General features: G+C 34.5%; 1 protein-coding gene across 1 annotated transcript; it reads left to right on the top strand.

Annotated features, from left to right (window-relative positions):
* The first annotated feature begins 27926 nt into the window (after positions 1 to 27926).
* Positions 27927 to 31311, top strand: LOC107959906 (protein SIEVE ELEMENT OCCLUSION B). The gene is made up of 7 exons (XM_016896079.2): positions 27927 to 28399; positions 28496 to 28606; positions 28692 to 29143; positions 29251 to 29357; positions 29474 to 29616; positions 29916 to 30410; positions 30508 to 31311. The coding sequence occupies exons 1-7, from the start codon at positions 28187 to 28189 to the stop codon at positions 31126 to 31128; spliced, it is 2142 nt and encodes a 713-aa protein (XP_016751568.2). The 5' UTR covers positions 27927 to 28186; the 3' UTR covers positions 31129 to 31311.
* Positions 31312 to 72089: the final 40778 nt, after the last annotated feature.

Below are 72089 nucleotides of genomic sequence, written 5' to 3'. Positions count from 1 at the left end.
GTAAGTAATCGTTTATGAATGTTATGAAATATTGTTGTCCATTCCAGGATGCCGTAGGGAATGACCCACAAATATGTGTATGAATTAATTCTAAGACATCTGAAGATCTATTAGCACCCAATCTTTTGGTTTGGTTTGTTTTCCCTTAATGCAATCGACACAGACATCAAAGTCTGTGAAGTCAAGGGACTCTAAAATACCATCAGACACAAGGCATTCAACTCTAACTTTTGAGATATGACCTAAGCGCCTATGCCACAATGATGCAAGCGCCTATGCCACAATGATGCTGAATTTTTCTTATTTAATTTGCGTTTAATATTACGTGATTCCACATGCAAGGTTTCATTATAAGATGCAACTATGTCTAGCAAATAAAGGTTGTCATAAGTATTTAAATAACCAGTTCCAATAACATTTACATTTAAAGACAAATTAAATTGATTGTTTCCGAATGAACAATAATATCCAAATTTGTCCAACGAAGAAACAGAAACTAAATTCCGTCTAAATGACGGTACAATAAAAGTGTCTTTTAAATCTAAATAAAAACCAGTTCCTAATAACAACCTAAAATGCCCAATCACCTCCACTTCTACCGATTTTCCATCGCCCACAAAGATTTGTCTTTCGCTATCACTTGGCTTTCAGTAACTTAGGCAACCCTGCATAGAAACACTTATGTGAGTAGTAGCACCAGAATCTATCCACCAAGTGTTTCTAGGTACTGGAGATAAATTAAAATCAGAACAGACCAAATTAAGAATTATACCTTTCTTTGCACGCCAAGCATGATATTTGGTACAATCTTTCTTTACGTGTCTAGACTTGTTACAAAAGAAACAACTCTCTGTAGCTTGTTGTTGTTTCTTTTGAGTTGGACCCTTAATAGCTTCATTCTGATATTTTCTTTTCTTACCTTTGTCTTTAGGGGCATTGGCCAAATGAGCACTTTCAGACTTATCACGCTTCAACCTTTCTTCCTCTTGCACATAATGAGAAATGAGCTCATTTAGGGTCCATTTCTCCTTTTGACAGTTATAACTAATTTTAAATTGATTAAACTATGCAGGAAGCGATACCAAAACCATAGGAACAAGCAATTCCTTAGAAAGCTCGATCTTAAGTGCCTTAAGTCTTGAATCAATATGGAACATCTCCATAATGTAATGCCTTATGTTTCCTTAACCTTTATAATTCATAGACATTAAAGAAGTCAGAAGTGATGTCATCTCAATCTTATCGTTTTTAGCAAAACATATTTCAATTTCATCAAGAAAACCCTTGGCTTGAGTAATCTCTTCAGATTCTGTGCCCCTAACATCAGGGGTGCTTTCCGCAGTGAGAAGTGCAGGTTGTTCTTCCCTTAGTGCAGGGTCTATGTCCATATAGCCAAGCATTATAAGTAAGTGCCTTTTCCATTCCTTAAAATTAGTCCCATTAAGCATAGGTATAGAATTTATATTAGCAGACATTGTGGCAGCAGAAGATGAATTAGCTGAATATAGAACAAAAACAAGCTTAAATTAATATTCATAAGTAAACAATAAATTCAAGATAATGGCTAATCCCATTTCAAGATACCAAACACAACATTAATATCAAGTCTTTGGACAGTAATATTAACCGTAAGCGGTACTCTTGTTGTAACAATCAAACATTGACAATAAATCATGTCAAACAATGAATTAATTTTTGGACTAACTTATTGCTCACATAAAATACCTTATAATTGTCATATATTTATCACCACATATGTTGTTGAAATTCTGCCAAATATTAACTTACCTTTGGGTCAATTAATAAACGTATGAATCACAAAAACATATACTCATCTTAATATTTCAAATAAACTAATCTACACAGTCACTTTGGCGGCATTTTGTTTCAACTAATTTATTTAAAATATTAGATATCCTTAATTAAAATCCAAAATCTGAATTTATTTATTTCAAAATATTTACCTTAATTTCATCTTTCAATCAAATTAAAAGATAATTATATATATTTATATAAATTTCCAAAACAACATGCATTTATTATATATGTATATAATAAAAATATATATATGAATTAAGTTATGCCTATTTACTGTTAACTTTTTTTTAATCCATCGAAAAAAATAAAAGAAAATGAAAACCTTAAAAAAATTATAAATTAAAAAAAATATACTTTAATATAAGCCTTCAAAGATCAATATATATCCGAAATATAAAACCCATAAAATTTTATGAATCAATCGTTTAAAGAAGAAACTTTAATAAATTCCCAATAATTTAACATGACGAGGCTCTAATACCACTTGTTAGATTTGTAAAATAAATCTGAAATAAAACTTAATAAATCAGGATCTATCATGTCAAATCATCAAGAATAAATCAAGAACAAATCAAGAACAAAACTAGATGCGGAAGCGTACCTGAATCCATGAATTTCTTGAAGTTTTACTAGATCTTGGGGATTTGATCTTCCAAATTAGCACACAAGAAATTCAGAGAATATCTGCTCTCTCTTTCCTAATGATGGGATATTAGAAAAGATATATTGTGTATAATTTGGGGACCATAACCCTAATATTTATATCATTGGCATATTAGTTCTAATCAAATTCTAATTAGCCCATTATCAATCAGAATTTCATTAGAATTCAAGTACTAGAGTATCTACACATATTTGACCTATACTTTATTTAATAATTAAAGCCCAATAAAATTTTAACTAAATTAGATCACTTTTAATTTGGGCTAACCTATCATGATAGTAAATAATAACATGTAATTACCCTTATTATATATGTGATGTCTATATTTTCTAATATTTCTATCATAAAAATTATAATTTAATTTTGGTCCCTTTAAAATTCTTTTCTGATTTTGCCCCTACTTCCCAGTTACATATTTCAAACTTTAATCCTATCAAAATAACCAAATTACTGAATAAAGATCAACTCAACATCCATTCAAAACTCCAAAACCCTATAAATTTTAATCTTTGTTTGTCTAATGTAAAAGCTCTCACAAAAACATTTTCCTAACCTATACTCTCAAAGCTTTTGACCAAGAACCATCACAAACAATTATCCATTCCACCATATATAGTTAAGAGGTTTAGGATATTGTTTTATTGTAGTATAGTATTAATTATACACTTGGAGAATATTGTTGTTTTAATGTGGTTTGTTATTAATTATACACTTGAAAACTAGCTTATGTATGTAATTTTAAATCTTTTGTTTATTTTTTTCAATACAGACATAACATGTAAAGTAAAAATACACAAGTCATAATATAAAAGATAATGTTGAAAATATCAATGATAAGAATTGATTACAAAATAACGTATTTATAACCTAAGTTACGCTTATCATTCTTGTTAAAATTAAATTTAAGTTATGTTAGATCGAAATTCACTTTAAGATAACATTGTTCTTATTTTAGCCATTTTAATTTTTTTTGTCAATTTAATCATTGTTGTTAAAATAATTTCTTAAAATAGTCCCTTAGCCTTAGAGGTGCACATGGATTAGGTTGAGCTAGGCCAATGCAAGACTTTTCTAAGCCCGAGCTTGGCCCAAAAAATGAGCTTACTTTTTTATCCAAGCCTGGCTCAATTTAAGAAAAATAAATCTTGGCTCGCCCATATTTAATTTTTATATTAATTTTTATTTAAAATTAATTTTTTTTAAAAATATAATACACTACATGCACTAAAAAAAACTAAAATAAAAAATTTTCTAACACATTAAAAATTCATTAAAAAGTATGTATATTAAAAAATACTACCATAAATATAATAAATGTTTTATTATATTAAAAAACATAAATAGATATAATAAATATTTTATTGTATTAAATATAAATTTTAAAATTTTATATTTTGGGATGGGTTATTTGGTTTGGGTAAAAATTTTTTAGGCATTGAGCAATGTGTTTAATTATTATTTGATTAGTGATTTAATATAAATATAAATATATAATAATTATTTAACATATATAATTAATATAATGTTGTAACACCCCCACGTCCGAAATCGTTACCGGAGTCAAGCTTGAGGTGTTACTAAACTTATCTTACCTTTTAAACAACTCTAAACCACTTATTTTAATTTTTGGAATAAACTATTTTTCTGCGTCATGGTTGCTTAAAAATTAATTTCTCGAGTTTCAGAACTCGAAATTAAGATCCGTAAATTTTTCCTGAAACTAGACTCATATCTCTATCTAATGATTTTTTTCTAGGATTTTTGACTTAGCCAATTAGTACAGTTTATTAGTTAAAGTTACCCCTGTTTCAGAATTCGACTGCACTATCCTCTACTTACTACGAACCACTTTTCTCTCTGTACAAAAATCATATGACTATGTCGTTTGTTTCTATTAAAACTAGATTCAATAAAGATTCTAACCATATAAAGTACACCACCTAATTATTTTTTAAAAATTTATGTTGAATTTCTAAATTTGGAATAGGGGATCCAGAAATCGCTCTAGCCCTATTTCACCAAAACTCAGATACCCTATAAAATACAAAACCTTTACTTGTTTTTCTTATTCCATATGAAAATAGACACAACGAGCTTTAATTTCATATATTATTCACCATCAACCCATGTCTCTACAATTTCTTGTGATTTTTCAAAATCCCGTTATTTCTGATACTTGAATCTGTTTTTAAGTTACTTTCACATTTTTCTTAGTTTTCATTTGATAGTTACTACTTAATCATACATACTATTAAACATGTATATCATCAGCCACTCTATTAGCTAATCACTAGCAAGTATTTACACATCATTCATTGATCGTATCATATCAAAAGAAACCAAGTTCCTATACATGCCATACACAAAACGAAACGTCTAACTATACCAATGTGATTTCTTCGATAGTGTGAATGGGTCTCCGACGTTTCCTTCGATCCCTGAGTGGCTTGATAAAAACTATAAAAAAAAATAAAATAAAGAGAGTAAGCACTAGGCTTAGTAAGCTTACAAGCAAATAAATTACAACATTCAACATAATGAATAATTATACATAATGTCACCTAGCCTCATAAACTTTCTTTACTTCTCATTTTCTACCTTCTTCTTTACTCACTTACCTTCTTTCTTATCTGACCTTTCACTATTCATAAATATAATCTACCTTCCCTTTGGCTGATAATTCACTGTAATTTAACGTGTACAATGACCCGTTGAACCACTCGGAATACTAAGGATACTAGGGTTGTTCCTGTCTATCAATATCCTGCCAATGCCATGTCTTCGACATGGACTTACATGAATTATTCCTGTCTCCAATGCCATATATATATAATATGGGCTTACATGGCTCATTCCTGTCTCCAAAGCCATATAACTGATATGGACTTACATGGCTCATTTCTGTCCTGTCCTGTCCTGTCAACCCCAATATCCTAACTTTCCTAAGGTTTAAACGGGGCTTCCTAATGCTTTTTCTCTTTCACTTCGCCTTTAATTCGACTTTAAATATTCAAAGAAAATAAGTATATAAATGCTGGAAATTGAAAATAATAATGTAAAATAAAAGAATATTGCATTTATTTACTATAAACTTACCTTGATACAAAATGTGACTAAACTTTACAATTTAGTCCTTTACTTTTTCTTTTCCCCGATCTACTCCCGAATTTCGCTCTTCTTGATCTATAATAGCAAATTTAACTTATTTAATATTCACATTTATCAAAACAGTCCTTGACCCAAACTTTGGAAAAATTACATTTTGCCCCTAAACTTTCACATATTTGCACTTTTTCCCCAAGGCTCGTAATTTAAACTTCATCCTATTTTCTTATGTTTTATGACATGCTGATCATTTTTCCCTTCTATGACAACATCAAATTCACACTCTAACATGTACTTATGGCTATTAGGTATTTTTACCGATTAAGCCCTTTTACTCGTTTTCACTTAAAACCGAGTAGCACAAGTTGTCTAACATAATTTAAAACCTCTTATTCTATCATAAAACATCAAAATAAACACTTTTCACCTATGGGTATTTTTCCAAATATGAACCCTAACTTAAATTATTGCTAGCATAAGCTTTATCGAGCTACCGGGACTCCGAAAACGTAAAGAACATTAAAAACGGGGCTTGGGATCACTTACTATGGAGCTTGAAAGCTTGAAACAAACCCTAGCTATGGAGAACCCTTGAAATTTCGTGCTAATGAAGAAGATGATGAATTTTGTGTTACTTTTCCCTTTTTATTTCATATAATATCCAAATGACCAAAATGGCCTTCCTTATTAAACTTTCAAAAATTCCATCCATGTCCTATTTTGTCCATGAACTTAGAAATTGGTCAAATTTTTATTTAAACCCTCATAATTAATATTCCAAAGCAATTTCATACTAAAAACTTCTAGAATGCAAGTTTTGCAAATTATTCGATTTAGTCCCTAATTTCAACTTAAGCACTTTATGCATAGAATTTCATCACGAAATTTTCACACAATCATGCAATCATATCATGAACCTCAAAATAATAATAAAATAAATTTTTCTAGCTCAGATTTGTGGTTTCGCAACCACTATTCCGTTTAGGCCCTATTTCGGGATGTTACATTTCTCCCCCCTTTAGGGATTTTCGTCCCCGAAAATCTTACCTGTGAAAAGATTTGGGTACTGTTTTCGCATAGCCTCTTCGGGTTCACATGTAGCCTCGTCTACCCCATGTCTATTCCATAGTACTTTCAATACTTTTGTTCCTTAATTGCTTTATCTACTAATACATGCTTGCCTAATGGATTCAATACTTTAATCACAAATTCTGTAGATTCTATAGGCATACTTGTAATAGACATCAATTTCTTGCAAACATATGAATGAGTTGAACCCGAATCAATCAAAGAAATGACGTTAATATCATATAGAGAAAATATACCCGTAATCACATCGGGGAAGGATGCCTCTTCGCGTGCACGAATAGCATAAGTCCTTGCAGGGGCTCTAACATCTGGTCTCACAGCCGAATCTCTTGAGGTACCTTTGTTACTTGCTCCTACTCCCGGTTGCCTCGGTGATCTGCCTCTAGTAGGAGCATTTCTAGATCTAGCACTCTGTGTTATCTCTCAATTAGCCACCTCTGGACATTCTCGTACAAAATGATCTGGAGCACCGCATTTATAGCAAACATTTTTGCCTGCCCGACAAGGACCATAATGAAGTCTACCACATCGTGAACACCCTGATCTACCCTGTCCAACATTACCTACACTCGCAGTCGAGGTGTTCTGAGCCTTCGAATCCTTAAATCTACTACCTCTATTCTAGTCAGAATACTCGGCTGAGAAACTAGATCTGGTAGAAAACTCCTTTGGTCTTTTGGATGTAGCCTAGAATGACCTGCTCATCTGTCTCTTCTTTGTATCTTCTGTCTCTGTCTCAACTTTGCCTTTTATTTTTAACAGCTCCTCTGCCTTACAGGCTCTCTCAACTAAAATAACGGACTCTTTTATTTCTAGGACACCCACTGACAGTCGGATATTATCATTTAACCCATCCTCAAACCTTTTACACATAATAGCCTCTGTGGACACACATTCTCGAGCATATTTACTAAGCATGACAAATTCGCGCTCATAATCGGTCACTGTCATATTACCTTGTTTCAATTCCGGGAATTCCTTTCTCTTCTGATCAATAAACCTCTGACTGATGTACTTTTTACGAAATTCCTCCTGAAAGAAATCCCAAGTGACCTTCTCCTTTGGTACAACTGATACAAGTGTCTTCCACCAGTAGTAGGCTGAGTCTCTAAGAAGTGATACTACACATTTCATACATTCCTCGGGTGTACAAGATAATTCGTCAAAGACTCTGATAGTATTTTCTAACCAAAATTCTGCTCTTTCTGCATCATCATCTTTTGTTGCTCAGAACTCTTCTGCCCCTTGTTTCCTGATTCTATCAACTGGTGGCTTTTCTCTTATCACTGTACCTGTGACTGGGGGAGCTTGAGCTACATGGGTAGCCTGAGAATCATGAGGGCGTGGAGGTCTAACTGACGGATTCGTACTAACGAACTCGGCAAACAAATCATTCAAAGCTTGGAAGAGAGCTTCTCGAGTCACTCCTCCCTGATTAACTGTTACTGGCCTATTCTCAGATGGCGCTGCCCCTTCCGCGGGAGCAGGCGCATTACTTTCTACATCATCATCACCAGCTAGCTTGGGATCCATTACTATAAAACAAAATATCTAAAAATCGTCAGGAGTCATCACACTATCAAAATACAGGTATGGCATGCATAGCTAGACTTTTGATCACACTAACTATTCCGAGAATCGACTAAACCTGCTCTGATACCAATAAATGTAACACCCCCATGCCCGAAACCGTCACCGGAGTCAAGCTTGAGGTGTTACTAAACTTATCTTACCTTTTAAACAACTCTAAACCATTTATTTTAATTTTTGGAATAAACTATTTTTCTGCGTCATGGTTGCTTAAAAATTAATTTCTTAAGTTTAAAAACTCGAAATTAAGATCCGTAAATTTTTCATGAAACTAAACTCATATATATATCTACAAATTTTTTTCTAGAATTTTTGACTTAGCCAATTAGTACAGTTTATTAGTTAAAGTTACCCCTGTTTCAGAATTCGACTGCACTAACCTCTACTTACTACGAACCACTTTTCTCTCTGTACAAAAATCATATGACTATATCGTTTGTTTAGATTAAAACTAGATTCAATAAGTATTCTAACCATATAAATTAAACCACCTAATTATTTTTTTAAAATTTATGGTGAATTTCTAAAGTTGGAACAGGGGATCTAGAAATCGCTCTAGCCCTATTTCACCAAAACTCAGATACCCTATAAAATACAAAACCTTTACTTGTTTTTCTTATTCCATATGAAAATAGACACAACGAGCTTTAATTTCATATATTATTCACCATCAACCCATGTCTTTACAATTTCTTGTGATTTTTCAAAATCCCGTTATTTCTGATACTTGAATCTGTTTTTAAGTTACTTTCACATTTTTCTTAGTTTTCATGTGATAGTTACTACTTAATCATACATACTATTAAACATGTATATCATTTGCCACTCTATTAGCTAATCACTAGCAAGTGTTTACACACAATTCATTGATCATATCATATCAAAAGAAACCAAGTTCCTATACATGCCATACACAAAACGAAACGTCTAACTATACCAATGTGATTTCTTCGATAGTGTGATTGGGTCTCCGACGTTTCCTTTGATCCCTGAGTGGCTTGATAAAAACTATAAAAAAAAAAAAAAATAAAGAGAGTAAGCTCTAGGCTTAGTAAGCTTACAATCAAATAAATTACAACATTCAACATAATGAATAATTATACATAATGTCACCTAGCCTCATAAACTTTCTTTACTTCTCATTTTCTACCTTCTTCTTTACTCACTTACCTTCTTTCTTATCTGACCTTTCACTATTCATAAATATAATCTACCTTCCCTTTGGCTGATAATTCACTGTAATTTAACGTGTACAATGACCCGTTGAACCACTCAGAATACTAAGGATACTAGGGTCGTTCCTGTCTATCAATATCCTGCCAATGCCATGTCTTCGACATGGACTTACATGAATTATTCCTGTCTCCAATGCCATATATATATAATATGGGCTTACATGGCTCATTCCTGCCTCCAAATCCATATAACTGATATGGACTTAGATGGCTCATTTCTGTCCTGTCTTGTCCTGTCAACCCCAATATCCTAACATTCCTAAGGTTTAAACGGGGCTTCCTAATGCTTTTTCTCTTTCACTTTGCCTTTAATTCGACTTTAAATATTCAAAGAAAATAAGTATATAAATGCTGGAAATTGAAAATAATAATGTAAAATAAAAGAATATTGTATTTATTTACTGTAAACTTACCTCGATACAAAATGTGACTAAACTTTACAATTTAGTCCTTTACATTTTCTTTTCCCCGATCTACTCCCGAATTTCGCTCTTCTTGATCTATAATAGCAAATTTAACTTATTTAATATTCACATTTATCAAAACAGTCCTTGACCCAAACTTTGGAAAAATTACATTTTTGCCCCTAAACTTTCACATATTTGCACTTTTTCCCCAAGGCTCTTAATTTAAACTTCATCCTATTTTCTATGTTTTATGACATGCTGATCATTTTTCCCTTCTATGACAACATCAAATTCACACTCTAACATGTACTTATGACTATTAGGTATTTTTACCGATTAAGCCCTTTTACTCGTTTTCACTTAAAACTGAGTAGCACAAGTTTTCTAACATAATTTAAAACCTCATGTTCTATCATAAAACATCAAAATAAACACTTTTCACCTATGGGTATTTTTTCAAATATGAACCTTAACTTAAATTATTGCTAGTATAAGCTTTATCGAGCTACCGGGACTCCGAAAACGTAAAGAACATTAAAAACGGGGCTTGGAATCACTTACTATGGAGCTTGAAAGCTTGAAACAAACCCTAGCTATGGATAACCGTTGAAATTTCGTGCTAATGAAGAAGATGATGAATTTTGTGTTATTTTTCCCTTTTTATTTCATTTAATATCCAAATGACCAAAATGCCCTTCCTTATTAAACTTTCAAAAATTCCATCCATGTCCTATTTTGCCCATGAACTTAGAAATTGATAAAATTTTTATTTAAACCCTCCTAATTAATATTCCAAAGCAATTTCATACTAAAAACTTCTAGAATGCAAGTTTTGCAAATTATTCGATTTAGTCCCTACTCTCAACTTAAGCACTTTATGCATAGAATTTCATCACGAAATTTTCACACAATCTTGCAATCATATCATGAACCTCAAAATAATAATAAAATAAATTTTTCTACCTCGAATTTGTGGTTTCGCAACCACTGTTCCGTTTAAGCCCTATTTTGGGATGTTACAAATATTATTTTATAACAAAATATTCGGGCCGGACCAAGCCAAGCTAGGCTCAAATAAAAAACCTTATCCAAGACTTGACCCATATAAAAAATAGGCTTTAAATTTTATCCAAGCCCATTTAAGCTTTTTATTTTTTTCCCAAACTCTTTTATTTTTTAAATGAGCCTTCGAAACTGAGTGAATTGTACGACTCACAACCAGGCTAGTGTTGATAGAAAGCTGGCTAGACTTACCACATCAACATTTTTATATTCTGTTGTAAAAATTACAAAATGAAAAATTAGTTCCTTTTAAAATTTAAAAATTTCCTTTTCTTTTTCTTCTAGTACTGTTATAATAATTACTTTGTTTTTTTTCAATTCTACTAACTTTTTTTCCCGGTACCCTATATTTACTTCTTTCTAGTCCATTTCTCTTAATCAAGTTCCGGGTTTTATTTTTTATTTTTTTAAAAAATTCTTGTTTGATTTGCTTATCTTCTTTTTCGTCTTCAGAAAGTTGATGATTGCTCTGTTTTCTTCTTGGAGAAACCAAAATGATACTGTGTCCAACAAAATTATCGTTTTCAATAATAATAGTTCTTTTTCTTAGCTCCCAAACAAAATCTGTTCATTCGGAGAAGAATAAGTGCCATGGCTCTTGCGCAACCAACAATTTCACAAGACCCTTACCGTTTCCATTCAGATTCTCATCGGGTTCTCCCATTTGACTCACATGCACCCGAACCGATGTCAGGATCAGAGAGTTCCATGTTCTTAACCTGGCTTTTGTTACGAACCAAATAACTGAAGCACGAGAGAGAAGAGAGAAAAGAAAAGAATAAGAAGAAGCAGAGAGGAAAGCACGAGAGAATTGCAGAGAATGAGAGAACAATTCAAAACTTTCATAACTCTGGCCGTTGCACAAGAAATTTTTTTAGCTATTGATACAAATTTCATACAAATCAATGAAACACATTTCATTTAAACACAAAGTGCTCCGTTTTACTAAGATGTAGGACCTAAACTATCAGCACACAATATCAATTCGCACTGTATCAGCACGCAGTGCACCGTTTCATTAACACAATTTTAAATAAAATGTAGCGTTTAGGTAACTGCCAATAACTACCACATCAACTTCCACATACATCAGCATCGGCCTTCCCACCAAATGCGACTGATAGGCTTCTTTGATCTCCGTTTTCTTCGGCAAAAACTATGTCGTTTCGACTTCCAACAATCTTCTGCTCCAGAGTTGTTTAAAACCCATTGAAGCTCCTTGTGAAATAAGGCCAAATTTTTTAGAACCATCATTCAATCTCAACCCTTGTGTTTCTAAGGGTGGGTGCATTTTTATCACTAAAAAGAAAAAGAGCAAAAAAAAAAGCCAGCCTTTCCAAGGGCAAAGAAGAAAATAGAAGAGAGAGAAGAAGGAAAAACATAAAAGGAGGTGGTGACGATTGTTTTGGCCGGAAGAGGTGCTAGACAGTGAAGTAATTGAGTAACGACTAGGGTTGTGAAAGGAAAATAAGAGAAGCAAAAACAAGAGGAAAGGGAAAAGAAAAAGAAAAATGTAAATTGCAATCGGAGTAAAAGAAAAAAATCATTTTTTTTATTTTTACAATAGAATATAAAAATGTTGATGTGGCTGGTTTAGTTAGCTTTCCATTAATGAGATAATGGTTGAGAGAACATTTTGAGAAATTATTTTAACAGTGACTAAATTAAAAAAAAATTAGAGTGATCAAAATAGGAACTATGCTATTTTAAGGTAACCTTCGATGTAGTTTACCCTAAATTTAATTTGAAGTTGAAAGGAAAAAACTCGATATTTTGCAAGTAGAAAACAAGCAGTGCTATAGATTAGTGCCAACTACTTCAAGCACCGGTGAAGAACAAGGCAGAAAAATAATAAACAATGCTATAGACTAGTGCCAACTACTTCAAGCACTAGTGAAGAACAAGGCAGAAAAAAAAATGAACAATGCTATAGACTAGTGCCAAATACTTCAAGCACTGGTGAAGAACAAGATTGGAAAATAATGAACACTCGAGATTCTTATTCAATTCAGTTTTCCTATGTTTGCATGGTTCTGCCCAAAGAGAGAATCCACTATCTTAGCAACATATACAACAAGTGATTACGAGCTTTAACACTTACTAGATTAGATTCTATAGTTTTGTATCTAAGTGATCTATCATACTTTGTTATGTCAAATTGGGCTCTCTGTCGAGTACTTAATAAGCTTGTTTTCAAGTAGCTTACGAGTTTTTTTAGTACTTTTTATTGATTCTTAGCTTTTAGTGTTAATGATAACTTTTCTTAAATGTTACTTCTTTTGAAGTTCAAATTTGTAAAACTATGCCATTGGAAGTCTAATGGTTGATTTGGGCTTATGTAGGGAGATGACTAAGGCCAAACATCAAGGAGAACCTCAACTGCTATGGGTGTCACAATACTGATGCATGTGTACCGTGACACTTACTCCCCATCACCTGAAGGAAGCAAACTTCAACGAGAAATCAACTTGGAACAATCTGCCAAGGATGTTGCGACACTAAGTGTGTTGTGTCGTAAAACTGAGTTGTGATGTATCGACTCCATGCCTTCAAAGTTACGACTCCACTGCTGATGGTTGAAGTGAAGGAACCAGAGCCACTGTTAAGGGTGTCGAGACACCAACTAGTTTGTTAGCTTGATTAATCAATCCGAAATCGCCAAGAGGGGGTGGATTGGCTTTTCAAAAAATTGTAGAAGCTTGAAATAAAATAAAACAATTGAACACAACGATTTAGAGTGGTTCGACCCCAATTGCCTACTCCACTACCTTAACTTTCCACTACTAAAGATTCTCCCAAATTCACTAATTTGATAAACCTTTGAGGATAATGTTTAAACTTACAACTCCCTTAAGGTTGAAAATCCTCTTAAAGAGTGAAACAAAATAAGTAAACTAAGAATTAATCCTTACAATATTGGATTGTTTACCAATTGAGCACAAATAAAACAATAAAACACTTGAGCTGAATAAAAAATAATGAAAGCTCATAAGTGTGTACAAGAAAAGTATGAAAATTTTAGAAGGTTGTTTGATTGAAATTTGAGTTTGGATAATCTCTTGTTGTTGTAGAAAATTTTGAGGATGGTATTTATACTCCCAAATTCATTTCAAACCATTGTAGTTGTTGGAATATTGAATAGAGTTGTTGGGGATGAAAATACCAGTGCATTTATGTCACCTACAACAATAGGTATCAATACTTTTTCTACGATATTGATAATATTAACATTTAATGTCTAATTTAGTAACCGTTGGAGCCATCAATATTGATACCAAGGAAATTCTATCGATACGAAATAGAAGGTATCGATACCGTATCGGTGCTTGATTAGACCTTTAAAAGTCAGAATGTCAATTTCGTATTGATATCAAAAAATGTATCAATAAAAGTGTAACACTATCGATACTTGAAGAAATTTATTGATACCAAACAAAAGGTATCAATATCGTATTGATACTTGATAAATACTTTGAAAAAAAATGTCATTTTCGTATCGATACCAAAAAAGGTATCGATAAAAGTGTAAATCTATCAATACTTAACAAAATTTAATGATATACTTTTTGGCCTATAGCATTTTTAACTTGTTTGAAAAATGTTTGAAAGTTTGTTTAATTAACTTGGCCTTAAAATATTTTCTAAGTATAAGTTCAACAATTTTTCTTTTTAGATATCATTTGAAATGGAAATTTTGCCAAGTTTTGTTTAAAATGATTTTTATTCAAGAACATCATATTTGTTATATCAAAATAATTTGTTAAATAAATCTTGGTTCAACATAGTATGTTTTGCGACATCAAAAACCCCCAAGTCAAGATTATGCCTACTATTGAGGATGTCGTGACACCAAAGCTTGGGTGTCACGACACTGAAACCTAATGGAGAAAAATACTACAGGGGCAATTTTGTGTCCAACACCAACTCAAGTGAACTCATGCATTTCAAGGGAATTTTTGTAAAACTTTAGGGTTGTAAATGTGGTTATATTAAAAGCACATGATGGCAAACAAAAGGAGAACCTCCTTTATAATCTTTTTAATTCTCTATTCCATTTCTTTAACCACTTTTAGGTTTTTAGTTTTTCCTTTCTTAGCTTAGGTAGTTAGTAGCTGGTACTTCTTCATTTTTACTATAGCTTTCACTCTCTTTGAATGAGATACAAAATTTTATCTTTTTTTTTATTTCTCTTTAAAGTATCCAATATGGTTTATCTTTGAGAACTTTCAAAAGTGTAAAAATATTAACTTTGGCTATGCTTTTGCTACTATTATCTCCAACAAAGACTTTTTCAAGTCTCATTGAGATTTTCTCAATCTTGCCTTTTTATGTTTTCTTTGGTGTTTCATTTAAGCATGAACCTAGTTGATATTTGTATGTTGATGATGGATAGTCACTAAATCTTAGGGTAGTTGGTTGATTGAAATGTTGCATGGTTAGTTTTTGGGTCAAGGACTAAATCGTAAAAATTGGACTAAATTGAATAGACTTCAAAACATAGAATTGATGCCTTTAGTTGAACATTTAGATAGGTGAGACCGAGAGGAAAACCTATTGTGAACCAATTTGATTCTCCCAATTTAGTTTAGCAAGGTCGAGAGATAAACCAAACTAAATCGTCTAATTGAATAAAATGGTGACCAAAACGTAAAATTAAACCAATTAAGAGTTTAAGCAATTTAGATTCCTAATCCAAGAATTGACTAGAAACATGGATATCAATCGACCACATTATTTTATTGAACTGATATTTGTGCACTTTTGTCTGATATTTAATTTAGTCCTCCTAAGTGTAGTTTAATGTAGTTAGCATTTGATGATGATTTGTCGTAATATGACACTTAGTAACTAGCTAGCTAGACTTCTTATTTGTATGCATTATCATTGTTAGTCACCTTATCACCCAATCTTTCTTGGGTTCGATCCTTAGAATAGTCGAAGTGTTTCATTGCAACACTTACAATTATTACAACTGACTTGTCACACTTGCAGTTATGTCACCTTAGTGCTTGATATTTTGTGTTGATTTTCCGCTTAGCGTTCGTACGCTGTGGCATGGTGACTAAGATCTAGACAACTCTCCTTTAAGTTTTCCCTAAAAACATAGGACATTAACTAATGCACTTTATTTTTCACTCAATGCACTCAAAAGAAACATTTCTCAACAAACAAGAATAAGTGCTCTCAGTTCAGTACATTATCTATACAAGTATCCTCAATTTAGCTATAAACTAGTGTCAACTGTTTGAGGTGCTGGTGAAGAACAAAGGAAAATAATAATAAACAAATGAACACTTGATATGTCTATGTAGTTCGATTTTCCTATATCTGTGAGGCTTTATCCAAAGAGATAATCTACTATCTTAGCAACTCGTACAATAAGTGATTACGACCTCTAACACTCATTAGATCAAACTCTTCACTTTTGTACTTAAGATCTAGAAAAATCTCTTCTATGTTTTTCACTGAGAACTTAGGACATTAACCAAATAACACACTTGATTTTCACTCAATGCATCCAAAAGAAATGTTCCTCAATAAATAAGAATAAGTTTTATCAGTTTAGTACATTATTTATACAAGTCTTCTCAATTTATAAAGAATTGAGACTTGCTAGCATACTATATCAATTACAACTAATCTTACCACAAAACTAGTAGAATAATAAGCATAAAGAATATCTCCAATGAGCTCATATAAGTCTTGAATCTTTAAGATATACTTTTAAGTTTACTTGATTCAATTCAATATCAACACAGATGGGAAGATGATTTTCCTTGATCCAAATCCAAAGCAATCTCTAAAATATGTTGTTATATGCAATTTGGATACCAAGGATGGTGATAAGGGAGGGAAGCGAAAGAAGATCATATTCAAGTTGTTCGACTCGAGAAAGAAAGATTTGAAGCTGACCTAAAAAGAAAAAACCAAATAGATTTAGGAAAAAAAGAAAAAAAAACTTAAATAAAAAATTTAAGAATAAAGAATAAATATTCAAAATAATAAATAAATAAAATATAGAATAAAAAGTGGAAGATGGATTGAACAAATTGATGAATATGACATATAGATGGATAAGTGTCAAATTGAACCTCTTGAGATATAAACTCCAATCAACTCAATTAATGACTTTAACCAACCTTCTAAGAAATAATCATTGGAAAATTGAAGGATGAAGAATAAATTCCCACGATTCCTTAAAGAAAATCAAGAAGAAAATTGCCTCTAAAAATCACAAAGGAACTAACCCCCAAAGTAAGTTGAAAATTTTGTTAACAAAAACAATTGTGTCTTTAATGAACAATGAAAGACCTTTATATAGACTAGCTAAGTACATCTAAATAAAACTCTCAAGTATATTGAAATTTTAATTAATCTAAACAAGTAGTTTTAAACTAAAATTTCTTTATTGATTAAGAAATATAAAACTCCTAAATAATTTAAAATACTTCAAAAACATCCAAAATTTGCCTAAAAATCGAACCCAATATGATTTAAATTAGAATTAAAAGCCCGAAACCCATAATTTCTGTAATAATCTCATCCAGAAATTCTACTTGCGCAGTCTTCACTAAAACGATCATAACGAGCTCCAAATCTCGAAATCGAATGATTCAAAGTGTATTTTGAAGCTAAGAGATAGATATTGACCTTATGAAGACATCTCAACCAAGAAATTCTTTGAAACCATCCAAAAAGTATTCTTCACAAGTCGATTAAATTTCCAAACTTGAAAATTAACGGCTTCAGTGAATGGAATTTAATAAATTTCATCCCATCCATGCATGTATCATTCCCTCTTTGCTTGAAAAGGTTCATCCTCGAATATTGTCTTTGGTTGAATAAGAAAGAATCTTTATAATAGGTGGAATGGGTTAATTGTGCAACTCTCAAAGGATCAACAAATTCTTGAAAGAATGAAATAAGTCTACTAGACAAATTCAAGTTAAGGTTAGTGAAAACATAATCATTCCTCTCTTTTGGATATGTTCTCTCTTTCTTTAATATTTTGCAATGTAAACTGAACTCTCTAATTTTACTGTAACACCCCTAACCCGTACCTATCACCGGAACAGGGTTTTAGAGTATTATTGGAACATTTAAAACATTTTATAGGTAATTCTTATAAATTACTATTCATTTACCAAGATAATTCAAAACGTCCCTTAATTGGACCCTCGAGGTCCAATATGAGCATTTGAATCAAGTCAGGACTTAATCGGAAACTCATAAATTTTTTTGCGACATTTCAAAAATTTTCCAAGGTTGTAGGGCTTACACTCCCATGTGGTCTAGGGACTCGCCCATGTGGTCAGGCCATGTACAACATACGCTTGTGTCCCTAACCCGTGTAACTCTCTGACTTTTAAGGCATGAAGAAATTGAAGTAACACGGTCAAGTCACACGCCCATGTGCTAGGCCATGTGGCAAATTTTATTTTCAAAATTTACGTGCAGTTTTCACACGGCCGTATAACATGCCCTTGTCCAAGGCCGTGTCAACCACATGGCTGAGACACACGCCCGTGTCTCTGCCATTGTGACCAATTCTGAGCATTCTGTTTCTCATTTTTAAGATGCATGAGACACATGGCTGGACCACATGCCCATGGGACAAGCCATGTGTCACACATGGCCAAGACACAAGCCCGTGTGTCTGCCTGTGTGGACAAAATAAGGCCATTTCCTAGCCTCATTTGTCACCCAAAACTTATCATTTTCTTGCACCAAAACTCACAAACATATATCTACCAATCCAAATCATATTCACATAAAATTTGACATCAATCATGTGGTATTATCTCATGTAGCAAAGTATATAAGCTTACTCTTAACATAAACTTATATGCTAACATAATTCCAACAAACTAACACATAATGAGCACTTATGTGATTACTAAAATTTTACTTCAAAAATAACCAAACTTAGACCATCACTAGCCACTCCAATGGCTAGATTACAAAACCACAATTACAAACCATTATTGGCCAAATAAGCTTATACATGCCATTATACAAAAATGAGATTTCTATTTATACCAAAATGAGATAGTGGATAGTGCGATGATTGCTCCGACCGACTTCCAACCTTCGTGAGCTTTGAGCACTATAAAACAGGGAAAACTAAACAGAGTAAGCATTTTATGCTTAGTAAGTTCGTATAACGGAAAATAAACTTACCGGTCATATTTATTAATACAAGCATACATAAATTTACATTCCATCGATTTTAGGTAAGTTACCTAAACATATACATTTATTCAACAAGTTAGTCACATAATCTCCTATGAATAACAAGTAAACATAGATGAGCTCATCACATTACAAGCTTCCATTAATTTCACCTTTCCACACTTCAAGAATCTTTTCTGTCGAACTATTGAAATATTGATGGATGTTCGGTTAAAATACATATGTGCAAAAGTACCCATTAGGGTACATAATAAAAAGGCACACTTTTGAGCTGTACATTTTACAGTAGGATTACCAGTCCAGGCTAAATCCTATCCGTAGCATATGCTCCAAAGAGCTTAATATGGATTACCCGTTCGGGCTAAATCCAATTTATATCCTAAACTCAAGAGGGCGTACATTAGAATTACCCGTCCAGGCTAAATTCTATTTGCAACATATGCATTATTATTCTTAACCCATCGAAATTCAACATTCGATCGGAACATGATTATAGTTGTCCATATTACATAACTTAAGACTATTTCATTATGTATATATCATCTCACACATATCAACACAATCATACAGTTCAATTCAAGCATTTAACATACATTTTTAAGTTACAAGAACTTACCTTGAAAATGGTTCGTATTTGAATGTCAACTAATTCGAAAACTTTTGCTTTCGATCTAGTTCTGTAGTTGCTCTTTCTAGATCTATATTGATAAATTTAAATATTAATCTATCTCATTTCATTTACATTTGCATTCTATTACAACCTAGGAAAAATTACCATTTTGCCCCATCTTTTTCAAAAATTTTGATTCTGTCCCTAGGCCCGAAAAATGAAATTCATGAAATTTTGCCCTATTTCCAAGCCTAGCCGAAATTTTTATATTACACTTACAGCACATACATTTCACAAATTTCAAAATTTTCCATGGGTTTTATCACTTTTTCATTTTAGTCCCTAAATCAAGTTTTCATCAAAAATTGATTTGTAAAAGTTGTTTAGCTATGAATAACTTTTCATTTTCTAACATAAATTTCTAATTTTCAGCATATTCATCCATGACCCCAATTTCGTACCTTGATAACTTTTCAAATAAATCCCCTAAATAGAAAGATTAGACTATCCCGATTCAAAAAATATAAAAATTACTAAAAACGAGACTTGATCTCATACCTTATTAAGCTTGAAAAGTTTTCTTCCTCTCTCCTAGGGTTTCCATAGAAAAATTGGGGAAGATGATGTCGAATTAGATGATTTTTTTTCTTTTTAATTAATTATCATCTAATATTTTTATTGATTTCCAATTTAGTCCCTACCCTTTTCTAATTTTTCCATGGATGAGTCATTAAAATATCTACTAACTACCCTTCAATGGTCTAATTACCATATAAAGATCCTAAGTTTTGAACTCCATAGCTATTTGATACCTATAGCTACTAGAACTCAACTTTTGCATTTTATGCAATTTAGTCTTTCCCTAATTAAACATACAATCGGTAAAATTTTCGTACCAAAATTTTCATGTGACCTTTCTATCAAGATACCAACCATAAAATAAAATAAAATAAATTTTTATTTTTGGCTCGGGTTTGTGGTCCCAAAATCATAGCTCCGATCCCACCGAAAATGGGCTATTACATTTACCTCGTAGGAATTTTCACTCACCAAAGTTGGACCATCAAACTGACTTTAATCGCTTAAGGTCTATTTTCTCTTAGTCTTTTGGCATGAATCATCCTCACTTCTCTTTAACCCCTCATAAAAATTTTGAACATTGAATTCATCATAATACAACTCTTTATGAGGACAATAAAGGTTTAACTCGTCCAAATTTATAGGCTCTAAGAAACAATTCTCACTATCAACTTTTTCTAGTTCACAAAGTTCATTATCACTATTATCATAGTTCTCACTATTATTATTACTATTATCATAGTTCGCACTATTACTATAAACTTCCTTGACATCAAATTTGAAACAAGGTTCAATGCTAGATCTAGAATAAAAAATAGGCACAAAATTACACTTACTGTCTTCACAAATGGTGTCTCTTGAAGTTTCTTGCTCATTCATATCATCATTGTCAATGATAGCAGCAGATGAAGATTCCTCAATAGGCTCTATGTCATACTTACATTCCTCGGCTTGCAAGGATCATGTGACTACTAGCATTGAGTCAAGTTAAGAGAGCCTGTATGAGAATTTCATGGATGTTTTCTTAAATGAATATGTTAGACATTCAGAGTCTTTGTGATCCATCGCATCGCACCACATGAATCTTCTAGCTCATTCTCTTTGCTATTCCATAAGTCATTTAAGCTTGCAAAACTTGCTATGTGTTCTGTACTAATGTATTCTTGACAAGTCCATGAACAATAGAAGGTTGAATGACATTGGAAACAACATCCATGAACAATAGAAGGTTGAATGACATTAGAAACAATATATTCACGTGAGGTTTATTTATTTATTTATTTATTTACAAATGTGACATTTATTCCTTACCCAAGGTTTATTATTCTCCTTTTCCATTCTATGTGTGTGTACCATTATTAGAGGTTGAATAAAAAATGCTCAAATAAGTAAAGTTGATCAAAAAAAAATTAAACCTCACTATTATTTACTTTTAATAAAAATTAAACAACTCTAAGAGATAAAGAAAAAAGTTAAGATTTTTACACTTGTAACTTTTAGAGAGTAATCAAACTAAATAATATTCAAGAAGATGTGGAATCATTATCTAGCAAAGCTAACCTAAGACTCAAAGAAGCCAAAGAAAAACTTAACTCCAAAGGAAGTAAGTTGCACAGAGAAATGAGAGACAACTCTTTTCTTACCTATTAATACAAGAAGCAACAATGTGTTAGAATGCGTAATAGAATAAGAAAATTTAAAAACAAAAGAAAACCTAAGGCTAGAATCAAAGAAAATAAACTACCCAGTAGGAAAAAAAAACTCGAAACAATGGAAAACAATTTGAATTTTCCACTCAAGGTATTCCTGATGTGCTAAAATCACAAAAATTAAACTAGAGCCTCTCTATATGATAAGAAAAACTAATTTGAAAATATTTGGCACAAAATTTCACCCACAAATATTTTTCGATTTTTGCCACTTGTTTGAATTTTTTTAGAGACTGTTTAAGTAAGGTCAATGAAACACTTTATTTAACACAAGGAAACAACTCAAAAATGCCAAATTTGATAAAAAATGATAAGGGGGCAAGTGGAAGAAAATCATATTTAAGTTGTTCGACTTGAGAAATAAAGATTCGAAACTAACCTGAAAAAGAAACAAAAAAAATTTAGGAAAAACAAGAAAAACAAGAAGAAAAAATTAAATAATAAATTCAATAATAAATGATAAAAATTCAAAATAATAAATAAAGAAATGATTGAATAAAAAGTGGAAGATGGATCGAATAATTCGATGAATATGATGGATAGATGGATAAGTGTCCAATTGAACCCTTTAAGATATAAACATCAAAAAACTCAATTAATGACTTTAATCAAGTCTCCAAGAAATAATCCTTGGCAAATTGAGGGATGAAGAATGAATTCCCATGACTCTTTGAAGAAAACCGAGAAAGAAATTGGTTCTAAAAATCACAAGAAAATAATCTTGCACTAAGAAACTAACTCCCAGAGTTGAATATTTTATTAAAAAAATTGTTTGTAGTGAACGATGAAAAAACCTTTATATAGGCTAGCTAAGCAAATCTAAACTCGAAATAAAAGCTCAAAACTTGTAATTTTCGCAATAATCCCGTCCAAAAATTCTACTCGTGTAGTCTTCACTAAAATGATCATAACTTGAGTTCCCAAGCTCAAAATCGAGTGATTCAAAGTCCGTTCCGAATATAAGAGATAGCTCTATGCTTGGATCCTATCCAAAAAGTCATCACAATTAGATTGATTTTTCAAACTTGAAAATTGGAAATTTTGGTTAATAAAATTTAATAAATTTCACCCAATTTGTGCATGTATCAAATGGACTTACAAATATTCAAAGTATCAGCTAGAATAAAAGCCCAATGATTTTTGTTGTCAAAATTTTCCAAATTAAACATGACAAGTTTTTAACTGAGCAATGGCAGATGTGGCGCCCCAAACTTAACTGGGACAGACTGACTCGAATCCGGAACATTACATTAGCCACTTACATAACTCTCCTTACCGACCAACATACACACCAAAACCCACCAATCACACCAAGAAATTGCATGCTTAATCAAGTAATTTAAACATACAAAAGCCTAAAACATGCTTCATCTAGCAGAACACAACAAAATATCTACAGGGGTACAAACGCCATTTTGCATAATGTATGCGAAATACTCATAAATGATGAAATTAAATAGAAAAGTTCCTTGAGAATTTTATTTAAAACCATATTTAAAAATTTTAGTTCAAAATAACGATTAAAACCCATTCAATTTCAAAACGAAATTTAAGTACGAAAATGTAAATTTTACAAAATATCTAGGAAAACCTTTTTATAAAATTGAAGATAGAATTTTGGAATTCAATGTAAAACCATGTCATGTAAATTTTTGAAACATTTCATGGTGTTTAAGACCTTTTATTGCATTGTATAAAAATTAGGATTTAATGGCAAAGTTAACAGAATATGCCCAAAGCACTCAGCGAGCCATGTCAAGACTGCACGGATTTTCACATCACAATGTAACTTGGAGTTGGGCTTTCATCCCAATGACCAATTCTCATCGTAATGTCATTTAATGCTTGTCACGATGTCGACTACAATATTTGCAAAAAAATTATAGCAACTTGCATATGACACTTTGACACCAAGCTTAACATACCATTTCATTTTTTCTTTCCAATTTCCTTATTCTGACATGTCATATGGCATCCATAGATCACTCAAGACATGCTCAATTACATTTAACATACTTTAACATGCTTTGGCCAATCAAATAAGTTGGTATGCTAACATGCATTTCTAAAGTCCTAATTTAATTTACTCAACATACCAAATTTGCATATAAGGAAATTTTAAGTGCAATATAGGTCCATACCTTGCCATTTGGTCAGTTTGGATTTGTCCAAGCATTCATCCAGTCATTTAAGCATTTATAACCACAATTCACTAAGGGACATGTATGCTAATCAACAGATAACCTAACCATTTATCTAACATCATTCATGCAACAATTCAAGCAATAAAGGCATAAAAAAACTAGTTATAAAAGTGCTTAAACAGTGCATGGAATGTCCATTTACAAACCAAAACAAAAGCAAAAGTCTAATCCCTCAAAATGATCCCACATTGCCATCCTTTATTATCCAAGAAAACCATCTCACATATACAATTAAGTTGCTTTGCCTTAGGATCACAAGCTTGGTCACTTCACCACTCCACACAAGCTATTTCTCTGCAAAAATAAATTCAAGAGAGTGTGAGCTTAAACAAGCTTAGTGAATGCTCAAGATGCTACAATAAACCACAATATCAAAGGTTAAAAGCAAGTCTAGAAAGCACATAACACTTATCATCAATTATCATTTAATCAAGTTGATACATGGGCATCTTGTGATTATGAAATATGTATAAAAATTCAACACATCAGATACTCAGATCCTATGACTTATAGAGTTTAACATGTCTCAAGTAAATGTAGCATTAAGCTAACACTCTCCAACACACCAAACATATCCCTTTGAATAGAGCTTTGCTTTACATTCCCTTATCCCTCCAACATGTCCCAATATCAAAAAACATAAATGAGTGCTCAAATCCTATGACATGCCATCTATATCCAATGCTTTTTATAGATCACAAGGCCAATATATCAATATTATACATTCATTTTCTGGTTTGTGCTCACTTACACACATCATACCCATATCACATTTCAAATTTTCATATCATGCACTTTCAAGTGCAATCACTTTACTCATTGAGACACATACACTTTCATATCATATGTGTGTGCATAAAACCAACTGATCATAAGTTACTTTCTGACATATTCACACTATGTGTAATCATATTAACACATCATATACATAACACATCACATATAAGCTTAGTTTGCAAAGTAACACAAGCTTAAGTAAGAACACTTACTCTTGGAACTTAGGATAGGTGATTAGGCTACCTAAGCTCCCTTTTAATACTCTGATTTTTACATTAATTATAGTACACCAGTTCACTCACCTTTGCAACCTTTGCTTCAATGTCAAAAGCTCAAGTAAGCTTTTGTTTGCTTTTGTCCTTGCTTGTAGAAGCTCCCAAATGATTTGAAGCTTTACATACACATCAAACACAATGCAAATACATTACAAACAAAAACAAGCCCAATGAACTCACTCTAGAATCACAGATCTAACCTTCTCATTCACAATATCTAAAACTAACTAGTTTTGCTGAAATAGGGATTTCAACACTCAAACCTCGTTTCCAAGCCTCAATTTCGATTCAAGCATCTTAAATATCATTTAATTACAGATCTAAACCATCAATTTCATTTAATTACACGAATCTAACTTTATAAAATTAAGCTTGTATTAACATTAAAAAGGGGAAATGTCAAATTTATTAAATTTTATTAAGGATTTGTTAAATTAAGATAAAATACCTTTTTAATTAGATTAAAATGAGTTGAAAATCACTTTAAAATAGTTACTTACCTTAGTATTACGAGATCTACCATTTTCAAGCAAAAAATTAGTTTAAAATCATTAGATCTATTGAAATCTTGATTAAATCAATTAAAACTTGAATTGAATTAACAACATACTTAATTTAATCATAAAAAGTCGGGATGTTACCTTAATTTTGAAGAAATCAATGGGTTAAGTATCAAATTCGAGCTAAAAAATGCTAAGAAAAATGGTGAAATTAAAGGAAAAAATATGAGTTTTCTTTAAAATTGAAGAAGGAAATTGTGTTTGTTTGGTTAGAAAATAAATAAAGATGAATCAATTTTGAGAGAAACCTCACATTTAGATTTTAGAAGAAATTTGAATGGATGTTGAAATGGGAGGGACGAGATATGGGGGACCTTTAAATAGCCAAACAATTTTTTAAAAATTAGGCAATTGTCATTTTGGCCACCCTCAGCATCTTCCCTTTTTTCAAATCAATCATTGTTTTCAATTAAAGCTAATTTTCTAAATTATTTTCAAATTAAATCTTGTTTTAAAAATTTGTTTTAAGCAAATTAGTTTCCTAACATCTAATTTTAATTTCTTAACCTAAATTTTTAGTTCTATTATTTTAATATTTTATTTTATTTATTCCTATATATTTATTTTAACAATCTAACTTAATTCTGGTTTCCAATTCATTAACTCTCGATTTACTAACCTAATTTTTAGAGTGTGACATCAAATACCAGTGAGACTTGCTCCCTTGACATTGCTCAAAAACTGCCTAATCAAATGCATTTATAAAAAAATATAAAATATTGCAAAATGTAAGTTTATAGCAATAAAATAAATTCAATAAAAAATGAAAAGATAATTATTTTAGAATATATCTAATATATTCAAAAAATGTTTTAAGAAAATTTGCTAAACAACAACAAAAATTCTACGCAAACTCTCCCAAACACACACAAAAAAAATTAATTTTTCTAAAAAAATTAAATAATTTTTTTTTCAAAAATTGGTTTTAGGGAAAGAATTGCAACCTTAAATACCTAAAAAAAATTAAAATTATTGTTTATAATAATCATCCCAAAATGAATTCACCTCATGAGGTTTCTACAATTTCATACTCAATTCTAAATAAATACAATGAAGATCATGATTAATGAACGATTAAATCTCTAAAAGTAGGTATCAAATTCACTAAAAACTGAATATCTAACCCAATGCACAGAAATCAAAACCAACAAATGCCATCTTCTATTCTCCAAAAATATAGAGCTCAATAAAATAACCCCCCAAATCTTCATAGATAAGAATATATCCTTCACACCATAGACCTCAAAAGAAAATAAAAGTTATTCTCACCAAAATTTCTAATTCCAAAATTACTTTATTATTTGAGAAGATTTCTAAGATTCTCCAAATATATAAAAATTAATATAATCCCGAAAGATTTACCAAAACTTTCTCATAATTCAATCCTTTAAATTCTATGAATTCACTCCAACTTACATATATTTTTCAAGACAGCTTTGCTTCATATTTGTCCATTCATTGGTTTCATATATTTCAAAAAGTACATATTTGATTTTATTTTTATTCTAATTTATTATTTTTAATTGTATTTAAAATTGATTATTTCTATTATTTTTGTTTGGTTTGAATTTTGAAATGATGATATCTTTGTTTTTATAATATTTAATTATATAATAAAAATAATTTATGGTAAGAATAAATAAATTAAATATTATAGTAACAAATAAAGATCCATGATAAATTATAATTAAAATTAGTTAAATATAATATGGAATGAATATCAAAGACCAAAATAAATTTAAATATAATTTCCTCATGATGGGACGTAAACTCAGCATAATTTGGAAAAAAAAAAATCCATATAAAACATTTGTACATAGACTATTAACTTTACTAAAACACGAGTGTATCATGGATAAGATTGCAAGTATTTAGATTCCAATTCCAATTACATCTTAAAAATAACGATATGATTTAATTGAACTCCTTTAATTTTTCTGTTATTTATGAACAGTAATAAACCTTTATCCAATGCCTAAAGAAGAAGCAACGAACAAAGCTTCATAACTTGTCACCTTTTCTTTCCTCTTCACTTTGTTTGATTCTCAATCATGACATTGGAACAAATGGTAACAAAAGGGAGACAAACGATCGTTTTAATTATCAACTTCTAGCGAAAAATGCTAGAGCAGCCTGTTTGAATAACCCATATGTTTATGCAGATTTTCGTGTGTTATCTTCGAAAATTTTCAAGAAGCAAGCAAACAAGGAAGTAGATTCAGCTTGGCTTTATTATATAAGCACATTTCGTTTGTTGTTTCCTTCCAACAGTACCCTCAATGTGTAGTACTGCATTAGAGGCCTAATTAATGGAATCCATTCTAGAACCTGCAACTAAAATGCAGCAATCCGACAGAGGTATAAGGCTGAGCTTTTCAACATCCAATGATGGTTTGATGTTAAAGAAAATTCAGGCAGTTCATGTTCCTGATGGACGAGCCATTGATGTTCGACCTCTTCTGCATATTGTTGAAGACATCTTAAGTTTTGCCGCCCCAGGTGGTGATGCCATTGTTGAAACTGTAACAATTCCATGGCCTAGACTCTATTGCTTGTATTTTGGATTAGTTTCCTACACTTAGAGCAAATATAAACTTCCCTACAAATTTGTCTTACAGGGTAAGCAAGCTACAGGCACTGAAGCATTCCGACACCAGACCAACTACCAAACCAATATTACTGACATGCTTGAAACTTTGTCATTTCTCATTGATAGAATCTCCATTGAGGTTATTAATTATGAAATTCACTCTCTATATACATGTCAGTATATATATTTGTGACTAAAAAAAGGAAGTAATTATGGCATTGCAGATGGCACGCAAATGCAGTGAAACTATGGAAGAACATGCAACAACAATGTCCATATTGAGTATGGTATCCAACTACCCATGGGATGCCAAATTGGTGATAGCTTTATCGGCTTTCGCAGTTAACTATGGCGAATTCTGGCTCCTAGCCCAGTGCTACAACTCAAACCAACTAGCCAAAAACCTTGCAATCCTCAAACAAGTACCAGGAATTTTACAACGTTCAACCATGTTGAAATCTCAGTTTGACACAATCAAAGATCTCATTACAGCCATGCTAGATATTGCCAAGTGTTTAGTTGAGTTTAAGGAAATACCGTCTAATTATGTTACGGAAGATTTTGCTGCCGCAGTATCGGCAGCCATGGATCATATACCGGTAGCTATCTACTGGACCATCAGAAGCATGTTGGCTACTGCATCTCAGATTACTGGTCTTTCAGGATCAGAAAACGAGTTAAGTTCGCATAATTTATATGCCGTTGATGCTATAATTTATGAACTGCAGTCACCTAGAAAAGCTCCAATTTGGCACCATTAGTATAAGAAGTTCCATGTTTCAGGTTTCTTTCTTCCTTGGAATCCTGGGAGCTATCAAGCTTAGTACACAAGCTCAGCAGCATGCACAGCCATCTAGTAGGTCTACTGGCTATCTGCCATAAGCAAATAGGTGAGCTTATTTATACTGGCTAATACGCTATTCTTCAGAAATTGACTCGAGTATTTAAGAAATGTGATCTTATATTTATATGGTCACCGTTTTAATGAGGTTCCTTCCTAGTGCAGATGAAAGAAAATTTATAGAAGCCTATCAGAACCTTCAATATTTGTTTAATGCTGCCCAAATTGACAACAGTAAGGTTCTCAAGGCGTTGATTAACCCAAAGGATGATCCACTTCCACTAGTTGATGGGGCCAACAAGAAAAGGGTTTGCTCTTATTTCCTATTATTCTCTGCTTTATTTTAACTATCTCTTTTAAGCCATTTAAATAGCAAACTAAAGTTACTTGGAGTTTAGCTCAATTAATTCATACAACACTTGCATTTCGGTCTAGGTGCATATCCATAAGGGATTGGTGATATAAACCTCTAAATACATGGAGAAACTTAATACTACCCATGTTGGATGTATATCGAAATCGGAATAACATAGATGTTAGAGACAGTCTAGTGTTTTGTTTTCCAAGTTCCTGATTAGCCGTGCACCAATTTATATGACAAAACCAGGTTAGTGTTGATGTTCTAAGGAAAAGAAATGTTCTATTGCTGATATCAGATCTAGACATCTTGCAAGATGAAGTTGTCATTCTTCAACAGATATACGAGGAGTCCAGAAGGCAATCAAACAGCCTGGACCAGAATCCATACGAGTTAGTGTGGCTACCAGTGCTAGACTCATCTGTCTCGTTGTCTAAGATCAAGCAACGTAAATTTGAGAATCTAGCAGCAACTATGACATGGTTCACATTGCACCACCCTTCATTGCTTAATCGGGCGGTGTTCAGGTTCATCAAGGAAGAGTGGCGTTTCGAGCAGAAGCCTATCGTTGTGGTTTTAGATCCTCAAGGAAGGGTTACATGTTCTAATGCAATTCACATGATGTGGATTTGGGGCAATTTGGCCTTCCCTTTCACCATTGCCAAGGAAGATGCTTTATGGAAAGCTGAGACTTTGACACTTGACTTTCTCGTGGATGGTATTGATCCTGTGATTTTGAAATGGGTACGTTTATTGTCATTCTTTTGCGGTTTTCGGCTCATTTCGTTATCCATATAAACTCACTCATGCATTAATAACATGAAATTGTATGATTTATCAGATATCAGAAGAAAGATTCATATTCTTGTATGGGGGAGAGGATATAAAGTGGATCAGGAATTTCATACATACTGTAAAAACTGTTGCAAGAGCTTGTGGCATTGCAATGGAAATGGTTTATGTCGGAAAGAAAAATCCAAAGGAGAATATCCGTAGAAACATGGCTATTATCAATGAAGAAAAACTTAGCCATTGCTTGCCAGACATAACTGCTATTTGGTACTTCTGGATTCGGATCGAAAGCATGTGGAACTCGAAGCACCAACTTGGTAAAGCGGATGAGAATGATCCCATAACTCAAGAAATCATGACATTGCTTTCATATGATGGCAGTGAAGGGTATGGATGGGCCTTGCTTAGTAAAGGTTCAACAGAGTTCACCAGAGCCAAGGGGACTACATTTTTAACTTGCTTATCAGATTATGATCTGTGGGCTGAAGATGTGCAAACAAAAGGATTGGTGTTGGCAATTCATGATTACTTTTTGCTGAATCCGACCCCACATCATTGCAACCGACTTGTTCTACCGGGCACTGCCGATCGGTTGCCGGAAATGGTGACTTGTTCTGAATGTCGACGAACCATGGAGAGGTACATTTTGTACCACTGCTGCGATGAATAACAAAGTAACATAAGCAACAACTGGTGAGGTTTAGGAAATTGTGTGCTTGTATTTTTTTCAAGTAACATGCATTGCGAAAATGTGAACCCAAACTAATTATGATCAGTTTAATCTTCATAACAATTATATTAGAAACAAATAGATTTTATCATATGATTATATGCCAAAATAAGTTTGGTGTGCATATCTAAATAGCCCTAGATGTGCAGTGCAGCACTATTGCTTCATCAAAACTGAGTTTGCAAAATCTGGGCATAAATGGTTGTCTTTTTCTTTTTTCCCAGATAAGAAAAATGGAAAAAATTTGATTATCACCGGATAGAATGAAGCCAGTAGAAAGACATGAAAAGGAATTAAAGCTTAAAGCCATGAAAAAGTTAGGGAACAATGTATATTCTATACAACATTTACATACAGACATTGTTGGTGTTTTGCAAAGAGAGAAACAGAGAACAAAGGATAAAAAACAAGCAGCAACAGATGCTAAATTGATCTATTCATTCCACCAAAAGTTACATTATATATGGTCAAACAGGTACCAAATACAAAGCAAATTTCAACCACTTGCACTAAACATTATGAAAAATTGTTTAAAGGTAACTTATGAATAAAGAGAACTAGCAAACTAGAGTTTAAAATTAAAAAAATTAAGCTACAAATGAACTAACCAGAACTAGCATGCAACTAAACAAAATCTGCATGCACCAGGGCTCTTTCAGCTGCATGGTTGGCCAACTTGTAATACTCGTCCTTGGCCTTTATGTAGCAAACACCAATGTTGTTTCTTAAGTCCTTGAATCTAGTAGCTACAAGGGGTTTTGTTAAAATGTCTGCAAGCTAGTATTTCGAACTGCAACGAACCAATTTCACTTCAGTTAATTGTTCAACCTCTCTTACAAAGTGATATTTAATCTTGAAATGTTTTGTCTTGCCATGGAAGACAAAGTTCTTTACAATTGCAACAGCAGATTGGTTATCTCAATAAATCTCTGTTACTTCCCCTTAATTCAAATTTAAGTCACACAACAACTTCTTTAGCCACATGGCTTAGTTTACTGTTGCTACATACTCAGCTTCAGTAGTTGATTGTGCAACAACCTCTTGTTTCCTTGAGCTCTAATAAAAAACAATTGACCTTAGTGTAAAGAAGTAGCCTGAAGTGCTCTTCATATCTTCAACTGATCTTGCCCAGTCACTGTCTGTATAACCTACAAGTTTTAGCTCATTAGTCTTTACAAACTTGACACCATATTGCTGACTAAAATCCTTTACAACCAACCTGGCTTTGAGCTTGTTGATAGATCCATCAGGATTCAACTTTGTCTTGAACACCCATTCCACTCTAATGAACTTCTTGTGGATTGACCTATCAATCAGCTCTTAGGTTTGATTTTTCTAAATAATGGACATTTCATTTTCCATAGCTTCCTTTAGAGCATTTTCCTTGGCTACTTCTTTAAAACAGGCAGGCTCCATTATAGCTACATCACATCTTTGGTACACCTTAGAAAGAGGCCTAGTGCCTCTGATGGGAAAGTCATCAAGGTCTTCATCTTATAAACTTTAACTTTAATAGGATGTAGGTGATGACCTTTTTCAAGTAATTCAGCTTCAGTTGCATCCCAATTCCATGCATTATCTTCATTGAATTTTTCATCTCTTCTTATAAAGATTTCGCTGGTGAAAGGATCAAAGATCTTATATTCCTCTTTGCTGCTGCTACAGCCAACAAAGATGCCTCACCAGTGACCTTTTCTCCAATTTACTTTTCTTCACAATTGGAACAAGTGCATAGAAAATGCAACCAAATATCTTCAAGTGTGAGACTGATGGTTTGAGTCTAAACCAAGCTTCAAAAGGTTTCATGCCCTTTACAGCCTTAGTTGATAGCTTGTTTAGCAGATACACAAAGGTTTTTACAACCTTTGCCAAAAAACTGTCTGGAAACTTCCTTTCAAATGACAAACATCTTGCCATGTCCATCACTATTTTATTGAGGAGTGTAGGTGTTTGTCAGTTGATGCTCTCTACCTACTTTTTCACAGAATCTCTCAAACCTTTCTGATGTATACTCAAATCCGTTATCTGATTTGAGTATCCTCAACTTGCAGCAAACTTGGTTTTCAACAACTACCTTAAACTTCCAAAAAACCTCTGCCTTTTCTGACTTGAACTTCAAAAAATAGACCTAACAATGTCTTGAGTTGTCATCAATAAATAGAATAAAGTATCTATTCCTATTAAGTGAAGGTGTCTTCATAGGTCCACATACATCAGTATGGACCAAGTGTATTGTCAATGGCTTTCCATGTAACATCCCTAACCCATATCTGTCACCGGAATAGGGTTATAGAGAATTACTGGAGTTTACATTTCAAAACAAACAAAAATTTTAAAAATTTTAATTCATATCACTAATCATAGCAAAACCAAACAATAACATGCATATCGTCCCTTATACAAGCCCTCAAGGCCCTAAAAACACGTTGGAAACAAGTCGGGACTAAATCAGAAACATTTAGAATTTTGAAGGGGTCACACGCTCGTGTGACCAGGCCGTGCGACTCACACGGTTGAGAGACATGCCTGTGTCTCAGGTCATATTGACATTCAAAATAGGAATACACGAGCATGTCCCAGCCCGTGTCCATACCTGTGTAACTCTTTGACTTGGATCATACGACCAAGCCACACGCCTGCGTGCCAGGCCGTGTAACTTTCGAAATGCAACCTTTAAAAACCTACAGGGGACACATGGCCGTGTCGCCTGGCTGTGTGTCACACACGGCTGAGACACACACTCGTGTCTTTGACTGTGTGGATAAAAAATAGGCCATTTCTAAGTCATTTTTTTCACCCATTCTGTAACACCCCTCACCTTTATTTAATGCCAGAATAGGGTTACAGAGCGTTACCGGGCATATTACACAATTACACATACATTTCACGTACATTTTCAAATTTCATATAATCATCAATCAACAACATTCATATCGTCCCTAATACAAGCCTACTAGGCCCAAAACATGTATTCAGGGTGGTTCGGGACTAAACTGATAACTTTAGAAACTTTTGAAACACTTAGAAAATTTTCCCAAAAACAGGGCACACACGCTCGTGTGGTCCGGCCGTGTGTCTCACGCGGCCAATGACGCGTTCGTGTCCCAGACCGTGTGGACATTCGAAATGGGAGCACATGGCCATGTCCCAACCCGTGTTAGACCTTGTGTAACTCTTTGACTTGGGTTAAACGACCAACACACATGCCCGTGTGCCATAAAAATGGCCACACACGCCTGTGTACCAGGCTGTGTGTTAGGATGTGCCAATCCTGTAGGGTATACTGACTTAAGCCACACGACCAATTACATGCCAGTGTGCTAGGCTGTGTGAAGCATACTGACTTGGTTTTTAATTCAACACTAGGGGACACACGGTCGTGTAACTTGACCGTGTATCACACACAGCTGAGACACACACTTGTGTTTCTGCTCGTGTGGACAAAAATAGGCTATTTACCAAGCCATTTTGCCGCCCAAATTTGTATGCACCTACAAAAAAACCAAATGGCACCAAAACATAGCATATATAGGCATTCAAAACAACTAAATCAAGCCTAAATCATGCCAACTCAATTTCATTATCCACAATATACACAAGTCACAAAATGGGTTTTTACATTATACCTAGTTCACATATACAATTCAACTAAGTAAACATTTCCAAACATGCATCATTATGCTCAAATTTACAAGCATATATTTTCTCTAATATCTACCATTTGACAACCACAATACCTACTAACAATAAGCATCACAAAGCCAACCTCAATCACAAAACATAAGCCTAGAGGCGAAGCCAGGGGGGTTGGCATGGGCCCCGCCCCCCTTAAAATGTAAATTTGCTTTTTTGACCCTTAAATTTTTCAAAAATTTTAAATTAGTAAAGGTAAAATTGCACTTTGGCCCCCCTAAAATTATAAAAATTTGATTTAATCCTTTACAAATTATAAAGATATAAACTATAAAAATTAAAATTTTATCTAGCCCCCCCTAAAAATTTGTTCTGGCTTCGCCCCTTGCATAAGCCATATGCACACATATATATACATAACCAAACCAACCAAATTAAACCAACTTTCACGACTATATATGTAAATTGAAAAATATATAGGATTTTTCCTATATAATTTGTTACCTTTTTACTTAATTTTTTTTAAAACCAAGTAATTGTTTAATAAGTTAATGAAATGTATGAAAATATGAAATTGGGACATATAAAATATTAAAATGTGATTTTATGCTTTATTATATAGTTTTCATGCAGAAAATGGCTTCTTTTATATTAATTTGAGCATATTATATTTTCAAGCTATAAAGTGGGCCATGCATGATTAAATTGAATAATAAAATATAAATTTATATTTAATAATTTATTTTAATATATTTCATTAATAAATTGGTTTTAATTAATTAAGTAAATTAATTAATTAAAGTAGTTAAATTATATTCTTTGGTCCTCTAAATTATCTACTATTGTTGGACAGGTCTAAGAGTTTTATGTTGATTACAAAACCATCCAAATGGAGGACCAAGTCAACCCAAAATTCGATTGCATATGGATGTTTATAAATCAAATTTTGGTTTAATTACACAAGGTCCTTGAAGAGTTGAAGAAATCAGAGATTTACTCAGAGATTTGTAATTGACAAAGTCTTGATCCTGATGATGTTGTGGCATTTAAATCAAGCAAAAATCAGCCACACTCCCACAAATCATGGCCAACCACTCTTGGATGAAGTTTAAAATGATGGACACTCCTATTTTTAGCAAACTAGCTCCCTTGCCTCACCTATAAATAAGACCCTATTTCTCACTTATCCCTCATCCCTCATTCATCCCTCACTCATTCATCATTCTCTCCTCTCTCAACTCTCTTAGCTTTCTTTCCCCCTCACGCCTATCATCATCTTTGCATTAGGATTTTTAGAAAATTAGCCTCTTAAAGGGCCCTTGGTTGGCCACCTCGGAGAACCATCAGCAAAAGAGCAAAGCGAAGGAACGAATGAGCCCTCGTCAGTTAGAGTCTTAGGTGACAGCCATTTTGATTTGGGGTTTATCTTTCTTTTTTTTAACTTAATTCAAGAATGTTTGCCATGTGTTTGCTGTTCTTGTTTACAACAATGATAGCTTAATTTTATTTAAGTTAGGATGATTGCTTTGATTAAATAATAATTATTTGATTCATGCTTATAATGTTTGTGCCTCAATCGATCATGTTTTCAATTAAAATCAAGTCTGTATTTCGTTCATACGTGATTGAAATACACCTAAATTAGCTAAGTGAACCAGACGACGACTAATGGACACATAATTAAAATGTGCATGCTCAATTTAGATCCTAACCCGATTAAATTACAGGTTACATAACAACCCTAACCAGCTCTGTTATTTGTATAGTTTTTAGATTTTTGTGATTAAACTGTTTCAAACCTAACACGTCTCTGTTACCTCGCATGAATACTAAGAAATCCTTAGTAAATAAGGATCAGTAAAATTCATATTTACTAAGTAAAGGATTCCGAAAGGACCTAATGTGGTTTCCAAACTCATGAAAGATCGAGTTGCCATGGAATGTTTTTCTGAATATTGATAAGCATGTTGATAATAATTTGAGTTAATTAAAGTAATTTTCCTAGCTTATTTATGTTATAATTGTTGATTATTGTGTTAATTGTACTAAAATCTATTTCATTAATATAGTTGCATGTTAGGATAAATCACATTAGGGATCATTGCATCTAGATTAATTTTACATAATTTTAATCAATACTTCCAAATCGAATTGTGTTTCTATTTACCAAGCTATTAATAATATTCTTATAATTGAGTGACTTAGCACGAATACAATCCCTATGGAGATGATAACTCGATACTTATTTATTACTTGATAACGACTGTGTACACTTGCACAAACCCGAGCATTACAATATACAAGACCAAACTTTAAACATTTACAAGTCAATTCTAATGGCTAAATTCATCATCAATTTATATACCAAAGTGACCAAAGTTCCTATACATGTCATATATTCCAAAAACATAGATTCAAAAGTACCAAAACTATAGCTTGATAGTGTGATGAAGTATCCGACGATCCCAGATCGAGCTAGCTTTGAAATCACTATAAAACACGGTAAAATAAACAAAGTAAGCTTTATAAATTAGTAAGTTCATATGATTAATAAATATAATTTGCTAGTTCATTCATCATTTAAAGAACATAAATAAATACAAGTATTACATTCAAATCAACAATTTGCACCTTGCCATAGTTCTATGTATCAAATATAAATTCATCAACTTTCACTTATTTTTCATATGAACTTATCAATTATCACTTACTTGTCAAACTTATCACGAGTACCTGAACTGATCCGTATCATTGCTTACATTCTTGTACCATCATCTTTTCCTGTTGAACCATTCGGAATAATATCAGATACTCGAGAATCTCACACTGAAGTGCCATATACATAGCCAATGCTATCTCAATCTCATATATCATATATAATCACTCTCGAGCTATCAATGGGCATGCTCACACAAGCTGTCAATCAAGATGTAGCTACATGGTGCTGCTCACACAAACTGTCAAGTAATTGCAACACATGCTTGTATACTCAGCCATCGGTAGGACGTACAAGACCAACACCCTGATCACACAATCACAATAACCCCTACTGACATGTCACTAGTATCCTATCTATTCCTAAAGTTCAACCGAGATTCTCACTGTGTCAATGCTTTGTTGATAGGTTTTGCAGTGTTGTAATATTACAATTATAATATTCCAGTATACAAACACATATAGCATTAAGCTTATTAATCATACAAACTTACCTCGGATGCAAAAACGACGAATTAAGTCGATTAATCCGAAACTTTGTTCTTTCCCCGATCTAAATCCGTATTTCACCTTTCTTGATCTATATAATATCAAATTTAGCTTATTTAATTACCTATCTATTAAATTTAATCCAAAAAACTTATTAAAGCACATTTACACATTTTCCCCTACTATTTCACAACTTTTACAATTTAGTCCTTTTTTCATAAAATCACAAATTCATGCAATTCAACCAAAAATCATGCTCGCCAAATTTCAATTAGGTCCCTAGCAGCCCATATTTTTCATTTATTTCACATTTTAACCACAGTTTCCACATTTCACAATTTAATCCCTAATTTGCATTTTCGCTAAAAATCACTTAACAAAACTTGTATAACTATCATCAAACATTCATAATCTATCATAATTCATTAAAATACATGCTTATTTATCAATGGAAACATCCTAAATCTTTAACAATTTTGCAAAATACTCCCTGGGCTAGCTAGACCTAGTTGCAACTATATCAAAAACACAAAAATCATTAAAAATGGGACAAAAATCATACATAATTGCAAGGATTTAAAATGGCTGAATGAAGAACCCTAATATCTTGTTTTTCTTCTTCAATTTTAGTGGAAGATGATAGATTAAAAGATGATGGCTTTTGTTGTTTTGTTATTTTACTTATGTAATTTACTAAATTACTTTATTAACCTTGTTAATAAACCATTAAAAACACTTAAAAGATGTCCAAAATGTCCATTCACATTCCAAATGGTTTAATTACCATTTAAGGACCTCCGCTTTAAAAACCATAGCTAATAAACACCTTTAGCTAATAGAACTAAAGTTTTTCACTTTACGCGATTTAGTCCTTTTTATCTAATTAAACACTCAAACGATAAAATTTCTTAACGAAATTTTCACACAAACACACTATCATGCTGTAAACATCAAAATAATAATAAAATAATTATTTCAACTTCAAATTTGTATTCCTAAAACCACTATTCCGATTTGACCAAAAACGGGTTGTTACACATTCATGCACACACCTATAATCAATTTCCCACATGTAATCAAGTACTCCGAAGTGCACCAAACCATGCTATAACAAGCTATCCAATTAAGGTACATAAGCATACAACTAATGTGTCCAAAAAGTGCCTCAATCACAATCATTAAACATGTATATCCATATACATAAATTGGCCAAAAGTTCAACTAACTTATAACTAAACTTATGTCATAACTTACCACTTTGTCAAGTCCGTATATGACTCACGGTCTGCCCTATGGGCATGTAATCCGACCGTGTGTCCCCTACACGTAAAAATTTCAAGTCAGTATGAATGATAGTAAACACATGGGCAGAGACACGGTCGTGTGTCACAGCCGTGTGATGGACACGACCTAGTACACGAGCGTGTACCTTGGCCGTGTGGCATTTTGGGTATGCTGACATCAAAAATAGAATGTCCTGGTTTTTGCACACGGGCTAGGACACGGGCGTGTCATGGTCGTGTAGGACACGGGCTAGAGACACGGGCGTGTGCCAGGTCGTGTGAAAACCCCTGTAGGTGTGCATTTATAATTAATTCCACATGGGTGTGTTGCCCTTCCACACAGGCGTGTGCCCTGTTTGAAAAATAAATTTTCTATAGATGGCTTAAGGACCTGGGTTGAGCTCCAATAGTATGCAATGGTCGATTTGGGACTCATAGGCCTATGTTAAGAAGTTTAAAATAGAAATTGAAAAAGTTTTAAATTGAATCGAGTTTGGTGACTTAGAAATGTATGAAAGCACGGGTTTAAGGTTAGATAATGCCTCGTATTTTGTCCCGACGAAGGGTATGGGTGTGGGGTGTTACATTTAGTGGTATCAGAGCTATGGTTTAGTCAATTGTAAGACTAACCTAGCGAGAGTACGTGTCTAGCTATACATGCCATAACTGTATTTCGATAGTGTGATGACTTCTGATGATTATAAATTGTATTTTCATATAATAAATGGATCCTGATAGAGCCACTACGGATGACGTGGAGAGGAATGCGCTAGCTCTCGCTGAAGGGACCGCGCTAGTTGAGAGTGATCCCGTAATTATGGTCCAAGGCGGAGGGGCCAGAGAAGTCTATCTCCAAATTATGGATGCTTGGTATACGGAGTTTGTTGGTGCGAATCCAAACACTCCACCTCCCCCATCTCTTCCGATTCCTCAGTGTGCCCCGGTAGCTCCGCTAGGCGTAAACTTGATCAGGAGGGAGAAGCCTCCTGTAGATAAGATTAGGAAGCAAGGGGTTGAGGAATTTTGGGCTAACTTAGATGACGACCCGGAGAAAGCAGAGCTTTGGTTAGAGAATACCATCAGGGTATTTGAGGAGCTATCGTGCACGTTTGAAGAGTGCGTGAAGTGTGCAGTGCCACTCCTACAGGATTCAGCTTATCAGTGGTGGAATACTCTCGTGTCCATTGTACCGAGAGAGAGGATCACTTGGGAATTCTTTCAGGAAGAATTTCAAAAAAAGTATATTAGCCAAAGGTTCATAGATCAAAAGAGGAAGGAATTCCTAGAGCTAAAGTAAGGCCGAATGTCGGTGATAGAATATGAGCGTGAATTTGTAAGGCTCAGTAAGTATGTACGGAAGTGAGTGTCTACAGAAGCCACTATGTGTAAGAGGTTCGAGGATGGTCTTAATGAAGATATCCGAGTATTTGTTGGCATCCTAGAACTAAGAAAATTTGTAGTGCTCGTTGAGAGAGCATGCAAGGCAGAAGAGCTGGTAAAAGAGAGGAGGAAAGCAGCTATTGAGTTGTGAGATTCAAAGAGGAGATAGATGGGGAAATCACATCAATCCTCATCTAAGAGATCGAAGGAATCCTCTACCTGATCGAATGCTTTGGTGGGGTTTTCGAATAGAAACAAGAACTGGTAGAACACAACTTCTAGACCCAGACCACTTCTGTCGTGAGCATCAGTAGTGCTCAGCCGAATAGGCCATAATGTTTGCAATGTGGTAGGCGTCACTTCGGCGAGTACCGGGGGAATGAAAGGGGTTGTTTTAAGTGTGAATCATTAGAACATTTCATTCGAGATTGTCCTGAAAGTGAAGAGAGAAAGAAAAAGCAAGTAGTGAAGGTAAGTAGTGCTCCTTTGAGGGGTAGACCATAAAGGAATCCTGGAAGCTGAGCTGCTAGCAGAGGTGTGCCAAGAGATGCTGTAGTAAGGTCCGAGGGCAGAGTGCCTGCAAGGACTTACGCTATTCGTGCCCGTGAAGAGGCAGAGTCTCCCGACGTGATCATGGGTACCTTTTCTATCCATGATATATCTGTTGTTGCTTTAATTGATCCGGGGTCTACCCACTCTTATATTTGTATAGAATTGATACCTCGTATAAACATGTTAATAGAGCCCACAGAATTTATGATAAAATTGTCTAACCCCGTGGGTAGATATGTGCTAGTAGACCAAGTGTGTAGAAATTATCCTTTGACAATTAGGGGTCATTGTTTTCCGGCTAACTTGATGTTGTTGTCATTTAATGAATTCGATGTAATCCTTGAGATGGATTGATTAACTCCTCATAGTGTTGTAGTGAACTGTGGGAGAAAAGTTATTGAGTTGAAAAGTGAAGATGGAATTGTTCTTTGGGTTGGACCAGATGAGTCAGATAATTTGCCTGTAATAGTATCGTTTTTTACTACTGAGAAATACTTGAGAAAAGGATGTGAAGCTTACCTAGCTTTGGTGCTGAATACTCAAGTGTCCGAGTTGAAGATTGAATTGGTACTAGTGGTTTGTGAGTTTACAGATGTGTTTCTGGAGGAATTACCCGGATTACCTCTAGTGAGGGAAGTTGAGCTTGGAATCAAGTTGGTCCCTGGTATGACACCTATCTCGATTGCTCCGTATAAGATGGCTCTGACCAAATTAAAGGAGTTAAAGGCTCAGCTTCAAGAATTGGCAGATAAAGGTTTCGTGAGACCTAGTTATTCACCGTGGGGTGCACCAGTGTTATTTGTGAAAAGGAAATATGGGTTGATGAGGTTATGTATCGACTATAAACAGTTCAATAAGGTAACAATGAAGAACAAGTATCTTTGCTAAGGATTGATGACCTGTTTGATCAATTAAAGGGAGTCATTGTATTTTCCAAAATTGACCTAAGGTCAGGATACTACCAGTTAAGGGTGAAAAAGCAAGATGTACCAAAGACTGCATTTCGGACAAGATATGGGCATTATGAGTTCCTTGTCATGCCCTTTGGTTTGACTAATGCCCAGGCGGTATTTATAGATCTTATAAACAGCATTTTTTGACCGTATCTAGATAAGTTTTTTGCTGTATAAACAGCATTCAGTGATGAGCGTGAGCATGCGAAACATTTGAAGACTATATTACAGACCCTGAGAGACAAACAATTATACGCCAAGTTCAGTAAGAGCAAATTCTGGCATAAGGAGGCTAGATTTCTAGGACACATTGTGTCAGGTGACGAGATTAGAGTTGACCCAAGAAAAATCTCGGCTATTGTTGAATGGAAACTGCCGAAGAATGTGATTGAGGTTCGAAGCTTTTTAGGTTTGGCCGAATACTATAGGTGGTTTGTAAATGGATTCTCTATGATAGCTACCCCGATCACAAGACTGCTGCAAAAAGATGTCAAGTTCGAATGGAAAGAAAAGTGCCAACAGAGTTTCGAGCAATTAAAGGCTTTGTTGACCGAAGCCCCAGTGTTAGTGCAACCGGAGTCTGGTAAGGAATTTTTGATTTATAGTGATGCCTCCTTGAATGGTTTGGGGTGCATAATTATGCAAGAAGGCAAGGTTATAGCCTATGCCTCAAGACAGCTAAAGCCACATGAGAAAAATTATCCGACGCACGATCTAGAGTTGGCCGCCATCGTGTTTGCATTGAAGATTTGGAGGCACCATTTGTATTGAGAGAAATGCCGAGTATTCACCGATCACAAGAGTCTTAAGTACTTGATGACTTAAAAAGAGTTAAATTTGCAGCAACGACGATGTTTAAAGCTAATAAAGGATTATGAGTTGATTATCGGCTACCATCCGAGAAAGGCGAATGTAGTCACTGATGCTTTGAGTAGAAAGTCATTGTTCGCTTTAAGAGCCATGAATACCTAGTTGTCTATGTCTAGCAATGGTTCGGTCCTAGTAGAGTTGAGAGCTAGACTGACATTTTTTCAAGAGATCTGTGAACCTCAAGAAGGTGATAAAGAGTTGCAAGCTAAGATGGCTCAGTGTGAGACGGAAAATGAATCCGAGTTTTGTATTGGTGTTGATGGATGTTTAATGTTCAAAAATAGAGTTTGTGTACCCAAGGACAGTAGCTTATTCAGAAGATTCTGCGAGAGACACATAGTGGTTGTATGTCCATCGACCCGGGCAGTGTAAAAATGTACAACGACCTGAAGAAAATGTATTGGTGGTCAGGGATGAAAAGAGATATTTCAGAGTTCATTTCCAAGTGTCTTGTGTGTTAGCAAGTGAAGGCTGAACACCGAGTACCTTCGGGACTACTTTAGTCTATCATGGTCCCCGAGTGGAAGTGGGATCGAATCACTATGGATTTTGTGATGGGTTTACCAGCAACCCTGAAGAAAAGGATGTTGTTTGGGTGGTTGTGGATAGGCCAACAAATTTAGCACATTTTATAGCAGTGTGTACCGATTACTCTCTCGAAAAACTGGCTGACTTGTACGTTTTTGAGATTGTGAGGCTACATGGAGTGCCTTTTTCGATTATTTTGGATAGAGACCTTAGATTTACCTCAAGGTTTTGGAAAAAGTTACAGGAGGCATTGGGGACAAAGTTGAGTTTTAGCACGGCATTCATCCGCAAACTGACGGGCAGTCAAAAAAAGTGATTCAGATTTTAGAAGACATGTTGCAGTGTTGTGTTCTCGAGTTTCAAGGCAGTTGGGAAGGTACTTGCCATTGGTTTAATTCGCCTTCAACAACAGTTATCAGACAAGTCTGAAAATGGTGCCTTATGAGGCTTTGTATGGGCGAAAGTGTCGAACGCCCTTATATTAGACTGAGCTCAAAGAGAGTCAGATTAAAGGGGTCAATTTAATAAAAGAGACTGAAGAGAAAGTTAAAGTGATTCGTGACTACTTGAAGACTGCTTCGAATAGACAGAAATCCTACGCGGATTTGAAACGAAAGGAAATTGAGTTTTAAGTCGGTGATAAGGTATTTTTGAAAGTATCCCCACGGAGGAAAGTCTTCAAATTTGGTAGAAGAGGCAAGTCGAGTCCTCGTTTCATAAGATCTTATGAGATTATTGAAAGAGTAGGACTGGTTGCCTATCGATTGGCTTTGCCACCAGAATTGGAAAAGATTCACGACGTGTTTCATGTATCCATGCTACGCCGATATAGAGTAGACCCTTCGTATGTGATTACGCCAACAGAGGTCGAGATTCATCCGGACATGACTTATACCGAAGAGCTAGTCAAGATTTTAGCTCGTGAACTCAAACGGTTGAGGAATAAGAGCATAGCATTCATGAAAGTTTTGTGGTAGGGACATGGAGTCGAAGAAGCCACATGGGAACCCGAGGAGGCTATGAGAGATTAGTACCCAGATTTATTCGCTAGTAAGATTTTCGGGGACGAAAATCCCTAATGGGGGAGAAATGTAACAGCTCGATTTTGGGCCTAGTCAGAATAGTGGTCTCGGGACCACAAATCTAAAGTTAGAGAAATTATTTTATTATTATTTTGATATTATAGAATGCTTTTAAGAGTGCATGAAAAATTTGGTGAAGTAATTTTAGCGTTTGTGAGCTTAATTGAGAAAAATAACTAAATCGCATAAAATTCAAAAGTCCTAAATTGATAGCTAAAGATGTGAAATAGATACAGAACCTAAATTGTGGGGTCTTTAAAGGGCAACTAGAGCCTTTAGGGAGGCATGGCCGGCCATAAGAGACAAAGGTGGTCAAATTTTCAAAGTTTGGTAAGTTAGGCGGCTTATTTTGACTAAAATAGGAGTAAATAAAGGAAAGATGATATCATCCCTTTTTCATCTTCTTTCTCCACCAAAAATCAGCCATTGAAGGGGGTTTGAAAGCTTAAAAATTTCAGCAACTTGTAATCCTCACAAGTAAGTGATTTTGATAGTTTTTCTTGATGATTTTTACATTTTTGAGACTCTTGAAGCATGAGCTTTCAAATGAGGGTATTATTTTGCAAAATGATCAAGAGTGTAGGATTTTTCCATGAAAGGATTTGTATTGTTTGCTGAGTTTTTATGGAAGAAAATGAGTCTTGGGTGTCTTATAAACAACTTTTGTGAAAAGTGTTAGCATGAAAACACCTAAAAGGACTATTTTGCATTAATTGTAAAATATATGATAAGTGTGTGAAGTAATGGGAATTTAGAGTTTCTATAAGACTAGAAAGGGTTCAGCTAGGCTAAAGATGTGAAGAAATTCGATAAAAATTGATTTTTGTGCTTAGGGGTAAAATGGTCATTTTGTAAAAGTCTAGGGGCAAATTGGTTATTTTGCCCAACTATGAATTGTTGACTGCCTATGTTGATAAGGTGATTAAATAAGTGCATTTTGTTATTATAGATCAAGAAATACCGAATCCGAACCTAGATCGGGGGAAAGCCAAGCAAATCGACTAAATCGACTAGTCGCCACATTTTGTAATCCGAGGTAAGTTGTATGTGAATAGTACAACTACATAAATAATATATGTATTTGAAATGTATTGAAATTATTATAGCATAAATTGCTTGATTGTGGAAATGAGAAAATGAGATGAGAATACAGATAGTAGAATTCCTGGTTGAACCTTAGGAAATAAATCGGATATTCATGCCATGACGTTTGGGTCACTTGTGTGAGCTAGTGTAAGGCATGTTTGGGACATGCATCGGCCACATTTTGAGAGCTAGTGTAAGACCATGTTTGAGGCACGACATCGGCATTGAGACGAGTGCTAGTGTAAGACATGTCTGGGACAAGCTTCGGCCTCGAGACATAAGCCAGTGTAAGACATGTCTGGGACATGCATCGGCTACGAGATGTGTTAGTGAAAGACCATGTCTGGGACATGGCAATGGCATAGATCTGTTAGAACTTGTGTAAGACCATGTCTAGGACATGGCATCGGCACCTGACCCCATGTTTGAGGCTAAATGAATATCCAATAATGTCCAAATGGTTCTACGGTGAAAGTATGATTTCAAGTCAACAAGGAAAGTATAATCGTTTTGTGAGTGGTACAGGTACCTATATGGTATGTATGAAATGTGAGCTCGATATATGTTATATGAGGTGTATTCAATATTGATGAGTAAGTTTTGCTTATGCCACTTGTGCATTATGATACTTGTTGATGAATGGTAAAGTTATGTTGTATATTTATTTATGTGCAACTTACTAAGATTTTTGCTCACTCTCTCTCCTTTTTCATTTTCTTATAGTGCCGCCTATCTAGGTCAAGGATCAACGGAAGTCAGAGATATCGATCACACTATCAATCGAAGCATTCGGTATAGTTTAATTTATATTTTTGATTATGACATGTATAAGGAATTAGGCTTGTCTTTTGGGTTATTATTAATTTGGCTGAATGTGTTGGCTTGGGATAAATCCCTCATTTTGTATTAAACCTTGAATGATGGCTAACATTCATTTTGATTTATATACAAAGATGTTATTTTCATAAATGAGTGAAAGCACAAATGGAACGTTGTCTATTGTGGCTGATTTGGTTGCATGAGATAGTCTTATCTTGATTGTGGTTGCTATTATGTAGGTTGTGTAGGTAAGGGTGGCTAATAGGCTTGGTAAGTAGCCTTATATTGTCCACACGGGTAGACACACGGGTGTGTGTCTAGGCCCTATGTGAAGCACGGTCTACCCTATGGGCGTGTGGTCCAACTGTGTGTCCCTACACGTAAAAATTTCAAGTCAGTATGCATGATAGTAAACACATGGGCAGAGATACGGCCATGTGTCACAGCCGTGTAATGGACACAGCCTATCACACGGGTGTGTACCTTGGCCGTATGACATTTTGGGTATGCTGACATTAGAAATAAAATTTCCTGGTTTTTACACACGGGATAGGACAATGGCGTGTCATGGTCGTGTGAAGGACACGGGCCAGGGACACAGGAGTGTGCCAGGCCGTATGAAAACCCCTGTAGGTGTGCATTTAGAATTAATTCCACACGGGCGTGTTCCCTTCCACACGGGTGTGTGCCCTGTTTCAAAAATAAATTTTCTATAGATGGCTTAAGGACCCGAGTTGAGCCCGAATAGTATGTAATGGTCGATTTGGGACTCATAGGCCTATGATAAGAAGTTTAAAATAGAAATTAAAATTTTTTTAAATTGAATCGAGTTTGGTGGCTCGAAAATGTATGAAAGCACGAGTTTAAGGTTAGATAATGCCTCATATTCCGTCCCAACGAAGGGTACGGGTGTGAGGTGTTACACCTAACCCGTATCCGTCGTCGAAACAGGGTTTCGGAGTATTACCAAAACATGCAGGAAATTTTATAGATAATTTATGTAGATTACTATGAATTTACCGAGATCATTCAAAATGTCCCTTAATTGGACCCACGAGGTCCAATACGAGCATTAGAATCAAATCGAGACTTAATCGAAAACTCATAAATTTTTTCGTGACATTTCAAAAATTTTCCAAGGTGCAGGGCTCACACGCCCGTGTCCTTAACCCGTGTAACTCTCTGACTTATAAGGCATGAAGAAATTGAAGTCACATGGCTAAGTCACACGCCCGTGTGATAGGTCGTGTGGCGAATTTTATTTTTGAAATTTAGGTGCAGTTTTCACACGGCCATGTAACACACTCGTGTTTAAGGCCATGTCAACCACACGGCTGAGACACACGCCCGTGTCTCTACCCGTGTACCCAATTCTTAGCATTCTGTTTCTCATTTTTAAGATGCAAGGGACACACGGTGGGCCGCATGCCCATGGGACAAGCCATGTGTCATACATGGCCAAGACACACGCCCGTGTGTCTACCCTTATGGACAAAATAAGGTCATTTCCTAGCCTCATTTGTCACCCAAAACTTACCATTTTCCTACACCAAAACTCACAAGCATATATCCACCAATCCAACAACATATTCACATAAAATTTGCCATCAATCATGTGGTATTATCTCATGCAGCAAAGGATATAAACTTACTCTTAACATAAACTTATATGCTAACATAATTCTAACAAACTAACACATAATGAGCACTTCTGTGATTACTAAAATATTACTTCAAAAATAACCAAACTTAGACCATCACTAGCCATTCCAATGGCTAGATTACAAAACCACAATTACAAGCCATCATTGGCCAAATAAGCTTAGACATGCCATTATACCAAAATGAGATTTTTATTTATACTAAAATGAGATAGTGGATAGTGTGATGATTGCTCCGATTGAGCACTATAAAACAGGGAAAATTAAATGGAGTAAGCATTTTATGCTTAGTAAGTTCATATAATAGAAAATAAACTTACCAGTCATATTTATTAATACAAGCATACATAAATTTACATTCCATCGATTTTAGGTAAATTACCTAAACACATACACTTATTCAACAAGTTAGTCACATAATCTCCTATGAATAACAAGTAAACATAGATGAGCTCATCACATTACAAGCTTCCATTAATTTCACCATTCCATACTTCAAGAATCTTTTCTGTCAAACTATTGAAATCTCGATGGATGTTCGGTTAATATACACATGTGCAAAAGTACCCATTGGGTTACATAATAAAAAGGCACACTCTTGAGCCGTACATTTTACAGTAGGATTACCAATCCAGGCTACATCCTATCTGTAGCATATGCTCTAGTGAGCTTAATATGGATTACCCTTCCGGGTTAAATCCAATTTATAACCTAAGCTCAAGAGGGCTTACATTAGAATTACCCGTCCGGGCTAAATTCTATCTGCAACATATGCACTATTATTTTTAACCCATCAAAATTCAACATTCGACCGGAACATGATAATTTGTCCATATTACAAAACTTAAGACTATTTCATTATGTATATATCATCTCACACATATCAACACAATCATACAATTCAATTCAAGTATATTAACATACATTTTTTAAGTTACACGAACTTACCTTGAAAATGGTTTATATTTGAATGTCAACTAATCCGAAACTTTTTGCTTTCCTCGATCTAGTTCCATAGTTGGTCTCTCTGGATCTATATGGATAAATTTAACTATTAATCTATCACATTTCATTTACATTTGCATTCTATTACATCCTAGGCAAAATTACCATTTTGCTCCTATCTTTTCCAAAAATTTTGATTTCATCCCTAAGCCCAGAAAATGAAATTCATAAAATTTAACCCTCTTTCCAAGCCTAGCCGAACTTTGTATATTACACTTACAGCGCATACATTTCACAAATTTTAGAATTTTTCATGGGTTTTATCACTTTTTCATTTTTGTCCCTAAATCAAGTTTTCATCAAAAATTGCTTTGTAAAAGTTGTTTATTTATGAATAAATTTTCAGTTTCTACCATAAATTTCTAATTTTCAGCATATTCATCCATGACCCAAATTTCATACCTTGATAACTTTTCAAATAAATCCCCTAAATAGACAGATTAGACTATCTCGATTCCAAAAATATAGAAATTACTAAAAATGGGACTTGATTTCATACCTTTTTAAGCTTGAAAAGTTTTCTTCCTCTCTCCTAGTGTTTCCATAGAAAAATGGGGGAAGATGATTTTAAAATAGATGATTTTTTTCTTTTTAATTAGTTATCATCTATTAATTTTATTGATTTCCAATTTAGTCCCTACCCTTTTCTAATTTTTCCATGGATGAGTCATTAAAATATCTACTAACTACTCTTCAATGGTCTAATTACCATATAAGGACCTTAAGTTTTGAATTCCATAGCTATTTGATGCCTATAGCTACTAGAACCCAACTTTTGCATTTTATGCAATTTAGTCCTTTCCTTAATTAAACACATTATCGGTAAAATTTTTATACCAAAATTTTCATGTGACCTTCCTATCATGATACCAACCATAAAATAAAATAAAATAAAATTTTATTTTTGGCTCGGATTTGTGGTCCCAGAACCACTGTTCTTATCTCACCAAAAATGGGCTGTTACAGGATTTCATATGGGTTGTTGTGGATCACTTGACTAGATTTGGACATTTTATTCTTACACGTAAAGATTATTCACTTGAGAAATTGACAAAGTTCTACGTTTTTGAGATTGTTGAAACTACATGGGTACCGTTTTTGATTGTTTCTAATCGAGACCCATGATTTACTTCTAGATTCTAAAGTAAATTACACGAAGCTTTGGGTACTAAATTACAATTTAGTACCAAATTTCATCCACATACATATGGTTAGTCTGAGCGAGTGATTCAAGTACTCGAGGATATACTCCGTTGTTGTATTTTGGAATTTGAAGGTAGTTGGAAACATTTCTTTCGTTAGTTGAATTTGCATATAATAACAGTTACCAGTCGAGTATTAAAATGGCTTCGTACGAAGCTTTGTATGGTTAAAAGTGTAGAACTCCATTATACTAGATTGAATTGAATGAGAAAAAGCTTTTCGAAACTGATTGGATCCGCGAAACCGAAGAAAAAGTCAAGGTGATACGAGATTTCTTGAAATATGCTTCCGTTTGTTAGAAGTCATATGTTGATTTGAAAAGAAAAGACATCGAGTTTCAGGTTAGCGACAGAGTGTTTTTGAAAGTATCGCACTGGAAGAAAGTTATTCTTTTTGTCCAAAAAGGAAAGCTTAGTCTGCACTTCATCAGGTCATAGGAGATTATGGAAAGAATCGAGCCAGTATCTTGCCGTTTAGCTTTACCGTTAGAATTAGAGAAAATTCACAATGTCTTCCATGCATCGATGTTGTGACAGAATGTAGTATAACGATTTCACAGATCTTACCCTCCAAATGTGATTTCATCAACCGATTTAGAAATACAGCCGGATATGTCGTATAGTGAGGAACCGATTAGAATTCTGGCCCAAGAAGTTAAAGAATTAAGAAATAAACACATAGATTTGGTTAAAGTTCTTTGGCACCATTACAAAATTGAGAAAGCTACGTAGGAACCGAAAGAAGCTATGAGAGTGGAATACCCAAACCTATTATTTGTTAAGATTTTCGGGGATAAAAATTCATTTAGGGGGAGAGTTGTAACAACTCGTTTTTAGTGGCGTTGGAAACAATGGTTTTCGAATCACGATTTTAGTGAGTAGTATTTTTATATTTATTTAATATTTACGAGTATTTATTAAAGTTGTAGTCAAATTTGATTAAGAAATTTTAACTTTATAATAATTAATTAATTAAAAAGGAAAAAATTGTAGAAGATGCAAAAGTTGAATTCTACTAGCTAAAAGGGTCAATTGATTATGGAATCTATAAATAATGGACTTAGATGGAAACTAAACCATACATAATTATAGTGGACAATTACAGGTATGTTTTTGTTAAATTCATAAGGGTAAAACGATAATAGATAATAAAATGTAAATTAAGTAAATATTAAGTGGCCATCATCTTCAATTTGGCTTTTCACAACCGAAACCATTGTTGTGAGGGGGAAAGCTTTTGGGCATTGTGTTTTTACTTGCATGGTATGTTTTTGAATACCGTTTTTAATGATTTTTATGATTTTGTTATCGTTTTAACTTAATCTAGCTAACTCGAGAGTCCATTCGAAAAACTGTTAAATGTTATAGATTATGCAATTAATGAGTTTGATGAGTTTTTGAAGTTTTATGCTAGATTACTAAGCTTGGTTGTTAAATAAGCTTATTTTGTTAAATGATTTTTTTTAGTAAGTTTAATGCTGAAGGATGTAGTTGTTTAATTAGAAAATTTTGTGTAAATTGTGTGACATGATGATAGATATGGGTTGTATTGGACCCTAGGAAAAATCGGCTAGCATGATGTTAAATTATTTATGGTTAATTTGCAAGCTTCGAGTTTAGGGACCAAATTGCATAAAAGATAAAATGATAGGGTTAATTTGTAATTTTGCATTAAAATGGAATATAAGCTTGAATTAATTAGTTTAAGCTATTTGAATTTTTTAATTGAATGAAATTATTATATAGATTAAGACAGAAACTAGTTGGACCTGAATTGCGGTAAAGCTAAGGTTTCGGATTAGTCATCGGCTCTACTTTTGCATTCGTGTTAGTCGAGGTAAGTTTGTATTTATATTAAAATAATTCATTGATTCCATTATGTAAATTGATATATTTAATTACATATCTATGAAATGGTGTTGGATCTTGTAACACCCCAAATCCGGCCTAGATGTTATAGCCAAGTCTGGAGAGCTACAATAAACCATTTTTGGAAAATCCCACTTTTAATAAAAATGTTTGAACGTTTTGAAGTCATATAAAGGATGATAAACAACCATAAAATCCATTCATTAAAAACAAAAATCTTAAAAGGAAATAATGACGAAAATATTTTTTACATAATAAGATGATTAAGCAGAATGACCGAGCTCCCGATACGCTGATCTGATCAAGTCTGTGGGTTAACTGAAATCCAAGCATACAGACTAAATGAGTTAATAACTCAGTGTCTAACAACCAGATTTTGAGCCTAGTCAGGACAGCAGTTTCGGGACCACAAATTTGACATAGTAAAATTCATTCTTATTATATTTTTATGGTCTACGATTCTATGGAATTAGTTTGTGAAAATTTCGTTCGAAAATTTTGACGTTTCGGCACTCGATTTAGTCAAAAGGACTAAATTGCAAAAAAGTGCAAAACTTGAGTTCTAGAAGCTAGAGGTGTCCAATTGTTATGAAATTTTAAATTATAGGTCCTTAAATGGTAATTAAACCATTGGATAATTTTTTGGACAAAAATGGATATGAAATAGGTGAAACAGAATATTTTTAAGTTAGGGGCATTTTGGTCATTTAGTAATTAAATGACTTAATAGACAAAATGAAAGCCAAAATTTCTTGTCCATCTTCTTCCTTGGCCAAATTTTACATGAATAAACCATGGCTAGGGTTTTTTAAGCTTTCAAGCTCAATTGTAAGTCCGTTCTAGCCTCGTTTTCAATGATTTTTACGTTTTTAAAATCTTGGTAACAAGATCTACCTATTTCTACCATTTATTTGAGTTATGATGAAGGTCTAGGGTTTGAAACATGTTATAAATTTGTGCATTTTGATGTTTAATGGTAGATTATGCATGTTTATGGTTGGAGAAACAACCTTTGCTAAGTGATTTTCAGTGAAAATGTTTAAAAGAACTAAATTGTAAAAGTTACAAAATAAGTAGTAAAAGTTTGTTTTAATGAAAAATGTGGGTTGCTATAGTTATAAAAAGGGTTCGGCTAGGCTTAAAGTACAAAGAAATTGAATAAAAATCATTTAATGAGCCTAGGGTTAAAAGTGTAAATAAGACAAAGGTAGGGGCAAAAATATAATTTTTCCATAGTATGATTTTTGGATCACATTGACTAATGTGACTAATAAATAGACTAAATGTGATATTATAGATAAAAGAAAACGAGGTTCGGACCTAGAACGGAGGAAAATGAGAAATTGACGGTTAGGTCCCTTTTGCCATTTTGGTGTCGAGGTAAGTTTGTATGTAAATAATGTTATGTTATATTTGTATTTAAATATTCTAAATGCTTTGATAATGTATGAAATAAATGATTAATTCTATGGTTGTATTTGACGAAGTTCGGATAAGTGAGAAAAATCCCGTTTGAACCTTAGGAATAGTTTAGGATACAAGTGACATGTCACTAGGAACCAAGTGATTTATGAGCTCATGAGATATATGATATATGTTTATGTGGTTTTGGGTGTTGGTCTTGTACGTCTTATCGGTGGCTGGGTAGTTCTGCATGTGTTGAGAATGCCTGACAGCTTGTGTAAGCAGCCTGTATAGCTACGTCCTGATCGACAGCTTGTGTGAGCAGACCCGTGAGTAGCTCGAGAATGAGCTTTTACGTGTTATGTGTTATGAGGTAGCTTTAGCAATGTATGTGGCACTTATTTGTAAGCTTTCCATGTATCCTATAGTATTCCAAGTGTTCAACAGGAAAATCAATGAGTTATTTGACAAGTAAGCCAATGATGAGGAAATATATGAATGTGCTACGAGTTAGTACATGTAAGTACTTATAACTCATGAGTAAAGGACTCGGTATACTATGAAAATATGGTAAGAATGCTTACGAGAAAGTATGTAACTATATTACATGAGGTACAGGTGTGTACACAGAACCCATGTGAATTGAATTTGGTATATGATGAATTCTTGGTAAGAATGTACACGAACAAGTTATGCTTGTGAAACATTGATAACCTTGTGAAAAATGATCTACATTTATGATGAATGGATACATGATAAGATTTGATAATGATCATGTGATAGGTTTATGAGCCTAATTGAGTATGATATAGTACGGCTATTTACTTAAATTGTGTTTCATTGGATATGAGGAAAAGGAAATACAGGCATAATTGCCTAATAAAGTCAATATGAGAATATAGTAAAGATATAAGCTTAGACAAGTGAAAGGTGATTGAATCATATGTTGAAATTATGACCACCCATAAATAATGTGCATGTGATTAAGAGGATAGAAATAACGTGTTAAATAATGTGATATGTTCTAATGGGGATACTATGGTGGCTAGGCTAATGCCAAGGCATGTAAATGGTGTTTATAAGTTAAATGAGTAAGCATTAAGAATGAGTAAGTCGTAATCATGGGATTTAATGCAAATTGTAATAATACTATTCTTATGGATGGGTAAAGTAAATGAATATTAATAGTTGTTTATTATTTGCTTATGGACTTACTAAGTTTTGAAGCTTACTCCACTTCTTTTCTTATCTCTTATAGGTTAATTTAGCTAGCTCCGGTTGGAGACAGCCGGAGATCCCATCACACTACTAAGCTATCATTTGGGTATAAGTGAATGCAAGTATTTTAAGTTTATGGCATGTATAGGGACTTAGTCATTTGGAGTATGAGATATTATGATTTGGCTAAATGTATTAGCTTGTGAGGGTAAAGGTTGGATGCAATTTGTAGCCATACAAATTGGCCTATATTGGCTCATTGGTTGTAAGCTCATATAATTATGCATGTGCATATGTCAATTTTTTGTGATGTGGTTTATATTTGCTTCATATATATAATGGATATGAGTTTATTCATATGTTAATGCTCTTTGGATGTGAATTTAGCATGATATGAATTGGTAAGGCATGATGTTATAATGCATGATAGATGATGGAATGAAAATGATATGCTATTGCTTGATGGTAGTTGTTTTGAAGGCATTTATATGCCATGAATTGTGTCATCTAATGTTGTGTGAATATGTGTAAGTGAAGGTGGAAAAATGGCTTGGAAAATAGCCTTGTATTTGTCCACACGGGTAGACACACAGGCATGTGTCTAGGCCGTGTGTGACACATAGTTAGCCTCCATGAACGCGTGATCTGGCCGTGTATCCCCTCCACCCTAATTAGGTAAAATAGAATGCCCAATAGTAAACACACAGGTAGAGACACGGCTGTGTGTCTCAGCCGTGTGAAGGATATGGCTTTACCACATGGGCGCTTGACTTGGCTGTGTGAGCCTATTTTGATTGATGACGTCATAAACAGAGAGTTACACAGGCTAAGGACACGAGCGTGTACTAAGCCACACGGGCGTGTGTGACCACATGGCCTACGCACGCGGGCATGTGACTCCTGTTTTGATGAAAAATTTTCTAAGTGATATGAAAGTTCTAAAAGTTCTTGGTTTAGTCCCGCACTACACCCAATGTATGTTTTGGGCCTTGAGGACCCACATAAGGGACGATATGCATGTGAATGAAATGTTTTAAATTTGGATGCAAATTCATGTCTTGGTCTTGTATGATTGTGCAAGTTTATGTCCGGTAACGCCTCGTACCCTATTTTGACGTTGAATATGGGTAAGGGGTGTTACACAGTTTGCGTAGTTTATGTATACAACTAATCCGAATTATATATAATAGATATACTTTTGATTGATCTTTAAACAGATAGTTTTCAAAATCGATTACAGAGTCGGAAACATAAGATATTAGGTACAGTTGTAGAACATATCAGATATAGATGCAGAATAGATTAGATACAAATGTAGATTCCTAACCCCATCCGCTACACACCATCTTCGTCCATCCTTACATACCATATAAGGTATCAAGTACCCGTCCATCCCTACACACCGCATAGTGACTGTATGTCACGTTTCAAAATAATGGTAGTCTAGCTGCCAAATCAGAATGTGATAAATTGCCATAATCAGATATATGCTTATGGCTTAGCCACCATATCAGCATATTTTTAAACTGCCCACACTTCCTTCTCTACACAATCCCAACCCAATGCAGATGTAGATTTAATAGACATAAGATATATATACAATGATACAAATTCAAGTCATACTCATGTAATACTGTCTCACTTACTTATCAGATTTTGTCTGAGATATATATGTGTGAATAACAGATTATTTGGTAATAGGTCATCATATAATGAATTCCATTGCCTAATTTAGATCATATGGACCCCACGGTAGGCCTACGTTTGATTCAAACGACATTTACGAACTTAGGAAAATTTTTTGGTTTTTTGCCCACACACCTATGTGGCCCACCTTAATGTCATACACAGCGTAGCACACAATTGTGTGTCCTTAAACAGTGAGTTACATGATCTAGCATGTAATGCCCCTAACCTGTATCTGTCATCGGATTAAGGTTACAGAGCATCACAGTACAAACGGAACATTTAAACATACATTTCATACATCATTGCAAACATAACCTAAATAAATTCAATCACATACATAACATCCCTTAATTGAGCCCTCGAGGCCCTAGAAACACCTTAGAAACAATTCAGGACTAAATTGAAAACATTTGGAAAGTTCAAGAAAAAGTTAGAAAAATTTGATTACAAGGGGTCACACGGGCGTGTGGCCAAGCCTTGTACCTTACACGACTGAGACACACACCCGTGTTTCAGGCTGTGTAACAATCGAAATAGGGACACACGACCGTGTCCTCGATTGTGTAACTCTCTAAGTAGGGTCACACGGCCGTGTCACATGCCCGTGTGTCAAGCCGTGTAACTCTCCAAATAGCCCCACACAACTGAGTGCCAGATCGTGTAACTGCATGACTTGTGTGCAATAAAACCTATAGGGGACACGGCTGAGCCACACACCGGTGTCTCAAGCCGTGTGGACATGAATTTGCCAAAAATTAAGCCATTTCCAACACCAAATAATGCATATACCTAAAGACCTTTTGTACACATAATTAAGACACAAAACATGACCAAAACTTACATTTAATGACCAAATCAATAGTACAAAACCAAACAACTGATATGCCATACAAGGCACCTCAAATACATTCATTCAAATCTTACCTAAACATGAATACTTTACCACATTTGAATCATACACATCTATTTCAATACCATCTCAAACCATACCATATATTGACCATATTGAAAACAATTCATCACATGCCATTTTGGCCATTTCTCACATACATCATAAAACAGCCATGTGAACATACTAATAAGGTATCAAAAATACCAAACCAAGTAACTTATGCAAACCAATTCATCAAAAAAACATTTAACTAAACATCATTATAAGTCCACCTTTACATGCCATTATAACCTTGGTCAAAACATCAAAAACTACCGAAACTTATCCTGGATAGTGTGATAGATCTTCGACAAGCTTCCAAATAGATCGAGCTTTCGATTGTCTATAAAACATAGGAAAGAAAATTACGTAAGCACATAATACTTAGTAAGTTCGTAAAACATGAAACATAACTTGCCAATTCATTTACATAACATTTAGTATAAACATCATCATCAATACAAAAGTTAGAGCATTCGCTTGAATTAAACATAAGGTAAGTAATTTCCACATGAACATACACCATTGAATCCATTCATCTTTTCATGAACATATACATTATTTCATTTGGAAACTTACCATAACCTTTCCTTTTCATTCTCGTTGAACCATTTAGAAAATCATCGGATACTCGGGAAAGCTCACATGAAGTGTGCTTAAACATATAATCGTAACCTTTCATTTACATCTCACACGAACTGTGGGTCGGAATGTAAGCTACACAATGTTGCTCACACGAGCTGTATCCTACGAATTTAATCCATCAGTAGGACATTCAAGACTAGCACCCGAAGCATGAAATCCCTAATGACATGTCATTTGTATCCTACGAATTCATGAGGTTTAACTGAGACTCGATAATCGTCATGGCATTTCTTTGGATATACATTGATTAATAAAGTTATAAATACATCATAACATACAATTTAATAACATGAACATAGTAATCCGTACATACGAACTTACCTTGACAACTAGGGCGTAAAAATGAGATTGACTAATCCGAGGTTTTAGTTTTTCCCAAATCTAGACCGTACATGGTCTATCTTGATCTAAATAGACAAATTTATTCCATTTAATATCTCTAGCATTCAATTTAGTCCACATTTCGTATTTTACAAAATTATAATTTTGCCCCTAATATTTTAACTTTTTACAATTTAGTCCTTAAGCTCTTAAATTGAAATTTAATCATTTTAATCCTCTTCTCATGCTAGAAAAATTCTCTAGGGACCTAAATCAATCCATACAAATCATAATTTTACAAATTTACCTTGAACTTTTACCAGTTTTACAAATAAGTCCCTAAATACAATTTTCATTAAAAATCACTTTACAAAACTTGTTTATTTATCAACAAGGACTCATAATCTACCATTAAACATCAAGAATCAAACAAAATCATTCATGGCACAACCCTAAATCTTTAACAGTTTTGAAAATTGATCCCCAGGCTAACTAGATTAAGCTACAACAACTTCAAAAACATAGAAATCATTAAAAGCGGGCCTAAAAATCATACATGCAAACAATTTTTGTAGTTGAATATTCAAACCCTAAAAATTGTTTCTTTCTCCTTCAATTCCGGTGGAAGCAACTTTTGAAGAAGATGAATGCCTTTTGTTTTATTTAATTAAACCTTTAATTATTTATTTACCATTTTTCCCTTTAAAAACATTCATAATTTCAACAAAACCAAGTCCATAAATATCCACTATCAATTCAATTGGTATATTTACCATCCAAGTCCCCTAAATTAAAATTACATAGTATTTGACACCTTTAACTATTAAAACTCTACTTTTGTACTTTTTACGATTTAGTCTTTTTCACGTAATTAAGCATGCAGACGTCAAAATTTCTTAACGAAATTTTAATACGAGCCTTTTGACATCCCATAAACATTAAAATAATAATAAAATAATAATTTACTCATCAAATTTGTAGTCCTGGAACCACTATTTCGATTTCATTGAAAACGAGCTATTACTTAGCATATGACCAAGCACATGCCTGTGTGACTCAAGACCCTAAAAATCTCTTACACTGTTTGGACACACGCCCGTGTCTCTAGCTCGTGTGACTTTAATTTAAAATAGTGAGTTACATGACAAGGGCACCCCTTACCCGAGTGGCATTGACAGTGAGTTACACGACCATGTGGCATTGATAACCATGGATTCTGACTTTTTTCGTTCTTAAAAATTTGGGTGTGGTATAGATTCGATGCCGGAGCAATCCCGAGACTTCCAAAGCCTAAAAATAAGATTTAATTTGTAACACCTCTTACCCGAGTCCATGGCCGGGACGGGGTATGAGGCATTATTCGACTTAAACACAAGCATGTGAGCATAACCAAATCATAAAAACTCGATCAAATTTAAAACTTTTCAATAATTGTCCATAAGACCTTGACATGGGCCAACGTGGCCCAAATCACACTGTGAAAATGGTTCTGTAACGCCCCCACGCCCGAGACCATCACCGGAGTCGAGCTTGAGGGGTTACCGAACATAATTTATCAATTTAAGAACTTCAAATCATTTGTTTCTACATTCACAGCTTTCTAGCTACTCGCGTCACAGTTACAAGAAAAATCATATCTCGAGTTACGAAACTCAAAATCAAGATCCGTAAATTTTCCATGAATCTATACTCATATATCTATTTACTAATTTTTTATATAATTTTTTATTGGGCCAATTAGTACATTTTATTAATTAAAGTATCCCCTATTTCAGGGTTTGACTGCTCTGACCTCTGTGTATTACGAATCAGATATATCTCTATAAAAAATTTCAATTACTATGATGTTTGTTTCTATTAAAACTAGACTCAATAAGGAATTTGTAAATATAAATAAAAACTTCTAATTATTTTATTAAAATTTATTATGAATTTTTAAAGTCAGAACAGGGGATCCAGAAATCACTCTGGCCCTATTTCACAAAAGTTTAAATATCTCATAAAATATAATTTATATTCCTATTTTGTTCAATCCATATGAAAATAGACTCATTAAGATTCAATTTCATAACTTACTCATCATTTAGTTCTATTTATACTATTTTTAGTGATTTTTCAAATTCATGTCATTGCTGCAGCAATATTCTATTTTAAGGCAAGTTTCATCTTTCCATGAATTTTTATGAACTAGATAACCTGTTAAACTTCCATGATATCAAAAATGATCTAAATTTGTAACGCCCCAATTTCTAGGAATTCTGTAAAGGTTGTAAAATTTAAAATTCTGTGTTCTGTTTGTTATGTGTAGGATTAATTATGTTGGTGGGCCTCTAGAAGGCCCAAGCTTAGGATAAAACCCGGTAGTTTTAATTAATTTTAAATCTGTAGGGGAAAGGGGTTTTGATAAATTGGGCTTTTTAGGAATTATTTGTGAAAAATGGATCACAAGGAAGCAAGTGGTAAAGTGGCATGTGACGCCACTGGGAAGGATGTTAGTGGCGTGTGGAAGCTTGGGGAGGACCCAGGTTCAAGTCACAATGACAGCAAATTAAGTGATTAATTTTTATGTACAGGAAAGGGAAGTAATGGAACTGAAATAAAAGTCTGTCAGGAAGAGTTTAAGAAGGTAAGGGGATTGAATAAGGATAAAGATAATGGAGGAAATCTAGGAGCTGGTCAAGGAGCAAGAGGTGGCCGGCCAAGGGACTCTAGCATGGGAAATTCGGCTAGGTATTGTAGTAGTGGGAATTTCGGCATTTGGGGTGTGTTGTGCCGAAATTCTGATCATCTTTTCTTCTCCTCTTTTCTTTATTTCTTTTTCTCCATCTACCTTCTCCTCTTCCTTCTCCATAGCCGAACCCTTCTATCTCTTTACTCTTCATCAGATCCTTAATCTTTTTATTTTTAGCCTTATAAGCCGAACATCATAAAAAGCCGAAATCCCGAAAGCTTATTCTTTTTGTGCTGATTTCTTATAACCAAAAACCATATCCCTTCCCTTCATCATTTGTGGCCGATTCACCAGCCCTTTAAAACCTCAATTTTTGACGACAAGACATAGCAAAACCCTCTCGTTTTACCTTTCTAAACACAAGTTGCAAAAAGCCGAAAACCCCACATTAAAAGGGACTTGGCCGAATACTGAAGTCACTGGAAGATCGACTTTTGTTATCATCTGAGGGCTTAGATCTACATCGGGATCGAGTGGAAACTCATTGGAATCAGTCACTAAGGAATCAGTGGTAAGTCTTCTCCAAAACTTAGTATTCTTACATATTTTAGGAAAAGCCGAAATCCCTAAAAGTTAGGGAGGCTATCGATTTGGGCATAGGGCATAAAGGGTCTTTAACCGATGATTTATTTTGATGATTAGTGTCTTCTCAAGGGTTGGATCGAAGGCTTGGATCTTTGGAGCGATCGGACTTGGATCTAGCCATCGGATTTCGACAAGAAGGTAAAGTTTTAAAGGCTTTTAGGGACAGAGACGAATATGGGTAAGTAAGTAATTATGGAGATTAGTGTTGTGATTTGCAATCTAAGAATTGTAGCAACGTAATTGTAGGCAGTTCGTGCATGGATCTTGTCAGCAAGTCGTCACAAATCAGGTGTGTAACTGACACCCTCTCATAGGCTAAATCGGTAAAAGCCGAAAAGCCGAAATGCCGAAAAGTTGATATTTTGGGCACTTGCAAGTGTGCGAATGCTCGTAAGACGTATGGGTAATTATTATTGGTAATCGGAAGTGATAAAACTGTAGTACGTGCGATTTCGTGCGTTTTGATATTTTGGGCTTAATGGGCCAAAACTAGGTTAATGGGCCAACGGGCCCAATTCGGTAAGAACGCTCGGTAAGTGTTTCTGGCTAAACGTAATAACTACGGTATGCATGAAAACCTTAGAAATAGTTAGATTTACTAGAATACCCCTATGTATGCTAAATGACCTTTATACCCCTAGGGTTAATTTTGTCTGAAAAGCATGATGAATTAAATCTGTATGATGCATGCCATGAATGTATATCTGTTGCATGGGGACATGGGTTATATTATGGAGGAAGCGTCCTGGTGGCTATGCCACAAATTATCTATTCTGGTGGCCCTGCCACAAATTATCTGTTCTGGTGGCACTGCCACAAAATATCTGTATCTAGTGACTCTGTCACATTTTCTGTATCTGGCAGCCATGCTGCATATTTCTGTGGCATGTAGCGGTTGGGTGGGTCGAGTAGTCTCCCCACATGGTGAAAGGATGGTATGGGGGTGTATGTGGTTGGATATGGTTGGGTTTCTGCATAAGCATGATATATCTGTTCTGGTCTGTTCTGGGCCTACGGGCTTTATTCTGATATCTGTTCTGGGCTGAGGCCAACTTATTCTGTCTCTGTGGTTTGAACTGATTTAGGCTATGGTTGGGTTGAATTACACACTGAGTTTTCCAAAACTCACCCCTTATTTTCATCCTCGCAGGTAATCCTCAACCATAGTGGGCTTGGATTGGACTGGCCACATGTTTCTACGAACCTGGTTTCTTCTGGTGAACTGGACATCCTTTTAATTTCATCTATGGTTTTGGGTTTTAAGTGTAATAAGGCCTTTTAATTATTTTTATGGTTTTAATTACTTTTATTATTTTATTTTACTATGATGAAGAAAACTATGATGACTAAGGAAAATGGGTTAGCTTTAGGACGCGTTTTCAAAAACATTAAGGGATTTCAAAATAACACGATTACAAGTAAGACTTCCGCTAAGCAAACGTTTTCAAACTTAATCATTTTCTTAAGATAGACATAACCAGACGGTTTTCTCAAAATTATACGAGTCGTTAAGGTGTGGCAATGGTGGTGTGCATGTCTAGGATTGGATCCGAAGGGAGCTTGGTACTTAAGCAGTCCGACGGACTCACCTCCTCTCCTTCCTGGTTTCCTACCTGGTGCACAGCTTCTATTCACCTTAACCTGCTTTAAAAAGTATCTTTTACAACCCCAACTAAGTTTTCCAAACTAAGTAAAACGGAACGTTTTGAACGCATCGATATGGCGCACCGGATCCGGTCACAACGTCTAGGCCGGGTTTGGGGTGTTACAAAATTAGCCATCACCATGACTTATCAATATCAAACATTTTCTCAACCAAACATGGCCATATCATAAAATTATTTACACAAAATAGGTATATTGTTATACATGCCATACTTAAGTAGTTGTACAAGCCATTACCAAGATAAAAGTCCTTTGGATAGTGTGATCGAACTTTCGACCTGTCCCGATTCCTGAGCCGGCTTGTTCAAAACTACAGTGAATGAAAAGGAAGGAGTAAGCATAAATGCTTAGTAAGTTCATATGTAAATAACAAGTAACATAAGAATACAAATATATCAAACAACTTTAGCATGGTACCACCAAAACATATATCACATCTTTAAACATCATTCATCATCTTACCACCTTATCGTTGTTGTATCTATTTTCAACCCGAGGGTTAAGAACATACCTGTCCAAAGTGTCCATTTCACAACACTTACCCAAAACGTCACTTATATCTTAAGTGCTCTTCCATTAAACTAGAAATTTCACCCGTTGAACACATCGGAATATAACTCGGATACATGGATAATTTGCACATAAGTGCCACATATGTAATCAAGAAATCATGTAACCCGCCCCTAAGTGAACTCGGACTCAACTCAACGAGCTCGGGCGTTCACATCCATAAATGAACTCGGACTCAACTCAACGAGTTCGGATGCCTAGTTACATCTCACGAACTCGGACTCAACTCAACGAGTTCGGGCATTCGCATCCATAAGTGAACTCGTACTCAACTCAACGAGTTCGGATGCTCAACCATCCTAGTGACATGTCACTTGTATCCTAATCTATTCCTAAGGTTCAAACGGGCTTTTTCCCTCGATCTCACATTTGCCGTCTTCCATGGAATATCGGAACCGATACTCAGTAGCAATTCATATTTATCAAGTAGTAAACATGATTTGCATATTACTCAACATTAAACAAAAAGCATAATATTTCACGATTAAAAATCAGCGTATCATATAATTAACATCAATAACTTAAAAATAACAATTATGCTACATTATTTACACATGAACTTACCTTGGTACCAAAATATAAAGATTTTTCAATTTAGTCCACAATCTTTTCTTTTCCTCGATCACGACTTGAATCTCATTTTTCTTGATCTATAATACCAAATTAATCTTATTTAATACATACATTTATCAAAACAGCATTTAATACGAACTTTAAAAAAATTACACTTTTACCCCTAAACTTTTGCATAATTACACTTTTGCCCCTAGGCTCGGGAATTAAAATTTATTCCTTATTCTTATGTTTTATAACATGCTGATCACTTTTCCCTTCTATGGCAACATCAAATTCTCTCTCTAACATATACTTGTGACTATTAGGTATTTTTGCCGATTAAGCCCTTTTACTCGTTTTCACTAAAAACCGAGTAGCACAAGTTGTCTAACATAATTTAAAACCCCATATTCTATCATAAAACATCAAAATACACAAATTTCACCTATGGGTATTTTTCCAAATATAAACCCTAGGTTGAATTATTGCTAGCATAAGCTTAATCGAGCTTCCGGGATTCTAAAAACGTAAAGAACATTAAAAACGGGGCTTGGAATCACTTACTATGGAGCTTGGAAGCTTGAAACAAACCCTAGCTATGGAGAACCCTTGAAATTTCAGCCTAATGAAGAAGATGGACAAAAATTGGCTTTTAATTTTGTTTTTAATTCATTTTAATAACTAAATGACCAAAATACCCTTACTACTAAACTTTCCAAAAATTCCTTCCATGTCCTAATTTTGTCCATGAACTTAAAATTGGTCAAATTGCTATTTAAGACCTCCTCATTAATATTCCAAAACAATTTCATACTAAAAACTTCTAGAATGCAAGTTTTGCAACTTATTCGATTTAGTCCCTACTTTCAATTTAAGCACTTTAGGCATAGAATTTCATCACGAAATTTTCACACAATCATGCAATCATATCATAAAAATCAAAATCATTGTAAAATAATTATTTCTATCTCGGATTTGTGGTCACGAAACCACTATTCCGATTAAGCCCTAATTCAGGATATTACAGGTTCGGCGATGGTCTGAACATTTTTGGCAACTTTGAAAAATATTACTTGAAACAGGGGCACACGCCCGTGTGGTCAGTTCAACATGGCCGTGCTAAAGGCCTGTGTGACTCACATGGCCTAAGCAAAATAGGGACACGCCCGTGTCTCATACCCGTGTGGATTTATTTTATAATTCGAACCTACTGGGGTTTTCACATGGTCGGGCACACGCCCGTGTCTATAGCTTGTGTCCCTAACACGGCCAACATGCCGGTGTCCCAGCTCGTGTGTAAAAACCATGACATTCTGTTTCTGACGTCAGCAACAAACTAGGGGCACACGGCCAAGGCACACACCCGTGGTCAGAGGCCGTGTCCTTCACACGGTCGAGATACATGGCCGTGTCTGTGCCCGTGTGTTTACTACCATGCATACTAACTTGCAAATTCGAAGTGTAGGGGACACACGACCGGACAACACGCCTATGGGGCTATTGTGTGTCGCACATGGCTTAGGCACACGCCCGTGTATCTACCCTTGTAGAAAAAAAATAAGGCTATATACCAAGCCTTTTTTCCACCCTTACTTGCATTAATTCGTACCACATCAAGACAAAACAATTTCATACACAACCACATGGCTAAATTAGCCCCCAACTGAACATTCCATACATTAGGGTCACTCTACTTATTCACAAACAACTCAACAACATGCAAAATCATTCAATTTACTTATTCCCAAAATGAGATCATCATTTGCATTTATCAATAACCAATATTAGCCACCATCCATGGCATTATACAAAATGACTCAATAGCTATGACAAGCCACTCATTTGGCCCAAAACAATGTGACCATTACAAAAAGACTAGTTCCTATACATGCCATAATCAAAATAATAAAACTAGCTATACCAAATGCTTCAGGGATAGTGTGACTGGCTTTTCCGATGTAAGGCGATGATCCACGAGCTACTTTGGTGGCACTATAAGAAAATGGGAAGGAAAAAGGGTCAGCATAAAACTTAGTAAGTCGCATGTAAATAATGAAATAACTACAGACTACCATAAGGGATCATACTCCCAAAATAGTTCAATTTGCACACGAAGGCGAGGATTCATAAATATCATTGTTCATATTCATCTCTCACCAAGCATACAATGATGATTGAATTCACATTTCATACTTCAGGTAAATACACAAGTGGTCATAAGCATAACTTACTCATTTTCCTTCCTTACTAAACATACAATGTAAATGAAGCTCGTACTTCGTAATTCTCATTTAGGTTGTAACACCCTGAACCCGAGACCGTCACCGGAGTCGAACACGAGGTGTTAACAGACTTTAAACCACTTATAAAAAAAAAATTTCCCAGACACTGCCAATCTGCGTACTAGTTGCTTTAAAAATCATATCTTGAGTTCAGAAACTCGGAATCCAGTTCCGTAAATTTTCCCTGAAACTAGACTCATATGCCCAGCTACATATCTTTTTCTAGAATTTTTGGTTGGGCCAATTAGTACAGTTTATTAGTCAAAGTCTCCCATGTTACAGGGATCGACTACACTGACCTTTGCGCATTACGACTTGGATATCTCCCTGCACAGAGCTTCAATACTGATGTCGTTTGTTTCTATAGAAACTAGACTCAAAGAGGAATCTATAAATATATGGCATGACTCCTAATTATCTCTGGTTAATTTATAATGAATTTTCAAAGTCAAAACAGAGAATCCAGAAACCGTTCTGGCCCTGTCTTACGAGAACCTGAATATCTCTTAACATACTATTCATATGATCGTTTCGTTACTTTCCTATGAATATAGATTCATCAAGGTTCGTTTACATAATTTATTCACTATTTAATTCCATTCCTACTATTTTTAGTGATTTTCCAAATCTACATCACTGCTGCTGTCAGCATCTGCCTTTAAGGTAGACTTTACCTATTTCATAGTTTCCATGATTCAACTAGCCCTTTTAGCATAAATAGCACAATTTATGATAGTGATTAACCATTCCCATGGCCAATCCTTGTTAAGCATATCCACACCTCTCAATAACCATATCCATACCAAATGATTATAACATTATACTCAAACATATATAAGCCATTTTCGCATGGCTATCCAAAATTATACAAGTCCAAAGGGTCCATGACCCACAACAAAAGGGTAGTCCTATACATGCCATTTCGAAGTTCAACCAAAATTGTACCAAAAGGGGGCTTTGATAGTGTGGGCGACTTCGACTTCAAAATCCCGAGTCCGATAGCTGGAGAACCAAAATCTATAAAACAGAGAATCAAGGAGACGGAGTAAGCAATTTATGCTTAGTAAGTTTTGAGCAAGGGATTCCAGCACAACAAAAGTATAGCATTCATGTAGCTAAACGGATAATTTCATATGCACAATTTTTCAATATCATACTTACTTCACATTACCAACCCTTTTATTCATACACAAAGATCAACTTAGCCAAAGGCCGGTAGCTCATTTATCAACTGAGCGAATACTTATTTGTAAGGGCTCAACAAATTCAAAGCACATACGAAACATACCTCAATGTTGGGATGTTTCAAGCGTATTAACTGAAATTTTTACAGCAAGATCATTCATTCCCAAATCACGTACCTTCGGAATTTAACCGGATATAGCTACTCGTTCAAATGCCTTCGGGACATAGCCCGGTTATAGTAACTCGCACAAATGCCTTCTGGACTTAACCCGGATTTAGTAACTCGCACAAATGCCTTCGGATCTTAGTCCGGATTTAGTAACTCGTACAAATGCCTTCGGATCTTAGTCCGGATATGGTCACCTAGCACAAAGCCTTCGGGACTTAGCCCGGACATCATTCAAATAACCATGCACATTTAACAACAAATCATGGCACATTCGTATTTCATTTTCGTTAGCAAAACTCAAACACAAGACTCTTATCATTCTTGCAATTTCGGCTCAATAGCCACACACAAAGAGCATGATTTTGATTTGCTTAAAACATGATCTAATCAAATCATAATTTAAGCTCTTTTACTCAAGAACTTACCTCGGATGTTGTCGAACGATTCCGATAGCTATTCGACCACTTTTTCCTTCCCTTTATCGGATTTAGTTCCCCTTTGCTCTTGAGCTTAATTAAACAAATAAATTGATTTAATCATTTGAGCATCGAAAAGAGGAACACAAGGCACTTAGCCCATATTTATACATTAGACATTAAAGTCACATATGTACGGAATCATGAATCAAACTCAACATTTTAGCTAATTTTCCCCCTTGGCCGAATTTTCTAAGCCAAGACAAAAGCATCAATATGCTTGCCTCTAACCGAATACATGCAACACCAATCTCCTTCCTATGGCCGAATATGCATGTCTATGTTGGGGCCGATTGCAACACTTAATACATTCTACAAGTATGGTCACTTGTATTGACTAAACACCATTTTGTTTCAAGTTCAAAACTTGGCTAATACACACATATATACACTAGTAAAGCATCCTCTCCCTTTCCATCAATTTAACACATGCATTACTCATTAATATACAAAAATTATATTCGGCCTTAGCACACAACTTGCTAGCCGATTCTTCTCCATCTAGCAACTAATGCACATATGTGCTCATTCGTTAGACTCTACTTCATCTAACAACAACCATATTTTTCCCTTCTACTTCCTACCATGGCCGAATGCATCACAACACCATACCATTTCAATTTTTGGTCATGGTTAAACAAAGAACTTAATGTCTCACTCAAAAATGCTAAAAAGAAGATTCAAGAATCATCAATCCACCATCACATGCATCATTAACAAGCTTCATATTTAGCATGCAATGGCATTAACACAAAATCCACCTAGGCCGAATATCATTCCCATGACATAGCAAAGATTTGAACCATGGGCTAATTAGAACTCAAGCTAGCAACTAAAAACATGCATGAATCTCATGGCACAACCTCAAACATACCTTAATCTAGATACAAGTATGGCCAAACCTCCTCCTAATCCTCTTCCAAACCAAACATGAAGCAAGAACTCCTTCCTCCTTCCTTAGAATTTTCGGCCAAAAGAATATGAAAAAGGTTGAACAAAATTTTTTTCTTTTCTTTTCTTTAACTCACGGCAAAAAGGGGGGGCATGGATGAGACCATTCTTTTTTTTTTCATCACTCCTCCCTTTCATTATTTAATTACCATGCTCATTATTTTATTGTTTCCACCCATGATGCACCAACACAACATGTCTATGACATGTCTTGCCCATCACACTTGGTCTACCATACTTGTCATGGCCGGCCACTACTAATAGAGGGGGGAAATTGACATGCAAGTCCCCCCTTTTTCAACATGCACTAATAGGTCCTTATGCTTTGACCTATCACATTTCAAAATTTTCTCACATAATTCCTATTTACTAAAACTCACATGCAATCGACTAAATCGAAGCTTGAAATTTTCACACATTCATAATTACATATTCTAGACAATAAATATCACATTCAAACATTTCGGTGACTCGGTTTAGTGGTCCCAAAACCACTTCCCGACTAGGGTCAATTTTGGGCTGTCATTTAGGTACCTGTACCACTCACCACATGGTCATAAGTTCTCTCATTTTGATATAAATCATAAACCTCCCATTGAACCATTTGGAATACGATAGGATATTCAATAGCCCCGAACATGGTATAAGATACCGACGCCATGTCCCAGACATGGTCTTACACTGGCTAGCACATCAAAGTCGATGCTATGTCCCAGGCAGGTCTTACACTGACTTTCATATATCGAGGCCGATGCTGTGTCCCAGATAGGTTTTACACTGGCTTTCATCTATCGGTGTCGATGTCATGTCCCAGACAGGTCTTACACTGACACACAACAAGCTGACGCCATGTCCCAGACAGGTCTTACACTAGCTTATATATCTCGAGGCCGATGCATGTCCTAGACATGTCTTACACTGGCTTGTATATCTCGAGGCAGATGCATATCCTAGACATGTCTTACACTGGCTCTCATAATGTGGCCGATGCATGTCCCAAACATGTCTTACACTAGCACACATATCACCCAATGGCATGGCATGAATATCCAAATCTATTCCTAATTTAAAACTGGAGTCTCTATTACATTAATTTCTCAACATGCATACTCATATTCGCAATCAAAGCAATTTATACAATATCAATTTAATCACACATCATAACAATATAGTTGCATTATTAACATACAACTTACCTTGAATTACAAAATGTAGGCGACTAGTTGATTTAATCTACTTGCTTCGTCTTCCCCCTGTCTAGGTTCGAATTTTGTATTTCTTGATCTAAAATAATAAAAATTCAGTCATTTAATCACTAAATAAATTTAGACAATCAAAATTCAAATTTTTGGTGAAATGACCATTTTGCCCCTAGACTTTCACAAAATGACCATTTTACCCCTAGGCTCGAAAATCAATTTTAATTGAATTTCTTCATGTATTAAGCCTAGCTGAACCCTTCTTACTCTTATAGCAACCTAAAATTCTCATTATTTCACAATATTACTATCTATTTTACAAATACTACAAACTAGCCCTTTTTAGGTGGTTTTCATGAACACCACTTCACAAAAGTTGTTTATTAAACAACTAAGATTCATTTTCTTCCAAAAAATTTCAGAAAATATCATAAATTATCTCATGGTGAATCTCTAATCTTTTAACCATTTTGCAAAATAGTCCTCTCAATAGATAGCTCATGTTACAAGGGTTCTAAAAGTACCAAAATCATTAAAAATAACCATCTAAATCACTTACTTGAGAGAGGAATACATGGATGAAATTTTCAAGCTCCCATGGCTATTTTTTGGAGGAAAAATCGGTGGAAGAAATAAGAGTAAAAATATGACAACATTTTTCTCTTTATTTTATTTCTAGACAATATTAGGTCATCAACTCACCTAACCATTTGACCAATTGATTTTTCTTGTCCCTATGGCCAGCCTTGCCTCTTTAAGGGGTCTAATTGCTCTTTAAAGACCTCGAATTATGGTTCTCTAGTCATTTGGTATATCTATCAAGTAAAATAAAACTTTTACCCTCCATGCGATTTAGTCCTTTTTCGCAATTAAGCTCACAAACGCTAAAATTAATTCACCAAAATTTACATACACTCACATAATCATACTATGACACCAAAATAATAATAAAAATAATTTCTCGGCCTCAGATATGTGGTCCCAAAACCATTATTCCAACTAAGCCCGAAATTAGGTTGTTACACAATTGACCAAAGAAACGATCTATCCACAACTAAACACTAAATTAACAGACAACCCCAAAGTTATATCGAAGAACTTCAACATAACTTCCCAAATCAGAACAATTCACTTACCGAAAATGAATAGCAGGAACACTAATCAAGTTGTTGGAGGATCGTCAAGGGTCACTCGTTCC

This window comes from Gossypium hirsutum, chromosome A05 (genome assembly GCF_007990345.1).
Source record: "Gossypium hirsutum isolate 1008001.06 chromosome A05, Gossypium_hirsutum_v2.1, whole genome shotgun sequence".
Lineage (NCBI taxonomy): Eukaryota > Viridiplantae > Streptophyta > Magnoliopsida > Malvales > Malvaceae > Gossypium > Gossypium hirsutum.
The sequence above is the reverse complement of the archived record's forward strand: the minus strand, read 5'-3'. Positions and strand labels throughout refer to the sequence as shown.

What these genes read in the sequence shown, in the direction of transcription:
- LOC107959906 (XM_016896079.2), top strand. Translation starts at nt 28,187, where the DNA reads ATGGAATCCATTCTAGAACCTGCAACTAAAATGCAGCAATCCGACAGA. An exon ending in TATCTGCCATAAGCAAATAG is followed by an intron (nt 29,358 to 29,473) that starts GTGAGCTTATTT and finishes TTCCTAGTGCAG; the next exon opens with ATGAAAGAAAATTTATAGAA. An exon ending in ATGGGGCCAACAAGAAAAGG is followed by an intron (nt 29,617 to 29,915) that starts GTTTGCTCTTAT and finishes TGACAAAACCAG; the next exon opens with GTTAGTGTTGATGTTCTAAG.